General features: G+C 33.9%; 2 protein-coding genes across 2 annotated transcripts; one reads left to right on the top strand and one right to left on the bottom strand.

Annotated features, from left to right (window-relative positions):
- The first annotated feature begins 30,072 nt into the window (after positions 1 to 30,072).
- LOC134700921 (putative deoxyribonuclease TATDN2) lies at positions 30,073 to 30,876 on the top strand. The gene has a single exon (XM_063562072.1). It carries the CDS (start codon positions 30,073 to 30,075, stop codon positions 30,874 to 30,876), a length of 804 nt encoding a protein of 267 aa, XP_063418142.1.
- A 22,758-nt stretch (positions 30,877 to 53,634) lies between these two features.
- Positions 53,635 to 71,778, bottom strand: LOC134700960 (ras-related protein Rab-32-like). The gene is made up of 6 exons (XM_063562104.1): positions 71,674 to 71,778; positions 61,738 to 61,863; positions 60,643 to 60,721; positions 58,874 to 59,055; positions 55,318 to 55,461; positions 53,635 to 54,211 (listed from the first exon to the last, which is right to left on the bottom strand). Exons 1-6 carry the CDS (start codon positions 71,674 to 71,676, stop codon positions 54,101 to 54,103), a joined length of 645 nt encoding a protein of 214 aa, XP_063418174.1. The 5' UTR covers positions 71,677 to 71,778; the 3' UTR covers positions 53,635 to 54,100.
- Between the last annotated feature and the right edge of the window lie 311 nt (positions 71,779 to 72,089).

Raw genomic sequence — 72,089 nt, 5'->3', positions numbered from 1 at the left:
AACACAACTGGCCACCCAAATTTTGAGAACTGCATTATTGACTGTCCCTTTGGTATCTTTCGTCCCTCTTTTATCATCTCATCTATATAATTTCATTTATACTAAATAATATGTTGTTACAAGAAGTTTCAACACGAAAGCCAGTGCATAATTTTGCGAGCAGATATCTTGCTGCGATATCATTTTTACTGAACACCATGTTTTTACGTTTGTACTGATAAGTCAATTAGTAAGTAAAACGATTGCTGAAATGGGGCGTCCGTTTAGCTATTCGGGATGTAACAAGTTCGCAGTCACGTTCGGTCAGAATGGGGACGTTAAATCCAATATCTCATGTAGTGAGAGTGCCACGCTCTTTGCACGTAAAGAACCCTTGCAACAACTCTTTGAGGGGCCCGTAGGTGGCCTGATGCAAGGTAAAATTTCCGTCTCTATCCAATAAACCCTCATTTTCCAGTGGCAGTCCAAATTTCCCCGACCATCATCTCAGATGACCTCTATTGTATCAACCTACCTATTGCATTTATTGTGGACTTGTTCTCGTCCTGAATATGCATGAAATATTTGCCACTGGACGTTAAGCAACCAAAAACCAACAATCAATCAATTAGTAAGTTATATTGCGCAATGATTTTTTTCGAAAGTAATTTCACCTATTTCTAGGAATATTCTTATTTTGATTTTTGATTTACAAAAAGGATAACTTATTTGTTCTTGAATTTCTTTGTAATGGAAGTATCCACATAAGTACACAATACTACACCAAATTTGCTCATATATGACCATGGTAACCAACGAATAAACATATATATCGTTTGGCATTATTTTTCTGACGGGCGAATAGGATCTTCACCTTAGACCTTTTTCTGCAAGATCGCTGACTGTGTGTTGCAAAAGTGTTTTATTGATTACAGATAATGGGTCTTATTGATACGGATCGTAAACGATGACATGCTATCAAACCTCTAACGGCAGGGTTTCATTTAGTTTTAATCAAAAAGTCAGTTGCGACGTATGGTCGCGTTTGAACTTGTTGCAGCTCAGTGTTTTTGTTGTTCCGTTGTTTTCCTCTAATAATTTCCACTGTTTTTGGTTTATGACCCGGACTTGTTTTCGACTTATCGATTTATGACTTTTGAACAGCAACAAACTAGTGTGCCTGTACTTGTTTCAATATGAATTAGTCATAATCTTCTGATCAGTTCAAATGATATCTGGAGTTTGCATGCTGCTTATCCTCTGTTATTATATAAAAATATTGATTGATCATTTGTTTTCCTTACTTTGGATTTAACTGCTATGTTAATTTCGAATGACCATTAACGCTAATGTTAATGTTGTTTTGCATACAATAATTAAACATTGCATCGATAACTAAAAATTAAAATCACAAAAATACTGAACTCAGAGGAAAATCAATACGGGAAGTCCATAATCACATGGCAAAATCAAATAACAAAACGCATCCAAAACGAATAGACAAGAACTGCCATATTCCTGACTTGGTACAGGCATTTTCAAATGTAGAAAATGGTGGATTAAACCTGGTTCTATAGCGCTAACCTTCTCTCTTTAATAACAGTCTCATCAAATTCCGTTATATTTACATGATGCGTTAAATAAACAGTCACAATTAATAAAATAGTCATATAAAAGTTGTTATACAAATATCTTCACAGTCATGGACAGACACTCAAGAAAGCAAAGCAGTAATAGCGATCGAAGAGTTGATGTTGATGAAATGAGGAGAATCCCAAACTGGGGGCAATATGGTGTACAACGATTTCCTTTCCGCGGAAGGCACAAATACACACCATCTACTTTTCAGTCTTCTGACGGAGGAACTGTTATATCTAACGACGTTTTTGGAATGACAATAAAACAGTTTAACAGCCAGTATGAAGCTTGCTTAGAAAGAAGAAAAACACAGGAACAGCGGATATTGAACCTGAGATATCCAGACAAATCTACAAATGAATATCTGGAATACTTGCAGTATTGTACAGACCACAATACAAGTAAATAATTGTTCTGTTACCAATTGGCACATTCAAATAAGCCTGTATACGAATTAATTTGATTGTTCAATACTAATGATGTTACTATACAAATATTGAATTTGACTTTTTTTACTTAGGGTCTAATTCAGCAAAATACTTTTCCTTGTCAAAGTTTTTACCTATCACCACTGTTCCAAAAAGTTAAATTTAATACATTAAATTATTAAAATTACCGGGAGACGCAATATTACCTATAGTATTAGGTTTTATAGATGATACACATATTTTTTTATAAGAAATAATAATTTTGTATATACTTATTTTATTCGTAATTAGTCCTTATGAAATAGCTTCTGTTTCTAGATTAAGTATTAAAAAACAAACAGCTGTCTTTCGGGTCTGTTGAAAAAAATATAGAACACAATTTGAAGAATCAAAATTAAAGGATTACAGGTAATGCATGCAAATTAGGTGTTTGACATCGTTATGCTTATGGTTGCGCTTGTCCTCATTAAGGATATTGTAGTTCAGTGGATATCGTTGGTTCATGTTTGCCATATATGATGTTCATAAGATGTTTTGATAAAAATAAGGCCGTTATTTTTCTCAATTGAAATGCTTCATTTTTTTCCTATCGGGGCGTTATATTGCCGAATATTCAGTATGGGGTGTTCTCATTGACGAAAGCTGAACGGTAGTCTATAATTGCTTCCACTTCCTTTCCATCACATATAAATCTCCTTGTTTTTATAGAATTTATGAAACAAATAACGATGATTTATGAAGAATGATGATAAATTGGAAACAAGTTCATGAATGCAAAAAGTGAGAAGAGTGCATGTAAATCACTTAAATTAAAGGAAATCCAGATTAGAATACTAAAGGCCTGATCGTAAATCTGATTCCTTTATAGAACTGATAGGAGTTCGTAAAAAGAAAATAAATAAACCTTGTATACCACTTAATATAATGCACTAAACATTGGAAAGCTTGAATGCGATTGGTAAATATTGCCTACAGAAATGTTTATATTTAAAATGACTTTTTTAAGCACATTTTTTGTCATTATTATATGAACCAATTACAACTGTGTATGTTGTATGAATCTTGACCATGTATCGTTCACGATACATGGTCAAGATTCATACAAAATATTGATACATCATTAAAAAAAAAAATCAAATACAAGAATATTTTTGAATTCTTCTCATTTGAAATATAACACATTGGCATACCCCTTTTTTTAAATCAACATACTTCATCACAAAGAAATTTACATCTAAGATTCCACATTTTTTTTAAATCAGTCTGTTCCTTTTGTGTCCTACAGTTTCACCGAAACCATTAATCCACCTTACGTTGGCCTCCGATAAATTTGTCAATTTAAAGGTCCTTTTTGCTTATAGCTTTGCAACTTTTTTTGGTACCTACGCGTCATTGAAGTATTCAGCCTTGAGCGTTCCTGGTTTAGGAAATTCTAGAAAAGCACGTTGGACACATCAAATTTATAACGCGTTGTGTTTTCATTTCAGCAAAGCATTGCAGAACATTGATTAAAAGGAATACATAAGCCAATCCTCTGAACTGTAACAGTCCCATCGCGCCTTATATTAACAGACCATGCAACTCGACGGGAGCCACATGTGGAAAAGAATTTGCTTACCCTTTTAGAACACCTTAGATCACCCCAAGTTTTGGTGGGGTTCGCGAACCTCGGTCATGTCGTTGTCAGTTTCCTATGTGTGAGTTTGAATGTCCCAGTGGTATCTTCCCTCTCTTTTATTTGTGGGGATCTAAACATTTTTCATATTGAATTCAGAGAATCCGAACACATCTATTGGACACATAACTTTAAGTTAAATAATTCTGAATTCCATTGAAGACTACATCATAGCATGGGCTAGACGAATAAAACTGGAAACTTGCCATAATGAGTTAAATCAAGCATATCTCGGATAAAACGTCGAATCCAAAAGTTGATAAAACTGTCAATAATTGAGCAAATATGGTATTCAGAGACAAAGAAGTAATGAATTGTTATACATCTCGTTACGATAAATATGTTGTTGGTCCTGCGATCCTAGCTACAATATGTTTGTGATTTTATGTCATTCGTACTTCTACGATCGAGAGTAAAGTTAAAGAAAACGTAATAAATAGTTAATTCCACATTCAAAAACATTTCAGTTGACAAGGACGGGAGTGATATTTTGGCAAATGATATGTCCTTCCTGGCGTTAGTTAACAACAAATTGAACAGTATATTTATTCATTCTAAAAAGTGAAACATCCGCTATAAATGTATTACTTTGAAATATCATACGGCAGAATTTAGCAATAGTGAGAAACAATGTAAACCGTTGTACACTAATGAACAAGTGATCATCATACTGGAGTTACATTCTAACAAAATATTTGTTGATTTAAGAAGGAGACATTTCCGATAATATGTGTGCATCCTTATAAAATCAAACTTTTCACTTGTTCTTGACATCTTCTTGTTTTCATACCAGTCAGAGTAACTCGAGGCATTTGTCAAAAATATTCTTTGTTCTGGTTGAAATATGTTTGTCCAATTCCACTATTCTAGTTTTCCAAAAGCCCCCCAAAAAAATCAAAGTGACATCTAAAGATTGACAGTAAGGGTTGGTTGAAAACAAAACTTTACAACAAAAGAGAGGATTTCAGCTTGCCAAAAGTGAACTTTCCTTTTCTTAGTAGCAACATTCTAGAAACACCTGCATACGGGGTATATATCTCCCAATTGATACGATATTCCCGTATTTGCATTTCCTATCATGTTTTTCTTGATAGATGGATGCTGCTCACAAGGAAGCTATTAAAACCAGGGGTTCGAAAAGGTGAAGTTGAACTCATCCTTTCGTAAATTGTATGGACGCCATCACGAGTTGGTTGACCGTTATGAAATAACCGTTTCACAAATGATATCGGATATGTTCCTTACATCGTAACTACAATCCGCCTCCCTTTCATGAATGTGAACAACGGAGTTACCCTTCCAAAGCACCTGGGTCACAGGGGTCGAATGTAAGCTGTTTTGTGTACTGGCCAGCCGGACCAGTGGACTGAAACTCTACTGGTCCGGCTCCAAATCTACTGGTCCTGCAAAAATGACATTAATTTGACAAACACTAATATAAATGACAGATGTTTAATTTTATTTTGATGCTTTCGTTTACATAAGTTAGAAAGTAACAAAGGAATAGACTAGATATTATTCTGATTTTGATAAAGGCTTTGGTAATTTTAATGATTTTCTTAATAAAAAAATCAGGATCAAGGACAGAAAAAATATCAACATTGTCTTCCACGTCCACAATCTGAAATTTGACGATCCAGTAACGAAAATACCTTTCCTATCTAGGTCTGTCACTGCAAATTTTTCACATATTGTACAGTTCATTAAAATTCCGATCTACTATATAATGCAACCATTCACGATCTTTTTCCCATGATTTTTGGTATTTGCGTTTCCTTTTGTCACTTTTGTATACTTTATTTCGATCTTCCTTTTGATTTTCAGTTATCTTAATTTTTTTGTCCGGCGGTTAAACTCCTTCCAAAAATTTCCACATTTTATATTGTTGTGAAGGACGCCCACCCGAGATATTAATTAACTTGATCCATTGTAATACCCCCCAGTACCGTGTAATTGATTTCACAGGTAAATTGTTTTGTAAACAAACGGAGATTGTGATGCAATCAGTGATTTTTATCGACAATTTTCTACTGGTCCGCCGGACCACCAGCTAAAAAATATATACTGGTCCGACGCAAATTTAACTAGTCCCGGACTACCGGACTAGCGCTAATTCCGACCCAGGTCCTGGGATCACTCCTATTTTCTGGTAGGGTTCGTGTTGTTTTAAAATCTTATTCTTTAGTTTATTCCTTAGTATTTTCTATGCTGTGTCATGTGTACTATTGTTTGTTTGTTTGTCTTTTTCATTTGTATCCATGGCGTTGTCAGTTTGTTTAAGATTTATGAGTGTGACTGTCCCTTTGGTATCTTTCATCCCTCTTGATAAAAAACTCCACAATATTGGATTTATATTCTTAAAATGTCGAATCGTTGTGAGAGATTTGATCTTTTTTCCGAAATGTTGGTCTACCTATGCGGATTGATATATTATAATAGTTTTGAACAATCGTTTGTTTTGTCTATGTTATAATTAAGTTAGCTTATTTAGACCATGTTAGGATAGAGTTGCTCAATTGATTGATTATACCAGGTTGGCATATATGTATTTCTGGTTATACAATTGTCAGACTGCAGGTCTCTTTGAACTTTTTGTTACTGATGGTACGCCAAAACATAAACACTTTGTAAGCTTTATTAATGATATGTTTTGAATTTGATATGTTATGGCAGGAATCGTGGAAAAAGACGCTATATTGAATTATAATTTTGGGCAACTGCTTGAACTGTTCGAAGCACCAAGTACTACATTTGTGTACTTACAAATTTGAACTAACGTAAGGCCTACTTGTTGAATTTAATTTTTTGTTAAGGGCATACGATACAGTTACAGGGGAGGTAATGACGTTGCTAACGTGAATTGTTATTTTCGCGACGTCAATCTATGACTCATCGGGAAACGATTCAGTTTTCGACTGATTTTTATCATTCAAACTTATTTATCTTGAAAACGATTTAATTGACCCCTATGTTTTAAAATGTCATTTAGTTTGATTACGTAAGACGAAAATTATGTTTTTTTCTACAGTCATGAACATTTTATAAATATGAGTTATTTATGAATAAAAAATTTATAAGTTTTTACTATACTGACAAAATACAGAAATTACAAATTATTTAACAAAAAATCTTTCAAAACAAAAAAGTTATGTCTTACTTTTCAAACGGAAAATACGGCCACAAATCCGAATTTTGAGCAAATATACAAAATTTCGACCTCACTTTAATAAAAAAAAAAAAGTAGCACATGAAGGTATATTTTGTATTACATATAAGTTTAATCAGGGAAAAAAATAGTCTATACGGCAATTTTATCAAAATGTAAATACGGAATCAAAACTGTGTCGTATGCCTTTAAGATCATATTGAAAAAAATTGCCATATTTTCAAGATAGACTCATAGCTAATATGTTTTGAAACATCAAGAACTACTTGTATGATTTTTTTGTCATCCGCAATATCTTTAAAACATGAAAGGCAGAACCAACAACCTTTACAGTAGGGTCTAAATGATGAAATGTAGATTCTTCATTTTTCATGCTATTTTACCTTCCGCAATCGGTACGAGAAAATATTCCTTATATTAAGTGATAAGTGGGTTTAAGCAACTAATTGATATAATTTTCGTGGTTGCGTTTAAAAATCCCAATGTAACCACATTAATCATGGTGACCATATCCGATGACGCTATATATAGAGACACAAAATTTCCTACAAATCTTTGAAAACGAAGGATACATCTTGTTAAGAAACTGTATCAAAATCATAATAGAAGCAGAATTGACCACTTCATCTCGTGTATTGCGATAGTGTTCTACTCCAAAATGTTAGATTTTAAATATGCAAATAGCAATAATCCTATAATATTACACAATAAAGTACACACCAACTAAGGAATATCTATACTACAGACAATTTACATTAGATATTCAAACATTCATATTTTATAGATGAATTGCTATGGTCAGATGCTGATTTAAAAGAAAAGTCCCTATTTGAACATCTAGTACACACCGTTGGTACGGAATGGGATATACGTAATAGACAACGATTATTCAAGATACATGATATGATAATCAATGTAGCAGTGCCTTATACTATACAAATATCAAGTGGAAGTTTGGCGGAAGGACTGAATTTACCTGGCAGTGACCAAGATACAATGTATGTTATCACAGAAGTAGTTGTGCGACAGAATCTAAAGGACATTGAACACCCAATACAACGTTCTATATTGATTATGGAGACAGATACTGAATATCCAGGGTTCGTCAAACTTAGATTAGGAGCAGTAGGGGTGGTAAAATCTGAATTGTCACTTAAGTGCTTTGAAAAAACAAATAATGGTTTATATCTATCAATTAAAGGTTTCTTCAATACATATTTGATAAGCGGAAGTAACAATATGATTGTACACGGCCCATGTCTGTCTGACAAAGATAATACATTCGATTATGCTGCATGCCTTCATATGCAATGCTTACCGTACACTACTGTTAACTGGAGATACCGTCATAGACACCAGTGGCCACCAAATGTATTGATTAACAAAATTGTGCAAGAAGGGTGTTTAGTTGTTCCTGTAGGACCTAAATTGTCAAATAGTAACTTGTATTGGAGAATATCGTTCTCTTTAGCAGAAAAACTGCTTGTACACTCGTTTAATTTCACGCAGATCTTATGTTACAGTCTTCTCAAATTAACATTGAAGCATATAATAAACACAGAAACTGATCTTAAAGAATTGTTATGTTCTTACTTTTTGAAGACGGTATTTTTCTGGGTCTCTGAGGAAGTAGATATAGACACATTTCAAAATTGTTTCATTGTTTTTCTATCTGCATTGATAAATTAAAATCATGGATAAACAACTGCTATTGTCCGAACTATTTCATACCTGAACATAATATGTTTTTAGGTAGAATAGACCAGAGAAACAAAAAAGGATTGCTCAATGTACTGGGTAATATAAAGTTAAATGGAATTCATGGATTAATTAAAAAGTTATTCTCATTAGACGATGGTAATTTAACATCATTCGGTGTACAGAGTGATAAACTGGGCATTGAATTAGACTTCCTGTTTTACAGAGTTTTAGATATGCGTTTGGATGTCAGGTGCATAGATTCTTGCTACAGAGCAGTATCATTTATTGAAAATCTACTGAAGTGTGAATCGTCAACATTTATAATTGGCGTTTGTAAATACTACCATGCTAAAATTAGTCAGGAAATAGCACAACTTTTAACAAAAACAACAGCTAAACATGATTATTACAACTTGCGCAAACGTTATCACAGACATTTACAAGACGGTACTAAAACAGATTCTGCGTCGGGTTGGTTGTTATATGCGTCGTTTTGTTATGTGATTAGACAGTACAATGTAGCTTTAAAACTTATAGATTATGTTCTATCAAAATGTACACCAGATTTGCTTCCTGCAGGGCATGCAAGTTATGTCGGGAAAATCAGCAATTACACATATAATTTATTTTCTAAAAATAATTTACATGACAAGATGAGATTAGCTACTGTACACAACGTAGGGTATATAACAAACTCGTCAATATTACCAGAAGAACTACAGTGTATTGGTAAAAGTTGTGTTCCGCCTGTTGTTTTTGCACACTGTCTAAGATTTTTGTGCTATCATCATCTTTGCGATTTCATTAACAGACAGCAGGCATTAAGTGATCTTCATTCGACAGTTCAATATCGATATTTTATTCAGGAAAATCTATTACAAGTCTCATTAAAAGTACTCGGAATGTGTTTTCAGATATCAGGAGATACAAATTCAACTTACCAATGTTATGATGATGCCTTTTCGTGATTTAATATGGCCTGCTTCAAAAGATTGTGTTAACCTTTTTGTTATGCATACACATATCTGTAATTACACTAGACGGTTACTCCAGCAGTTACTTTAGAACTTAAGTTTATAAACTGTAACTTTATATATGTATATACATATATGTATGTTGTTTTCCAACTGTATCAAGCATGACTTCATTAATTAGAAGGTGTAGTACAATTGCCAAGAGACAACTCTCGAAAAGAAAATATGACACAAAAATTAACAACTATAGGCATAACTATAGGTCACCGGAAGACCTTCACCATTGTGCATAGTGATCAGTAAAAGTCCCCGAGATGACAAATGTAAATAAAAGGAAACAGTAGTATACCGCTGCTCGAAAGTTATAAATCGATTGAGAGAAAGCAAATCCAGTTTACAAACTGAAACCGAGGAACACATCAACAATAAGAGAAAAACAACGAAACAACAGAAACAATGGAGTGCAACAACAACAACCAAAAAAAACAAAACGACACATACAGAAACGAACTATAAGATAGCAATTGCCTTTTTTCTGACTTGGTACAGGACATTTAAAGACTGGTGGGTCGAACCTTGGTTCTTTTTTGTGGTTGTTCAATCTTCGTGCTTGTATGGCAATGTTAAATTTAACATTAGAATTACACATTAAAATGACTACAGTAAAAAAAAATGCAAGAACATTCAGGACAGAAAAAAACCCAAAAAAAGAGTACATTAGTACATTTCGACATGTTTATAGTAATCAAAGGTTTAGGCTTATAATCGTATACGCCAGACCCGCGTGTCGTGTACATAAGGCTGACGACATAAAACAATTCATACAAAATAATTAACGAAAAAACAATATGTAAAATATCATCAGACGACAACTATTGATTACATGCTTCTGACTTAGGAAAGCCACAAACAAAAAGAATGTCGCGAGAATAAACATGTTAGCGGGATCATAACCCTGTCCTAACATGGTAACAGTACAATATGAGAACGAACTATAAAGATCAGTTGAAAAGGTCAAACAACTCATCAGATGGATACAAATATCAATACATTGAACAAAGTGAACGTGGCCGGGTACTTGTATATCCTAACAACAAAAAGAGTACTCACAGTTACTGAAAGCTTGTCCAAAGCCACTAATAAATTATTATAAAATCTTGCATATAGGACTAAATTATCAATCAGTATATATCCAACACCAAATGGATTTAGTGTAAAGACGTCATAAACAGTCAGAGAAAAATGAAATTATGCAATGCCAAAAAACAGGTATCGATAGATTGCAGATCAATAAATGTGTATATGTATATAACAATAATACTGAGTTAGCTTTTAATTGCTTTAAACTGAAAGCAAAATAAATATTATCACCAATGAAAACATTATTCGAAGATCTAATTACAGTGTTGAATTGGTAAACAAAGTCAACAGTAGTATACCACTGTTTGAAAGTCGTAAATCGATTGAGAGTGTTATTTGTGGGTATAATCGGACAGGAAGGCTCATACAAGAATTGCTTCAGGCAGAATAACAACATCAACTTGCTATCCTGATGTGTATTGTAGATAAAACAAATATCTAATTACAGACACAACATCCGGTTTATAAATACATCTATAGATAATTAGCCATATGTCGGTTATTGTAAAATATAGACACAAATTTTAATGAAAAAAACGAATCAAAATTTCTGAAGAAAGATATTTACATTTAAAATTCGCAACTATTGTGAAACACTTTAATCAAAAATAATAATCTCAATTATATTGTCTTTTCACATGTTTTAAACAAAATCAGTATCTAGAGTTTGTGATATCAGTTCTTTTTATAAAACTAAACTAATTATGAAAACGACTAGAAATTAAATTATTGACTAGAAAACAAACTACTTTAATTTAAACAAAAAACATTGTCATATCTTTAACGCACATAGTCTTTCAAATATGCTGATTCTCTGGTAGTACGTTTTGGTCTAGTTATCGGTTCGACGCGCTTTTGTTCCAATTTGTTTGCACTCTCTAACTAAATTGTCTGAGTTCATTGACAGTTCTACAGTATTTGATGTTTCTGTCGGTACGGCAGTTTTTGTTTCTTAAATGTTATCAAAATTTAATAGTTCCCGTTGTGGTGACATATCACGGATTTGTACATTTACACTTGTCGTTCGCATGTGAGATCGATTACTTCTGTGCGAAACTCCTTTCTGGCTTTTCACTATGTATGCTCTTTCGCTTATTCTTTCCTTTACTTTTCCAAATTTCCAGTATTGTCCTTGTTTGTGTTCGAAATACAGTGAGTCACCAAATTCTAACGGGGGTTAGTTCTTTGCGCATTTCTTCACAGATTGTTTCATTGCTGATTGTAATTCTGTAGCTTTCGCATTCGGTACTTTTTGCTTTGTGTTAATTGAAAAAATCATCGAACGGGTTTTTCTCTTGAACATTATTTCGGTCAGACTGAAACCAGTGTTCTGAGAAGGTATGTTTCGCATTTCAAGAAGCGCCTCGTTTATCACGACCATCTTGAAGAGTTTTCTGGATCATATTCCTAATCACTTTAACGGCAGATTCTGCTTCTCCGTTTCCTTAAGTATGATCCGAGTCGACACTATATAATTTATTTCCCATTTCGTTGTTAATTGTCGAAATTTATCGGAACTAAACTGAGGTCCGTTATCGGATACAATTGTTTTTGGGATTCCAAATCCCGCAAATTATTTCTTAAGTATTGTGACCACTTGACTAGAGGTGGTTTTCAATAAGTAGTCTACTTCGGTAATTAAAATTCGAAAAATAATCAATGACCACAAGGTATGGTCTGCCTTTTATTTCGAACAAGTCCATTCTTATTTTCGCCCAAGGTGATTGACCATCACTATATATGTTGTATTAATGGTTCTTGTTGATTTTTCAGTTTTGACTCTTCTCATCATTGAATTATATCCTAATTGAGCGCTGTGTTAACGGGTTTTTATTTCTTTTCTTAACTTTTCACCGTTTCTATGACCCGAATCCGAATAAGTTTTTGCAGGTACATTTTCATTATGTTTCATAGTTATCTCTCATAGATCGCCAATTTTCTGTGTTTCAACTTTTGTAATAAAACGGTCATTATTGACAGTTATTAATCCATACTACGGATTGTTTCCAGGCCTAGTAAATTCATATGTCCATTTGGCATAACGACCAAAGTTGCCATGGTTTCGTCACCATTTTTTGGATTCATCAGTTTCAAATGTACCTCTCCTATTGGTTTCATAGGTTTTTTGTTGCACATACGCAGTGTGATTGTACTTGATTTTACTTGCTCTTTACGGATATATCGGTTACAAATCGTATTTACATCGGCTGCGCTATCTAATTGAAATCTAACTTGCAGTTATTCACGTTCATTAAAGCTGAAATGATTTTAGACTCTGCGCCTATTGCTTGAAATACATTTTCAGATGTATGACCTGTGATAGCATTCAACCAGCAGTCATCTTTTTCTTTGTAACTTTTTGTTGAGCTGATTGAGTGTACTTTCTTGCATTTAGCTTTTAATGATTTCTACCTTTGCTCGCATCGCATGTTCGCCATGCCGGCCTTTTTTTCTTTTTTTGTTCATGTTTGTAGCCACAGAAATTACATTCTTTGTTGTAACTTTGTATGTTATAAGAAGTTTTATTCTGTGCTTGAGTGTACCTTGTTTGGGGTCTTTTACTTTCAGGTTGGTGAGCTTTCTTTTTGAACTAATCATGGTGTGTAATTTATTGACTGTGTGAGTAGAATTTGTATATTCTCTCCTTGACATGTTTATTTGATTATTCATAAGCTCTACAAATTTTGATTGCCTTGTCTAAGTTTATCTTGTCCTGTTTTGAAAAAAGTTCTTGAAGTTTGTCTGTGACACTAAAAATAATTTTGTCACGCATCATATGATCTTTCTATTGGAAATTGCACGAATTTGCTCTAGTTCTCAATTCAGTGAAGAAATTGTCAAAAGGTTCTTAGTATAGTACCATCCAAAATCTATGTGACTCTAGAACTTCATTGTTCCTTGGGGTTGCAGTAGGCCTCTAGTTTTTCTAAAAGTTTGTCGGGTTTCTTTTCATCAACTCCCTCTGTCCATTGAATTTGGTAAAATATGTCTACAATGTTGGGATCGACACAATTCAAAATTCTCGCTTCTTGGACTGCACCGTCCTTTTTTACAGCTCCGCTGGCCACAAAATGTATTTCAACTTGCCGTTTCCATTTTTAATGGTTTCTGACACATTTCCCTCTGTGACATTTAATTATCGGGGAAGGCGGAAAGTGTTTGTTGCCTCGGCCATTGCTGATTCAGCGTCTTTCAACCACATTAGATTTATTTTGTGTTGGTGTTTTCAGGACCACTTACGCAAATGTTTACGATAATTGTTAGTTTAATAAAGTTTCGGACGGTTAGCTCTACGTAGCACTAGCCTAGGGTAGTATGAATATTCATGAGTTTTTTTTTAAAGCAACGAGAGATACGAGATCACTTCATTGGCGCGATAATTATCTGAGAGAACTCTCAGCAAGCGGTAAACAAAACAAAAAATGTTCAAAAGCTCCAAAGATGACGAGCATATATCACTGGAACAGAGACGATATGAAAATTAGATAATAAGCGCTTTGAATACTGAATTAGGTTAGATATTGTACAGAGACAGCATATATTATAGGCATTCAAAAAACGATTTAAAAAAGGGGGAGTTTCACACAACGATATATGGCTATGCATTCGAGGGTTACTCTTTTTGTTAATATGAAAATATACAGGAGAGCTATTAAACCAGCGATATTAATTATGCGGAAAGGGGGGTGCTGCTCCAGTTCTGGTCTATTGTCCACATCCATTGAAAAAAAACCTATAATTCTCCTTATGCAGCAGATTTATTGGCTATATGTCTGATCTGTAGTCCAGTCCCTATGCTACAGTCATGTCTGGATGATTCCCTCCATAGACCACCAAATTTTCCTCACTAGGGGGGCAAACCAACCTGCTCCCCCCTAAATCTGTTTATATACACTTGTATCTTTGTCTCAGAACAAACTAATCTAAAACTAAACCTTAGCCTAACTCAGTAACTGATTAGACCAATAAATATGATGTCTAAAAATGCTTTTTGTCATAATTATCAAGACTACTACTACTTATGATCCCACCATAAACATATGGCTAAAGGGGATGGGGGCTAGTGTGATTGTTTTATCTTGTGCCCAGTTACATGCTGTGGTACAGGTACAAATGTATGTATACAGACATCTGGCTGGTGTAAAACATTTATTTTTGTATGTAAGAATCCATATGCATATTTAGCTGCCCACTCAAATTCTGTCATTGTTCTGATGTATTTTTTTTCTTTAAATCTGATAAACACAAAGAGTGAAAAACCTCTGACACTTGTGAAGACAGGAAGTCACTGTATCTTGATTAATAATTTAAATATACTTATACATGTTCTTAAAAGGAAAATTTACAAATGATATATTTTGTTCAAAGTACGAAAGCTTATCACTTTTTTTTTTAGTTTTAAGTAAAAACTAGCTATATAGGAGTAAGGGAATTCTGACAATTTAAAAAAAAAGATCAATCTGATGTCAAATATATTAATTTCACTAGTCCACTTAACCATGTTAAAACAAAAAGGTAAAGTGCAAGGAGTACATGAATTTATTTTTCTGCATTTCTTGTTTCAGCAACTGCTGTACCTTTCCAGTAACTTATTATGTGTTGTGTATTTATTTACAATGGACTATAACACTTTTGAGTGACTGGACAGGTTGATTATATTCATCTATAGAAAAAGATACTGGAGAGATTGATAATAGTTTAAGACAGCTGCAATTGAAGGTACACAAATTCAGGTGGTCATATAAGCCTTAAAAGTCATATAAACAGCACAGGCTAGACATCAGTTATATCAAAAGCCTAGGGTAGTGGTCAATTATAAGGAATCACCAGTTATCAAAGTCAATAAAGGTCTAGAGTAGTCAATCATCTGAAATGATTAGTGAACAAAGCCATGTCACTAGCCTAGGTAGTGCCCATTATTCAGGAATCACTAGTTACAGTCATATCACTAGCCTAGGGTAGTGCCCAATTATCAGAAATCACCAGCTGTGAACAAAGCAATGTCACTAGCCTAGGTTACTGGTCAATTATTCTGAAAGATCAGTTAACAAAGTCATGTCACTAGCCTAGGGAAGTGGACAATTATCTGGAGAGATCAGTCAATAAAGTCATGTCACTAGCCTAGGGTATTTGTCAAATATCTGGAGTGATCAGTCAACAAAGTCATGTCACTAGCCTAGGGTAGTGGTCAATTATCAGGAATCACCAGTAAACAAAGCCATGTTTCTAGCCAATAGCTTAGGAAAGTGGTCAATTATCTCGAGTGATCAGATAACAAAGCCATGTCATTAGCCTAGGGTAGTGGTCAATTATCTTGAATGATCAGTAAACAAAGCCATGTCACTAGCCAGTAGCTCAGGATAGTGGTCAATTATCACAAGTGATCATTCAACAAAGCCATGTCACTAGCCTAGGGTAGTGGTTAATTATCTAGAGTGATCAGTCAACAAAGTCATGTCACTAGCTTATGGTAGTTGTCAATTATCTTGAATGATCAGTTAACAAAGTCATGTCATTAGCCTAAAGCTAAGGAAGGGGTCAATTATCTGTAGTGATCAGTCAACAAAGTCATGTCACTAGCCTTGGGTAGTGGTAAATTATCTTGAGTGATCAGTCAACAAAGTCATGTCACTTGCCTATCGTAGTGGTCAATTATCTTGAATGATCAGTTAACAAAGTCGTGTCACTAGCCTAGGGAAGTGGTCAATTATCAGTAATCTGCATTTAACAAAGTCATGTCACTAGCCTTGGGTAGTGGTCAATTATCTGGAGTGATCATTGAACAAAGTCATGTCACTACCTTAGGGTAGTGGTCAATTATCTAGAGTGATCAGTCAACAAAGTCATGTCACTAGCCTTGGGTAGTGGTGAATTATCTTGAATGATCAGTAAACAAAGCCATTTCACTAGCCAGTAGCTTAGGATAGTGGTCAATTATTTCAAGTGATCAGTCAACAAAGCCATTTCGCTAGCCTAGGGTAGTGGTTAATTATCTAGAGTGATCAGTCAACAAAGTCATGTCACTAACCTAGGGTAGTGGTCAATTATCTTGAATGATCAGTTAACAAAGTCATGTCATTAGCCTAAAGCAAGGAAGGGGTCAATTATCTGTAGTGATCAGTCAACAAAGTCATGTCACTAGCCTATCGCAGTGGTCAATTATCTTGAATGATCAGTTAACAAAGTCATGTTACTAGCCTAGGGTAGTGGTCAATTATCAGTAATTATCAGCATTTATCAAAGTTTTGTCACTAGCCTAGGGTAGTGGTTAATTATCTGGAGTGATCATTTAACAAAGTCATGTCACTAGCCTTGGGTAGTGGTCAATTATCTGGAGTGATCATTTAACAAAGTCATGTCACTACCTTAGGGTAGTGGTCAATTATTTAGAGTGATCAGTCAACAAAGTCATGTCACTTGCCTTGGTTAGTGGTCAATTATCTTGAATGATCAGTTAACAAATTCATGTCACTACCCTAGGAGAGTGGTCAATTATCTGGAGTGATCAGTCGACAAAGTAATGTCATACCCTAGGGTAGTGGTCAATTATCTGAAATGAGCAGTTTACAAAGTCATGTCACTAGCCTAGGGTAGTGGTCAATAATCAGGGATCACAAGTTAACAATTTCGTGTCAATTATCAGTAATCTGCAGTTATCAAAGTCTTGTCACTAGCTTATAGTAGTGGTCAATTGTCAAGAGTGATCAGTTACCAAAGTCATGTCACTAGCCTAGGGTATTGGTCAATTATCTGAAATGAGCAGTTTACAAAGTCATGTCACTAGCCTAGGGTAGTGGTCAATTATCAAGGATCACCAGTTAACAATTTCGTGTCACTAACCAAGGGTATTTATCAATAATCAGGAATCACACGTTAACAAAGCCATGTCACTAGCCTAGGGTAGTGTTCAACTATAAGGAATCGCCAGTTAAAAAAACCATGTCACTAGCCTAGGGTAGTTGTCAATTATCATCAGTGATTATTTAACAAAGTCATATCGCTTACGGCTAGCCTATGGTAGTGGTTGATTATCTGAAATGATAATTTAACAAAGTCATGTCACTAGCCTATAGCTAGGGCATTGGTCGATTAACTTTGTTGACTGATCACTACAGATAATTGACCCCTTCCTTAGCTTTAGGCTAATGACATGACTTTGTTAACTGATCATTCAAGATAATTGACCACTACCCTAGGCTAGTGACATGACTTTCTTGACTGATCACTCTAGATAATTAACCACTTCCCTAGGCTAGTGACATGACTTTATTGACTGATCTCTCCAGATAATTGTCCACTTCCCTAGGCTAGTGACATGACTTTGTTAACTGATCATTCATGGCTTTGTTCACAGCTGGTGATTCCTGATAATTGGGCACAACCCTAGGCTAGTGATATGACTGTAACTAGTGATTCCTGAATAATGGGCACTACCTAGGCTAGTGACATGGCTTTGTTCACTAATCATTTCAGATAATTGACTACCCTAGACCATTATTTACTTTGATAACTGGTGATTCCTTATAATTGACCACTACCCTAGGCTTTTGATATAACTGATGTCTAGCCTTTGCTTTTTATATGACTTTTAAGGCTTATATGACTTCCTGAATTTGTGTACCTTCAATTGCAGCTGTCTTAATGTCCAATTTCTCCAGTATCTTTTTCTATAGATGAATATAATCAACCTGTCCAGTCACTCAAAAGTGTTATAGTCCATTGTAAATAAATACACAACACATAATAAGTAACTGGAAAGGTACAGCAGTTGCTGAAACAAGAAATGCAGAAAAATAAATACATGTACTCCTTGCACTTTACCTTTTTGTAAAAACATGGTTAAGTGGACTAGTCAAATTAATATATTTGACATAAGATTGATTTTATTTTAAATTGTCAGAATTCCCTTCCTCCTATATAGCTAGTTTTTACTTTAAACTAAACAAAAAGTGATCAGCTTACTTTGAACAAAATATATCATTTGTAAATTTTCCTTTTAAGAGCATGTATGTAAGTATATTTAAATTATTAATCAAGATACAGTGACGTCCTGTCTTCACAAGTGTCAGAGGTTTTTCACTCTTTGTGTTTATCAAATTTAAAGAAAAAAAATCACACCAGAACAATAAAAGAATTTGAGTAGGCAGCTTAATATACATATGGATTCTTACATACAAAAATAAATGTACAATAAATGTATATGAATGGGGTGACTGTCTGGTTTACACCAGCCAGATGTCTGTATACATACCTGTACCTGTGTACCAAAGCATGTTACTGTGCACAAGATGAAACAATCACACTAGCTTCCATCCCCTTTGGCCATATGTTTATGGTGGGATCATAAGTAGAATTAATCTAGATAATTATGACAAAACATGGGTCTCTAAAACAGATTTAGGGGTGAGCTGGTTGGTTTGCCCCTCCTCCCCTACCTCCCTCCACCCTAGTGAGAAAATTTTTGTGGTGTATAAAGGGAATCACCCAGACATGACTGTGGCATAGGGACTGGACTACAGATGAGACATATAGCCAATAAATCTTCTGCATAAGGGGAGCATTTTTTTTTCAAATGGATGTGGACGATTGACCAGCCCCCCCCCTCTTAGTGAGGAAAACTTGGTGGTCTATAAAAGGAATCATCCAGACAGGAATGTAGCTTAGGGACTGGACTACAGATCAGACATATAGCCAATAAATCTTCTGCATAAGGGGAATAGTTTATTTTCAAATAGATGTGGACGATTGCCCATGACTTGAGCAGCACCCCCCCCCCCCCCCCCCCCGCAAAACTTTTCCGCATAGTTACTGTCGCTGGTGTAATATAGCTCTTCTGTATATTTTCATATTGTGGTGTCGTTAAATAATTGATACACCGCTTTAGCGGTTCTCCCATGTAAGAGGAATATGATATCTGAAACTGGGAACCAGACTAGCTTACCCTCGCTCTCTATCTGATGGGAAACGGAAATAAAGAACCAGACAGGAACCATGCTGAGCCTCACTTCTATTCCAAGCTTCAACGAGTAAACATCGCATCCTAAAAGACTGCAAAGTTGTACTTAGTGCTTCAAGAATACCCTTAGTAATTCAGGTAACAATTGCATTACACGCCCCAAACACATTCGCTACAATGGTGTAAGATGTAAAAACATCTGAAACCGCAAAAAATACCCGAAATTGTCATTTGAATTTCGTGCGAGTTCTCGCGGGGAAATTGTCAAATTTATCGGATTTGAAATTTGAGTTTCTCGCGTTTTATAATTCGTATGCAATACATATTTATGTCCCAATACACATAAAAATATTATTGTTTTGATCCACTGTAGTTATATAAACAGTGAAGTGAAATTTCTTGCACTTTTTCAATATTTGAAACAGTGAAGGGAGACAACTGTGTTGTTTACAAATTGCACAGTATAAATAAATCAAATATTGTGATTCTTATGAGTTAAAATATTAACTTTGAGAAGTTGTGCTGTTGAGATAAATATATTTTAACAGTATTTGTGTGATAGTAAACATAAATTTATATAAACTAAACAAGATAAAACCGCACATAAGCTTGAACAATTACATGTATGAAAATATTTCATTATTGAATATAAATTAATAAACCGGACAACTGGTATTGACTTTTCAATAATTCATACATGAAGATATTTCAAGTTACTGAAATTTGGTACGGTTTAAGTCAATAAACCGGACAACTGATATTGACTTCAATAATTCATACATAAATATATTTAAAGTTTACTGAAAGTTAGTACGGTTCAAGTCAATTAACCGGACTACTGGTATTGACTATTTAATAATTTAAAAATTAGAAATAAAGAAAAAGGAAAAGAATATTAATAAAAAAAAAAAAAAAAAAAAACACAAACAAAGCAAACAAAACACACACAAACCGTCATTTTCATTTGTTATACATATTCTGGATAAACTGGATAAATGTATTGATACAATAAAATTTATGATTGGCAAATTATTATGACAATTTTTGATCTTTTGAATATTTCGTAATTCTACCACCATAGTCATTGATAGTTTGTGATTTTGCTATATTTACATTTTTGCATATTGACTTTTCTACATATATATTTCAATAAAGAATTTTCATATACAAATTGACTTTTCTACATATATATTTCAATAAAGAATTTTCATATACAAATTGCATATTGTTGTACGTGTACTGTTATTACATTAAAAGTTGTTACTTTTGATAAAATAATTATTCCTATACATTCATATTTATTTTTTGTGTGTGTGAATACCGGATTAACTGGTTTTGACACAATAAATCTTGAATTGGCTGTTTAGTTCCTAAATATTATTGCTATCATTTTTTGTATTTTGTTTTCTGAGTGTGTATTATTCCGGATGAACTGGTTTTGATACATTCATTTGAAAAATTGTAAATTCATTTCAAGTTTAAGGAAAAATTAGAAAACAAAGATAAAATATATAAATTCAAGGAAATTTGAGTAATTTTATTGATAATACTAAAAAACTTTTATTAGATTTTTGAAATTTGGCTATTTCTTCTTTTGGATATTTATATTTCAAAAAGGTAAATTATAATTATTTATTATTATTTGTACTTTTTATTGTACACTTGTAAATTTATTTTATTGTGGAACTATTATCTGTTAATATCTCAATATCTCAATATGGCGGCAAAACAAACCGTGAATTTTAATACGGCGGGTATTGAGGAATTGATGACCTTAAAAGACATTGGACAAAAGAGAGCGCAATTAATTGTAGCATAAAGGACTAAGTTAGGAACCTTGACAGCAGAGACACTTAAAGCCATAGAGGGAATACCAAGTAATATCTGGGATCCAATTATTTTTACGGGAAAGGTCATATTCGAAGAACAACTGGATATCAAAGAAACGGAAATAGTAAAAAAGGTCCAACAAGATCAACAGGTGACTACAGAGAACAAAGAATTAGTTACACTAAATCAAGATCAACTTCAGCAACAACAAGATCAACTTCAACAAAAACAAGATCATCTTCAGCAACAAGAAAAAAGTATTGAAGATTATAAGACCAAGTTAATGATCGCTGATCAAGATAAGAATCAATGCAGCAAGATGTGAAAAAACAGTTATCGGATGTAAAGAGCCAATGCACTGCACAACTTACAGCCAAAGCTGAAGAATTAGAAGAAGTGTTGGACACCATGCAGAAATACAAAAACAAATTTGAAAAAGAGCTACAATATGCTGAAATAGAAGAACGTCAGAGAGGTGATGAACTGGAATCAACACTGGAGAGTGAAAGAAAAGAATTTGAGCAACATTTACAAGACATGCAACGTGAAATGAAAAAGGAAACGGTCCAGAAAAATCAAGAACTGGAAGAATCATTTTATCAGTTGAAGTCGGAGAGGGAAATGCTGATGAATAAAGTTGAGGAACAAGCTAGACTTATTGATAGCGACAGAGAAAAAAATAAAAGTCAACAGAAGGATCTTGAAGTGAAAGATCAACAATATGCCAACAGGATTCAGAAGTTAGAAGAGGAATACAAAACAAAAACATTTTCAAAGTTGGTGGAAACAACAGGAAATCTTGCACCAGATAATGTCTACAAATCCAGAATAATACCAAAGGTTGATGAAGATAAGACAGCAATCAAGATAACAGAAAAAAAATCAAGCATGTCAACAGCTAAGAGTACACCTAAATCGACACTAGATGAACGTCCTATTTCCAGATACAGAAATGAAGGTCCAATAGCGCCAAAACTTGCAACATTTGACGGTAAGAGCGAGTGGAAACCTTATTATTTACAGTTCATACACATTGCAAACAAGTACAATTGGGATACACAGCAAAAGTTGGATAAACTTATTGAGTGTTTAAGAGAGAAAGCTCTGAAATTTTTTAGTACCAGACCACTATCAATACAAACTGATTTTAAATTACTGGCAGATAAACTCATCCAGAGGTTTGGTAACAAGGATCTCCCATACACAATACGTGGACAGTTACAAGATGCTAGACAAAATGGGGATGAAATTATTGAAGAATTTGCCGAAAGAGTACAAGAGATGGCAACAGATGGCTATATAGACACCCCTGAACATGTGGTTGAAACAATTTCTGTTGATGCATTCTTGAAAGGCTGTACAGATAAAAAAAAAAGCAGCATTACTAGCCATGGAGAAAAATCCAACCAGGATGGACCAGGCTCTTCAGTACGTTAAGAGTTCTATACATAACCAGAGAGTTCTACTTGGTTACAAAAAGAGTGATGTCTGGAGATTACAGTTCGAAAAGTATGAACATGATGACTCGGATGATGATTCAGAGATTGTTAATAAAAAACCAAACTATGTACCTTGGCAGGAAACTATTGAAAAGCGTGTCCTAAAGACGGAGCAGGTTATAACGGGTATTAACTGGAAACAAGAAACAATGATAATAGGAGACCTAGGTCACCATCTCCAAGTAGAAGTCCAGCACGTACAGTCACTTGCTACACTTGTAATCAAGAGGGACACTACAGTAATCAGTGTGAAAATAAAGGTAACAGTTCATCTCCAATGAGAAGGAATAGGTCCCCATCACCTGCTAATTCTAGACCAAATGTTCATTTAAACGAGCAAGGGTCGAAGAAGTAGGCCAATCTTCGATCCATCCAGATAACACAGGTCAACCACCTCCTTTACATAGGAATACTGTAAATTATGCCGGATTAACTGGCACTTGCAGAAATGGAAGTTGTAATGAAAATAAAGGGTCAATTATTGCCAAGTTGGTGGAAAGCAAACCTGTGGACACCTTAGGAATACTTAGTAAGGAAAAATCTTCGATGTTAACGAGTCAACATGACAAGTCTAATACATGCAAAGCCGGAATAACTGGCGCATACAAACAAAACTCTGAAAAATCGTCAATGTTACCGAGTCAACACGAAGAACCTAATGCAGTCAAAGCCGGAATAACTGGCGCATAGAAACAGAACTCTGAAAAATCTTCAATGTTAACGAGTCAACATGAAAAACCTAATGCATACAAAGCCGGATTAACTGGCGAATACAAACAAAACTCTGAAGGTTAAAACATTTCTGAAGTTTCAGTCAACAACCCCTATGGGTCAACAGTAACAGCAAGTTTAATATTGAAAGTGAAAATAAATGGTGTTGATGTTGATGCTGTGGTGGATACAGCTGCACAGGTCACAATTATTTGTGAGAAATTTATGAAGAAATTACAACCACCATTAGAACTTAGGTCATCTGTTACATTAAAAGGAGCTGGAGCTGAGAATAAAATAAAGGCAAGATATGCAAATAAAGTGTCTATCAGGACTGGTAAAACAGAAACAAGATGGCAAATTTTAGTGGCCGATATCACAGATTCTGTATTATTAGGTTTAGATTTTTTACAACATGTACAAGCTGTGATAGATTTAGCAAATTACACAGTGAAAATTAACAATCAGACCTTACAGGCTTCAGCAGTGAAATCCAACAACAAAGAAATGAAAGTTTGCAGAGTTACTTTAAATCAAAATGTGGTTATTCCATCTATGACTGTTATTGAATTTTCTACAATGTTAGAGGGAAAAGTTAATAATGATATATGTATTCAACCCAATCAGAATTTAATTGGTATACTGATGCCTTATATCGTAACGACACCAGACAAAACAGTACCAATAACAATCAGAAATCTGACAGATAAGAATATTTCTTTGAGAAAGGGTACTAATCTTGGTACGGCGGTGGAGATTGATGAAGTTTTAGAAAATCGAAACCCAGAACAGAATTCAATCACCGCTCGACAAATAAGTAGAGAAGGGAACCACTCTGAGAAAACAGAACAGGTATGTCAAAATATGCCAGACAATTTGAAAGATTTATTTGAAAGGTCGAAAGAAAATCTCGATGAAAAAGAATGCATTCAGTTAGCCCAATTGTTGATAAAATGTAAAGACACATTTTCAGTCAATGATTTGGACATAGGCCATTTTACTAAAATAAAGCATAGAATAGATACGGGGACATCTACACCGGCAAAGGAAAGAATGAGGAGAACACCGTTAGGTTTTGAAGCGGAGGAAGAAAAACATCTTGGTGAATTATTAAAGAGAAAGATTATTCAACCTTCAAGTTCCGAATGGTGTGCTGCGCCTGTTCTAGTACGCAAGCGAGATGGGAAGATCCGGTACTGTATTGATTACAGAAAATTAAACTTTAAGACTCGTAAAGATTGCTTCCTGTTGCCGAGAATTGAGTCCTGTATAGATACCCTGAGAGGAACAGAATTTATGTCTTGCCTCGATATGTCATCAGGTTACTATCAGTTTGAAATCCATGAAGACGACAGACATAAAACAGCATTTGTGACAAAATATGGTCTGTTCGAACACATTCGGCTGAGTTTTAACTTGTTTAATAGTCCTGCATTTTTTCAAAGAGTCATTCAGCTAATTCTGTCAGGATTGACGTGGAAAGAATGTTTGGCATACCTTGACGATATTATAGTCCTTGGGTCAGATTTCCAGAGTCATCTAAATAATTTAGAGAAGGTTTTACAGCGTTTTGAGGATAATAACCTGACACTAAAACCAAAAAAGTGTTCACTTTTCCAGAAAGAGGTACTTTTCCTTGGGAAACTAGTAAATAGAGAGGGGGTTGCAGTCAATCCAGAAAGTATGAATACCATACTAAATTGGCCAGTTCCGACAAAGAAAAGAGATGTAGAATCGTTACTTGGTTTTGTTAATTATTACCGAGACCATATACAAAATTTTGCAACTAAAGCTGCCCCATTATATCATCTTACTAAGAAAACAGTAAAATTTGAATGGAGCAAGGATCACCAAGAAACTTTTGAAACCATTAAGACAGCACTGGTTAATGCAGCGACATTGTCCTATCCATACCCTGATGAGCCTTTCATATTAGACACAGACGCTTCAGATATCGCATTAGGTGCTGAATTGATCCAGGTCCATGATGGTAAAGAATTTGTAGTTTGCTTCTCCAGTAAGGTGCTAACACCTATACAGAAGCGTTATTGCACTACCAGGAAAGAACTATTAGCAGTAGTGACCTTTACGCGACAGTTCAGGAATTATCTCCTTGGTCGTCAATTTACAGTGAGAACAGATCATCATAGTCTTATTTGGCTCCTACGTTTTAAGAATATTGAAGGCCAATTAGCAAGATCGCTCGAAGAGCTTTCACAATATGACATGGTTATCCAACATCGTCCTGGCAAAAAACACCAAAATGCAGATGGCCTTTCCAGAATACCGGATGATTTAGAACCTTGTAATTGCTACCATGCAGGAGCCGATCTTTTATCTTTACCCTGTAAAGGTTGCGCATATTACAGTAGAGCTCAAAGAACCTGGGGAAAGTTTGAGAATGATGTGGACGAAGTAGTGCCTCTGGCAGTCCGGAGTATACACCATCACTCTCAGGATGAAACCTCTATACAAGAAAGTAATTGGATGAAAGGTTGGTCCTTGGAAGACATAAGGAAAGAACAAGAATCGGACCCTGATTTGAAAACACTAATAAATTGGCTACACACTGGTGAATCGCCGTCGGAGCATGAGTTACAACTTGAAAGCCCAGCAACTAAGCACTGGTGGAATTGTAAGACACAGCTGAAATTTGTAAAAGGGTGCCTATTCTACAAGTGGTTGGATCCAGCAGAGCCAAGAATACTATTGTTACTTCCTAAATCCTTGAAAGAAGATGCTATGAAATACTGTCATGATTGCAAAACAGCAGGACACTTTGGTCAAGCTAAAACCATACAGAAACTACAACAAAGATTTATTTGGTACCAAATGAGAATAGAGGCAATTTTTTATGTTCAAATATGTTCAATATGCAATATTAATAAGAAATCAAACAGAATAGCAAAAGGGGCACTAGGTTAATATCATGCAGGAGCTCCCATGGAAAGGGTACACATGGATATACTTGGGCCACTTGTGGAAAGTAATTCTAACAATAAATATGTGCTAGCCATAATAGACCAGTTTACTAAGTGGATTGAATTTGTCCCACTGCCTAATCAAAATGCAGAAACGATAGCAAAAGCAGCAGTGAATGATTTCTTTTCAAAATTTGACTGTGCTTTGCAAATACACACTGACCAAGGCAGAAACTTTGATAGCAAACTATTCCATGAATTATGTCGCCTACTAGAAATTGCAAAGACTCGTACAACCCCTTATAGACCAAGGTCCAATGGACAGGTTGAACGCTATAACAGTGTGATTTTACAGGCAGTAAGATGTTATTTGGAGGATAAGCAGAAAGACTGGGATGTTCACCTTCAACAATTGGCCGGTGCTATAAGATCCACAAAGAATAGACAAACTGGTTTCACCCCTAATATGATGATGCTAGGAAGAGAGGTAATGCAACCAGTAGATCTACTCTTGGGAACAGCAGAGAGTAATATGGAAATAAACCAATCCCATCAGTATATCAAAGATCTAAAAAATGCACTAGAAAACGCTCTTAAAACTGCTAGAGATAACGTTAAGGCAGCCCAATTTAGACAGAAAAGAGATTTTGACGTAAAACTTAATCACAGGGTATATAATAAAGGTGACATTGTATACAGAATTGATTCTGCTACTAAAATAGGAGAAAGTAAAAAATTGCGGGCACCCTGGCAAGGACCATATCTAATTGTAGAAGTACTGTCATCCGTTTTGTATAAAATGAGAACAAGATAAAGAGAACTAACTATCCATCATGATCAGTTAAAACCATGCCTAGATAGGAACATTCCACCGTGGTTGAAGTATATGAGACACCGTCTTCTTCAAGGTGAGGTAGATTATAGGGTTTGGATTGGCCAGACGGAAGAAAATAGTCATGATTTCTCACAGTTATTTAAAAACGATAATGACGGGGGACCAGATCTTTTTGTTCAAGAGACAGAAGAAGGTATAAACAAAGACTATGCCGGATCAACTGGCTTAGAGTCTTTTCAACAACTCCAAGATTTAGAGTCTTTCCTTGATATTACGGAGGAAATTCAGGAAGCTGGTGTAGAGCAGCATAGTACCGGATTAAAAACAAGATATTCATCTGATGTTGATTTAGGTGATAGTCATGTTGTAACTAATCTAGATGGTATAAATGTATTTTTAAATAATGATAGTACTGATAATTTAGATGATACATTTTTGTACGCAATTAACAACTATGGTGGTAGAATCAGAAATCGTCCAAAATACCTGGACGACTTTGATTTGTCCGATGAGTTTTAATTTTTGCCAGATTGGCTGGTTTGTAAACAAATAATAATGAAGAAAAAAAGAAAAAAAAACCTAACTAAACATTGTAAAATATTGTATATAGAAGTTTTAAAAGGAAAAAAAATAGCATGAGGATAATTGTGTACTTCCAGCATGGCAAAAAGTTGGAATGATGGAAAAGAGATGGAAGAGGTTTATAGGCAGCATTATGAAGACCTGGACTATGAAGAGGATACTCAGCAGGAGGAAGATAATCATCAGGAGACTGAGCAGGAAGAGGTATGGGAAGAGCAGGACGAGTTAGGTATAGAAGAAGATGTATGGATAGAGGAAGATGTTTGGATAGAAGAGGAGGAAGATACCCAGCAGGAGGAAGAACAGCAAGATGAGGAAGATACCCAGCAGGAGGAAGAACAGCAAGATGAGGAAGATACCCAGCAGGAGTTCGAACAGGAGGAAGAACAGCAAGATGAGGGAGATACCCAGCAGGAGTTCGAACAGGAGGAAGAACAGCAAGATGAGGGAGATACCCAGCAGGAGTTCAAACAGGAGGAAGAACAGCAAGATGAGGGAGATACCCAGCAGGAGTTCGAACAGGAGGAAGAACAGCAAGATGAGGAAGATACCCAGCAGGAGTTCGAACAGGAGGAAGAACAGCAAGATGAGGGAGATACCCAGCAGAAGTTCGAACAGGAGGAAGAACAGCAAGATGAGGAAGATACCCAGCAGTAGTTCGAACAGGAGGAAGAACAGCAAGATGAGGGAGATACCCAGCAGGAGTTCGAACAGGAGGAAGAACAGCAAGATGAGGAAGATACCCAGCAGGAGTTCGAACAGGAGGAAGAACAGCAAGATGAGGAAGATACCCAGCAGGAGTTCGAACAGGAGGAAGAACAGCAAGATGAAGAAGATACCCAGCAGGAGTTCGAACAGGAGGAAGAACAGCAAGATGAGGAAGATACCCAGCAGGAGTTCGAACAGGAGGAAGAACAGCAAGATGAGGGAGATACCCAGCAGAATTTCGAACAGGAGGAAGAACAGCAAGATGAGGAAGATACCCAGCAGGAGTTCGAACAGGAGGAAGAACAGCAAGATGAGGGAGATACCCAGCAGGAGTTCGAACAGGAGGAAGAACAGCAAGATGAGGAAGATACCCAGCAGGAGTTCGAACAGGAGGAAGAACAGCAAGATGAGGAAGATACCCAGCAGGAAGTAGAACAGGAGGAAGAACAACAAGATCTTAGAATTGTAATTAGAAAGAGAGAAAGAAGGAGGCAGGAGAAAGAGGATGAAAGATACCGTCAGGTAATTAGGGAGGCTGACGAGGACCATTGCGTTCCTATGGTCATCACCAGGAAACAAGAACTGGAGAGATCAGAAAAAGTACCAGGAGGTACTACAGGCAGCGGATGAAGATATGGGGATACCCATTGTTGTAAGGATTAATCCAACGGAGGCAGAACAATATAACCAATTAGTGAAAGAGGCTGATGAGGATCCCTGTATACCTCCCATAGAACCTGAGGTACTGGTTCCCTGTCCTCCAAGGTGTAAGCCTTGTTTTATCTGTCAGCTTCCCATGAGACATCCATTTAGGCATACAGCAAAACTCCATCTACCATGGTATGTAGCTGTCGAATCAGCTTGTTTCCATTGTAACCTACAACTTTCGCAGGTTACAATGCTGAAACACCACATAAATGAAACACACCCAGAAGTTGACAGTGAGGCAAAGTTTGGCCCAGACAAATATCAGATGTGGGTGCAGTTAGTCAATGGTCTGCTAAGGGAATTAGCCAGGATGTTGGCAGTGTCCTATCCAGATGGATTAGTAAATTTTATTAATTGTTTAAATATTGCTGGTAATGTATCGTATGGAGTATCCCAAGAATTAAAATTTAGAACAGAGGAAGTTTTTCTGGCAGATATTTTCTGTCAGATCAACAATTTACCGAAATTCAGCTTTACTATCTTCAACAACTTTGGCCAAACATTCATTAACTCTCTACTTCATTGGAAAATGAACAAAACTTTCTACAAAATTTCGAAGAACAAAAAGACCGCTTTGGAATACCTATTGGATGCCTCTCAGTTAAACCAACTGGACCACTGATGGCTGTCGATGCTCATTTTCATCTCGACCAACTCATGGTAAAAACCGGATTAACTGGTATCCATGAGTTGGATGATATGGGTACAGCTGATCTCTACAAGACCAAGTTGTCGTTCTTGGTTGCGAATTACTGTAATCCTGCCAAATCAACCGAAAGGTCAGAAACTAGAAAAGACCACAGAATTCAACTATCTTTCGGAATACACCCTAGAATTGTAAACTCAAATTCAACATCAACTTTAGACCGGTTTTTCAAAAATTTAATTTCAATTTTGGACTCTTCAAAAACAGTTTCAGTAGGGGAATGTGGATTGGACACTACAGACAGACCAAATTATCAAAATTTCCAAAAACAAGTAACATACTTTGAGAGGCAACTTAATTTGGCCGTACAGAAAAATCTGCCAGTCGTCATCCACAGCAGAGGAGACAGAAACCTCAATCTTGCAACTCTAACCTCCATGGTTAATACTTTACCCCAGAATCACAAAATTCACTGGCATTGCTTCACAGGGACAGAAGAAATTTTTGAATCTGCTTCATCACATTTTTCGGACATTGTATTTGGCGTTACACCTTTCATCTTTAGCAACAAATATCCAACCATCAAACAATTCATTTGCAATAAAGGAATCGACAGAATAGTTTTGGAATCTGATGCACCATATATCCGCTACAACGAAGAAATTGCTAATCCATATACAGTCATCTTTGTAGCCCATGAAATTGCAAAATTACTACTAATACCTGTTGAAGAAGTTTTGGCCACCACTACAAAAAATTTTCAAATGATTAATGTTTGATAAGGGGGAGGGGTTGGAAGTAAAGTTTGGCAGCAATTTTAAAATTTCATCTTCATAAATTCATAGTGATTGGCAGTTTTTAAACACAATTTGTAAGATTTGTAAATAATATATATTTGATTAAATAAGTGTCCCATTGACGTACACTTTTGATCTTCAGCCTTTTACATCTTACCGGATTAACTGGTTTGTAATTGGTTTAAGATATTTTGTAAATAATATATATTTGATTAAATAAGTGTCCCATTGACGTACACTTTTGGTCTTCAGCCTTTTACATCTCACCGGATTAACTGGTTTATAATTGGTTTAAGATATTTGTATAAATGTTACTACTTTTAATTGTCAACAAATTTGCTCATGGTGAACAAACCAAGATCATTTGAGTTTTTCCTCTAGAAAACGGGGAGGAGTGTGGTGCCGTTGGATGATTGATACACCGCTTTAGCGAACCAGACTAGCTTACCCTCGCTCTCTATCTGATGGGAAACGGAAATAAAGAACCAGACAGGAACCATGCTGAGCCTCACTTCTATTCCAAGCTTCAACGAGTAAACATCGCATCCTAAAAGACTGCAAAGTTGTACTTAGTGCTTCAAGAATACCCTTAGTAATTCAGGTAACAATTGCATTACACGCCCCAAACACATTCGCTACAATATTAACAAAAAGAGTAGCCCTCGAATGCATAGCCATATTTCGTTGTGTGAAACTCCCCCCTTTTTTAAATCGTCTTTTGAATGCCTATAATATATGCTGTCTGTACAATATCTAAGCTAATTCAGTATTCAAAGCGCTTATTATCTTATTTTCATATCGTCTCTGTTCCAGTGATATATGCCCGTCATCTTGGGAGCTTTTGAATATTTTTTGTTTTGTTTATCGCTTGCTGAGAGTTCTCTCAGATAAGTATCGCGCCAATGAACTGATCTCGTATCTCGCGTTGCTTTATAAAACTCATGAATATTCATACTACCCTAGGCTAGTGCTACGTAGAGCTAACCGTTTCGGACGTTGCTGACCATGTTATTTGTGAGTATAATCGGACAGGAAGGCTCATAAATACAAGAATTGCTTCAGGCAGAATAACAACATCAACTTGCTATCATGTGTATTGTAGACAAAGGAATATCTAATTACAGACACAACATCCAGTTCATAAATACATCTATAGGTAATAAGCCATGTGTCGGTTATTATAAAGTATAGACTCATATTTGAATGAAAGAAACGAATCACAATTTATCAACACAGAGAAAATTAATGTTATTTAAAGGATCGATAATTTTAACGGGAGAAATTCACAATTTCCGGGCAAGTTTAACAACATCTCCGTTAAATTAAGAATGTGCTTTCCCGTTTAAAATAAGTTTTCTACAACCAAACTTCAAAACTTATTATGCTACATATATATAAAAGTAGAATCCAAGTAAATTCTAATATTTATTATACAACTTAAAAACGATCGAACTACAGTTACAGAATGATAATAATCCTAATAAAAACATTATTAAACTATGTGCAGATAATGAACCCGTGTGTGGTCGAAATGATAGATACATAGAATCACTTATCAGCAGATGTAACTGTTTATATTAATGTCAATACATACTTCCATCCTTAAATTTCACATACTAGTAACTTAAATGTTTATAGATCATTTATTTCTGAATCAAGAAAACACAATCAGCTCTTTTTACTCAAATTAATGATTGAAATTCTGCACATATATTTATCTATAGAATTTGTAACTGAATGATTTTTTACAATTATAGTGACATTATAGTATATTTCCTAAAGACTTCTAGAAATTGAAAATAGCACTAGTAGCCCGATTTCAGTCTGAAACGGTCATTTTGGTCTGATCACATCTTGATTGACTGAATTTACCGCTAGAGAAATTCGTTTAGATATTTAAGATCGTTTAGTCGCCGTTCAGATCGATAGCCTCATCAGGTAAATCAGTTCGTTAAGGCGTGTCAAGACGGAAAAGACTGAATCGTCTAGCGGGTTGTTTGGACCCGTTAAGACCATGTCAGACCAAAACAGACCATGGATACAAAGTCACGTCAAGATGTTGTCAGACCGTGTCCAGTCGTGTTCAGATTTTAATCATTTGGACACAAAACGAGTGAAACTTTCCCATTGTTTATCAGGGGTTGCTCCCCTTTTAAAAATAAAATAAAAATTTGAAAGAAGACGGTTTATGTTAACTGAAAGTCTACCGCGTCCCTTTAATCATGTTAATTAAATAAAAGAAATATTCAATTTGAATTCTTACTTCATCCTATTTAACATGTTTTGTATATTTTAAAAAGTGGCTCAAAGTCATACTGCTGAACAAACCGCCGCGAATTGACTAAAAAAAATTCAACAGATTGCCGAAATAACATTTATTCATTGAATGTAAGCACATGAACCTTTATATTAAAGGTTTCCAAGTGATTACAATACATGTTTTTGCAATTAAAGACTGTCGTAAGTGGTGAAATAATTTGTCATGTTAACGCAATAGATCATTTTTACACCCTTATTACATAATTACGGATGTCGGCCGTGAACACTTAAAAACGCGTGATCTTAATAATTATGTTTAATTAAATTTAAGATGTAACATTTTTTAATATAGTAAATGAATGCATTATCATTTTACTTTTAATGTTGGCTATATAAATTGCATTTGAGTAAATTTGAGGCAGGCAAAAAAAATATATATATATAACTAGAATCTATGTCTTTTCTCGTTTTCCGTTTACTGTCATGCCATTGTCCGTTCATTTTTGCCAGACTCATGCGTTTGACTTTCCATCTTCATTTTTTAATTAGTCTATAGTTCGAGAGCTTTTTATAATAAAAACATTACATACCAGAAGACTTTGTTAAAAGATAAAGTTTGAATATTATAGCAGAAAAAGGGCAGTGTACCTGAAGTACATTTAAAGACCAGGTTATATATATTACATGCATACAGCATAGTACAGCTGGTTTAATTTGAATTACTATATCTATTAGGGACATTTTCCGACGATAATTAATCAAATCTGACAAGTTTGATTAAAAACGGAAAATACGCCCGTAAACGATTTAACGTTACCGTACCCTCTTTACTTGTAGCATGTCGGCATCTTCAAATGGCAAATTTATTTTACACAAAATCGTTGACATGGTAGATGGACACTACAGCACAATATCAGCTGAGCTGGAATTACAATTGGTGAGTAGAAAGTGTAGTGAATCTCAGAGGTGCTCCTACTCTCAGGAGAAATATATATACTTAGCCGGAAGTGAGATCTTGCAATTCGGGGCTTCCTGTTCTAACCCATGGTCTATGTCTGAGGTGTGTTACACAGCTCCTACAAGAAGTCTAGATATTATAGAAGCCACGCTAATCTGACAGTTATTGTTGGTAAGTTATTAGCAAGCCCACACAAACACTTCACTGGTGTCAGATGTGGGATGACAGCGAGTTATGTGCTTGTTCAGGAAATTGGCTGTCTGTTCCTGAGTACCACAAATCCAACAGGCAGTCTCTGGCGCCACATACCATGGTAGATGAGTTTGAATGGTGTGTCTTCTTGGGTTGGTAAATGTGTGAAAGCAAATATCACACTCCCTGTGTCTCAAGCGGACATTTGTAGCCTCACCTCTAATAGCTACCTGCCTTTTAGGTTCAGTTAAATGATCCTGGTCATCCTCATAATCCAATTCTTCCTCACTCATTATACCATGCAGTCTGGAAAATACTGAATGAGCCTACTCATTAGTTATTGTATTTAATTTTAATTTTTTATATATAGGTTTTGAAAATGAGCAAATACTATTACCTTTGTGTGTATTCATGAAATAATAATAAAATAATAGAAAAAACAAAATAAAAAATATTACATACTTTAAAATACTATACAAAAATTTTTAAAAACATTTGTGATTAACATTGTCACTCAAATCTCTTCGTTAACTACATCCACCACATAATCTGACAAATAGCTTGGCAGACACCTCTTTCTTTTTTCTCTACCTGCTGTTCCAGTTTTATCAGATACTTTTAAAGTATTCTTATCAGAAGACAAGAGAACAGCACTGCTGTCACTATTGTCACTACTCATGTTAGCCAAATCCAATGGATCAGCAAAACTACCATGATTACTATCCTTCTCACTGTCTAAATCTAATCCAGGCACTTTAAAAGTATCCTCATCAAGAGACAAGAGAACAGCACTGCTGTCACTATTGCTTTTCAATTGGACAGCACTGCTGTCACAGTTTGAATATGGAGGTGAAAATAAATAATCTGACCAACCCTCAGGCAACTCGTTTTCTTCTATTCTTGAATCTATATTCCCCTTTGGAACACCCTGACCAAACAGACGGTTTCAAATTCTCTTTCTCCACAATGGAACAATTCCGTCGTCACATTGTTTTATCCTATCATGATGTATTACCATCTCTTTCTTTCTACCTGTAATTTCATACAACACAGGGGACAAAACTCTGATTATTACATAGGGTCCTTGCCAGGGAGCCCTGAGTTTCTTGCTCTGACCTACTTTTGATGTTGAATCCAACTTGAAAACAATATCACCTACTTCGTAAGTTTTATGATATAATTTTATATCGTAAGTTCTTTTCTGACGAAGCTGAGCTGCCTGTAATTTTTCGCGCGCAAACTTATGAGCTTCCTGGAGAGTATTTTTCAGGTCAATTACATGATGAACGGTTTCCTTGGCTTCAAAATTGACAGAACAAGTTCCTGTTAGTAAATTGATTGGACGAGTACTTCCCGACCTTACATCATCATGTTAGGTGTAAACCCTGTCTGTCTACTCACAGTTGATCGTATAGCACCAGCAATGGTTTGTAAATGAAGGTCCCAATCTTTCTGTTTTCCCTTCAAATAACATCTGATGGCTTGTAAAATGGTTCGATTAAATCGCTCAACTTGTCCGTTAGAACATGGTCTGTATGGAGTGGTCCTAGTTTTGACGATTTGTAACAGTCTGCAAATATCATGAAACAAATGACCGTCAAAATTTTTCCCTTGATCGGTGTGAATTTGGACTGGACATCCCAATCTTGAAATGAAACCATCTAGTAATGTTTTAGCCACAGTAATTGTGTTTTGATTAGGTAATGGAAACATTTCCATCCATTTTGTGAATTGATCTACTAACACTATTACATATTTGTTAGCAGAAGAACTCTCGTGTAGTGGTCCTAGAATGTCCATGTGCAATTTTTCCATAGGAATCCCTGCGTGAAATTGACCTAGAGGCCCCTTTGGTTTGACGTTGGCTTTTTTGTTGACATTACAAGTATGGCAAGACTTCACATAATTTCTCGCGTCTTCCCTTAAACCATACCAAATGTAATTCTGTTTTAATCTTTCAATAGTTTTTGCCTGTCCAAAATGCCCTGATAGTTTAGCATCATGACAATTCTCTAAGATTTTGTGTCTTAAAGATCTTGGAACAACTAATAACAATCTTGAATGAACTGGATCTAACCATTTATAGCATAATATATCATCCTTAAGTACTAATTGATGTTTACAATTCCATAAATGTTTAATAGAAGGGCTACATAAATACAATTCATGCTCTTCTGGCTCTTTTTTATCCTCTAACCATACTATCAATCTGTTAAGTTCCTGATCTTTCCTTTGTTCAGCTCCCATATTGGTAATTTCAGACTCGCTTATCCAATTACAATTCACTAAACTATCTAAATTGGTTTCGTCCAAATCTTCTTCTTGCTCTGAAACACTCCTTACAGACAATGGAACTACATAATCGACATCATCTTCAAAGGAACTCCAGACTTTTTGTGCTCGAGTACAATATGAGCAACCACCGCAAGGTAGCAATTTTATATCTGCACCAGCATAATAACAATTACAAGAATCTAAATCATCTGGTCTCCTTGATAGTCCATCTGCATTTGTGTGTAGTTTCCCTGCTCTATGTTGTATTACCATGTCATATTGAGACAATTCCTCTAACCATCTGGCTAGTTGTCCTTCGATCATTTTAAACCTTAGTAGCCATGTCAAACTGTTATGATCTGTCCTTATGATGAATTGTTGGCCTAATAAATAATTCCTGAATTGTCTGGTAAATACTACAATCGCTAACAGTTCTTTCCTAGTGGTACAATATTTCCTTTGGGCTGGTGCCAATACCCTACTTGCATAACATATTACATACTCTTTTCCACCAATTACTTGTAATAATTCTGCTCCAATGGTGGTGTGGGAGGCATCAGTATCTAGAATGAACTTTTCCTTTGGATCTGGATATGCTAATGTAACTGAGTTGACAAGTGCCTGTTGTAATGATTCAAAAGCTATCTGGTGTTGCTTTTCCCATTGAAAAATTACTTTCTTCTTTGTCAGAGCATACAAAGGCTCAGCAAGGGTGGCAAATCTTTTAATATGCTCCCTATGATAGTTGGTAAACCCAAGGAAAGATTCAACAGCTTTCTTCGTCAGAGGAACTGGCCAATTCAATATAACTTCTCTACTAGAGGGATTAACAGATATTCCTTTCTCATTAACCAGTTTACCCAAGAAAATAACTTCTTTTTGGAAAAAATTGCATTTTTGTGGCTTTAATTTCAAATTATTTTCCCTGAATCTTTCTAGTACAGTTCTTAAATTTACAAGATGATCTTCAAAATCTTTACCCAGAACAATAACATCATCAATGTATGCTAGACATATTTTCCATGTCAAACCTGTCAAAATTAACTCTATCATCCGCTGAAAGAATGCAGGACTGTTACATAATCCAAAACTGAGTCTTATGTGTCCGAAAAGTCCATATTTAGTTATGAATGCTGTCTTGTGTCTATCGTCCTCGTGTATCTCAGCCTGATAATATCCTGACGCCATGTCTAAACAGGACATAAATTTACTACCTCTTAAAGTGTCGATACAGGTCTCTATTCTTGGAATCGGAAATGCGTCTTTTCGCGTTATAGAGTTTAATTTCCTGTAATCAATACAGTACCTGACCTTCCCATCCTTCTTGCGAACTAGTACTGGGGCTGCACTCCATTCTGATGATGATGGCTGTATGACTCCTCTATTTAATAAATCTTTGAGATGCTTTTCTTCTTCTTCTTCTAACCCTAGTGGTGTTCGTCTCATTCTTTCTCTTACAGGAGCTGAGTTTCCAGTGTCGATCCTATGCTTAACCTTGGTATAATGTCCAATGTCGAGGTCATGTTTTGAGAAGGTATCTTTAAAGTCCAGCAATAGTGACGCCAATCTCAGATTTTCGCTTAAATCTAAATTTTCCTTTGACGAATCTAATAAAGGTTTTAATTGAACAGGAAAATTGGAATACATTTCATCCCATTCATTTTTTAAGTCTCTAAGTTCCCTCTCCACTGTGTTAACTGACCTTACTGATGCTCTGTCCTCATAATCACACCTTTCCTCATCTATCACCCCACAAATTTCCATTGCTGTACCAATGAAACGATTTTTCTTCAGACTTATGGACTTATCTGTCAAATTGTTTAGGATAATAGGTACTCTTGAATCAGCTTTGGTTAAAATATTTGGCATAATCAGCCCATTCAAAGACTTACTTGGTTGAATAGCCACTTCATTTTCAAATTCCTCTGCCAATCTTACTGGTAGTCTGACAGTTGAGTTAGGTGGAACAATAAGAGTCTCTTCCAACGTTATGCGGCAAATTTTAAAACTACTGTTTTCTGATTTAACTTCATTAATAAAATGTTTTTCACCTCTAATTGTTATTGACAAGTCAGTCAAATCTATCACGGCATCAAGATGTTTAAGAAAATCTAATCCTAGTATCACTTGATCATTGATTTTAGCTACTATAATTTTCCACTTGGTATCAGTCTTCCCTACCTTAACTGTAACACATTCCGTATACCTTGCTGTAATGCTATTGTCTTTTCCAGCACCTTTCAACATTAGCGAGCCTTTAAAAATTACCGGAGGCTTAAGTTTCTTTGCAAATTCTTCACTCATAAGTGTGACCTGGGCAGCTGTATCAATTACCGCGTTTACAGTTACCTGATTAATTGAAATACCTAACACAAGAGTATTGGATTCTGGATTTCGATCACTGGGATACAGTTGAACCTCACGTAATTGAGGATTATCAATACCATTCTTGGTATCTTCCTTTTGACCACTATTGAAGTCTGTCAAGTTACAATGAAAAGCACTGCTGTCACTAATTGTAACCTGTTTCTTCCCTAATACCTCTGGTTTGAATTCTCTAAGGCCACTATTAAAGTCTGTCAAGTTACAATGAACAGCACTGCTGTCACTTATTGTAACCTGTTTTTTCCCTAATACCTCTGGTTTTAATTCTCTAAGGGGAGATAACTGGCCTTTTTTAGATTTTTGGACTGATGAGCGACCAACATCTTCAGTCCTTGTTCGTTTAAAGTCCCCTCTCTAAGACTGTTATTTGGAGATGGTGACCTGTTGCGTCTCATTGGCGACCAGCTTTTCTTCGGACACTGTGTACTGTAATGGCCCATTTCCCTACATATATAGCATTGTATATCCCGTATATCTCTGGTTGGACTTCGTCCACTTGGTGAAGGCGACCTCTGGCGTTCAGCAGTGGTTTTGGGACTGATCGAGTTGATAAGCTTCTTGATGTCAGATTTAATGGTCCAGATATGTTGTTCTGTAGTTGCCATTCTTGTTTCCATAGTCTCATACTTTTTCTGTAAGTCTTGCATACTAGAACTATTTGCCGTTTTTACTTGACGTACTAGACATTCTGTACTTTCTTCATCTGAGTCATCATAAAACTGAACCCTTTTTACCTCTGGCTTTCTATACCCTAATAGAATCTTTTGGTTGTGAATGGAGCTCTTAACATATTGTAAAGCTTGATCCATGGTATTTGGGTCTTTCTCCATGGCAAATAACGCTGCTTTCTTGTCAGTGCACCCCTTCAGAAACGCGTCAACAGCTATAGTATCAACTACATTCTCTGGCGTATTGAGATAACCATCTGTTGCTAGTTCCTGTATTCTCTCAGCAAACTCTTCTATTGACTCATCAACAAACTGCCTAACCTCCTGCAATTGACGCCTTATGGTATGAGGTAAATCTTTATTCCCAAATCTTTGACTCAACTTTTGAACTAACACGTCATAGTACTTTTGAACTGTCTCTTGGCGAGTACTCACAAATTTCAGAGCCTTATCTCTGAGGCATTCAATTAGACGATCTAATTTTTGTTCATTAGACCATTCATACTTCCTGGCTATATGGTTAAATTGCATGAAATACGGCTTCCATTCTGATTTCCCATCAAAAATGGCTAGCTTTGGTGGTGTTGGTCCAGAACGTTGACTGTATTTGACTTCCTTAGAGCTCGAGTCATCTTTTCCCTTCCCTGATGTTGAAATTTTCTCATTGTTATTAACCTCTTCTTTTGAGTCTCCAAGTTTATCTGAACTAAATGTTTGTCTGGATTTAAGCTTTGCAGAATCACTATACCAGGAACTAGCTGACATCTCAGTCACTTTACCCCTAAATATATCTCCTGGAGCTAGCTTTTCAGAAATAAGTCGTGATGTTTTAAAATGCTGCAATTGCTCTTCTAATGCAGTTAATTTCCTGCCATATTCTGCATCCCTTTGCTTCATCTGCTTATATTGCTCCTTGCTCCTTTCTCTTTCTTTATCCATCTCTTGAGCCTGTTCCATGACTTTATCCATTAATGATTGACGTTCCCGTTGCATGCTCTCCATTTGTTCTGAAAAACCAGCTTCTTTTTCTGCCATCGTACTCTCATACTGATGTTGTAACTCACTCATTTCCTGTTTAATTTGTGTATTTTCAAAACTCAACTCTTTTTGACTTTTTTTCCCTTTCCAGTTGATCCTTCTCCACTTCTCTTTGAAAATGATCTTTTGTTTGTTGGAGTTCAGCAAGGCATTCCTCTATCTCTGCTGACTTACGCCATAGTTGCTTTTCAAAAGTTTCTTTTAAATCTTCAAGTTGTTTTGTATAATCCCTTTTTGAATGAACTTTGTCTTGTTCTGCAATTAACAACTTTGTCTTATACTGTTCTATTAATGCAGAAGTGTCGCCTTGTGCTGTTGGTTGCTTTTCTGGAGTTTCTTCCTCTGGACTAACTTCAACTGTACCATTCCTTATCAATGGGTCCCAAATCGTGTTTGGTACACCTTCTATCATCTTTAGATCTTCTAATGTCAAGGTGCCTTTAATTTGTCTTGCTTTTATAATTAAATTGGCTCTGGCCTCCCCTATGTCTCTAATTCCCATTAACTCTTCTTTTGTTGCAGTATTGATGTTAATTGTCGACATCTTCACTTTTATTTAATACACAATAATTACTTCTATACTAAATAATTTTTAAGACAATATTAAATATAATTATAACTAATTTGTATATTTACTGCAACTGTTCACCAATTACACAACTATATTTACATAGGCAGAAAAAAAAGAAAGAAAAATGTTTTAATTACAGCCAGCACAGCTGACTCACTCAATACACCTCAATTAATTTTAACACGGCCAGCACTGCTGACACGATCATGTAATTTAGTTTCACTTCTTTTTTCTTTTTTCCTTTTTTTTTTTTTTTTTAAGATTTCAGTTTATCTTCTAATGCTATTATACTTTGTCTCAAGTATGCTCAATCAAAAATACAAAAATAAAAAATTTACTTTAATCAATATGATTATTCATAAATATATATATAGAGAGAGAATGAAGACAATTACAACAAAAATAACACCAAAAAACACAACACAGATAAATATAACACCCAAGTACAACAAATGAAGTATGTGTGTATTTTTTTTTTTTAATTCAATGTACACAATTAGACTAATATAACTATTATGAATATCTATATAGCATCAAACCATTATCTTTCTTGCTTTGTAATATTATGTATATTTAATTACAAACATGTATATCACGCAAACTGAATATAATATGTGGTATACTTTTATTATATACCCCAAAGAAAAATATACACACTGTAATAGTATCTGCAAATTGCTCAATTATGTCTATTTCTAATATCTTTTATTAGTTTAAATTAAACAAACAACAAACATTAGGACAGCACTACTGTCTCAATAATTATATATTTTTGAATTTTGATAATTGGCCAGTACTACTGACTCAGATTAAATAAAAATTTGCCAAAAGACAATTTCAATCTTTTTATTATTGTCTCCCTTTTCGTGTAATAACAGGTTTTGTTTTTTACAATTGTCTCCCTTTTCGTGTAAAAACTGGTTTCGTTTTTACAATTGTCTCTTTTCGTGTAACAACTTTTTGTTTGTTTTTATAATTGTCTCCCTTTTGGTGTAACAACTGGTTTTTGTTTTTATAATTGTCTCCCTTTCGTGTTACAAACTGAAATTCAGTTCATACCGTTTATATTTTATTTGTTTTCACCTTTATTCAAGTGAAGTGAGTATATTCAATTCAATGGTTCGAAGTTTTATTGGTAATGGTGTGGAAATAATGCGTGAATGTGTAGGGGCTTTAATGGCCTAAAATGGCCCCAGATTTACAAGATAATAAAAATTCTAACAGAGCAGATTTTTCTCCATAAATTATTAGAATATGAGTAAATGATTTAAAAAAAAATGTTTTTATTTAACTAAAAAAGGTTCAATAACGTCACAATGGTAGGTGCAAATGACGTCATTATTGGGAAAATAAGCAAAAATACCGAAAATTTGATGTTTTTTCTAAATTTTGACCACCGCACCATGCTTGCACCAATTAGAAATTTTAACATTTTGACAAGTTTATACATATCAAACTTCGGATAAAAAATCTTTTTGGTGCAAGGTTGGTGCAATAGTTTATTTTATATTTTTCATAGCCAAGAGGAGCAATAAAAAGCTGAAATTTGCCGTCCAAATTGGACCTTTTCATCTGACAAAGTTTAGTTTATACATTCTTATGCCTATAGAAACTTATTTTTTTTGTTTATGAATGTAAAGTGTATTCCTAATTATATTTCCTTAAGTTTATCTAGTTAAATTTCTTTAAAAAATCCGACAGCAATGAACTTCATGTGTAAGGCAGTCAATAACAACTTTGAGGACATTTTACTTAATTATGAAATTTAGATAGACCTTCAATATAACCAAATCTACATTTCTGATGTTTTTGCTAATTATAAATTCAAAATTTGTTGTTTGAATTGGGCAATCTTCTCTCTATGGTATTAGGGTCAGATCCATGATTTATGTAACGAAAAGGGGGGGGGGGTATTTTACTTAAATTTCCATAATTGGGGAGAAACACGAGATTTATTTCGAAAATGACATTACCTATATTCCAATTGGATGTGTCTTTGTGGGTAATGTGCATATAGAACAAGTTCTATAAAATTTGATGGTAAAAAAACGGAAACGGCATAAGGTCATGAAGGTAGACTATCCATATATCCGTATAAACATGTATATACAATTATATAAGTACGCCTGAGCCTGTGACAACTCTACAACAGATTAATCCATTGTATAACCAGCAGTGATGGTGATACATGGCTGTGTAAATTATGTATATACAACTCGTCTAAACATCAACCTAACAATGTAAGATCTGTAAATTTGCAAATGTATATATATATGGATAATTGACCTTTCCATGCATAGAAACAAGAGCATGAAGTCTGTAAGCATACTACATGCCTGTTACCTTTTTAAAGGTTATGTTATGAATAGTTTTACAATCATGCGTAAAAATGAAGTGTACATTTTAAAATGAACCCGGCTTTGTTGTTAAGCCCTATTTGTGGGCATTATGTTTTCTGGTCTATGCGTCTGTTCGTCCGTGTGTATGTCAGTCTGTTCGTCCGATTATCCTTGTGTCTAGCTTCAGGTTTAAGTGTTTGGTCAAGGTAGTTGAATCTGACATCAGACTTTTTTTGAAGTAAATTTTACTGTGTTTATTGTGTGTTTGATTTTTTTCTACTTCGTCTAGAGGTAAAGGGAGAGGGGGTTTGAGATCGCAAAAATAACATGTTTAAATCTGCTGATTTTTTGGGCCTGTCCTAACCTAGGATTTCCTGGCCATTGTTAGTCTTGCGATTTGGGCATCCATGTACTAAAGAAACATTCTTGTTTTCAATAATTTTGACGAATATATAATGAATATTGTCATGATGATCAAAGACCAAGTCATACGACACTACGATTAGTGAAGGTGAAAAGCAAACTAGTCACATTGACAAAAACTACAATAAAACAAATAATATGAATATAGAAAAAATCTAAGAATACAGATTTATTTGATATAGTAGCATATTCCAGTTTTGTAATTCTATAGAATGATACGGTTATAAGTCTGGACGACTGAAATAGATAATAAAAATAAGATGAATTTCGAAAAGTCAACCCTAACAATCCTTTACAAATGTACATAAGTCTAGAGGGGGAGGGGGTGTACTCCAATACTTAATTGATAGGGGATGCAGCTGTTTTGTCACCTTACCCAGTTTTACATTTTAAAAATATATACCTTTTCATAAATTGCGTAGGTAAAAAAGTTATATCATATATATCTGATAGTTTTCTTAACTTTTCACTTATTCAAGCTTAAAAAGGTGTAAATAGAAATGCCCCCTACAACCCCAATCCCTTCCGGAAACATAACTACTGTTATGGAAATACACTGACTTTTGAAAACACCCTTTAATGCATGTGTCTGTATCTATTTATTTAAGATAATCAATATTAAGATTTCTTAGCGCTAAATGTGTCTTGTCCTTATATTATTCTTCTTGTCGCTGATAAGTGAGACCCAACCCAGCATCTGATGCACAATCTGTATATATCAGCAATACCCGGTGTTTTGTTTTGTTTGTTGGTGTTTCAATATTGCTTTCCCCCTTAATATTTACCTTGGACTTCGTTTCTTTTTACAATTTACATCTTAAATTGCCTTTTTGTTTTAATATATTCAAAATTAAATCTTGTAAATAGAAAATCACTGTTGCCATGGGCACAGATATGTTGCTAGGGAGAAACAACAGTGAATTCGGCAAAAATGTGCAATTAATTATGTAATATTTAAATAGTGTACAAGTGTAAAGTTCACTACATGTTAAACATGTTCAATTTCAAATATAGATATATTAAAGCTGTATAATAATCATATTTGATGAGTTTAACTCCGCCATTTTAGTGGTTGCTAGGCAACAGAATAAACGAGCTAGACCCAAAATTTGATTATTTTCAGAAGGTCTATGGTATAGACTTACAACATGACCAATTAAATGAAATTTGGGGGTGGGGCCAAAAATGGCCCTTATAGCCCCTAGTCCTTTGACCCGCGAAAATCAAAATTTCAAAACGACACGTTTCGCGTTGAAAAGACTATTTTCCACTTGTGTCAGTTACTTTTACATCTGACACCAGTGGCCAAACTCCTCACAGCGTACCGAATTCAGGAAAGATCACCGGTTAAGATTCACCTTTGGCATTCATCCTAAAATTATAAGCTCATCATCAATTTCATCTTTGGAACATAATTGGACTGATCTTCACAATTTATTAAAATCAACAAAAACAGTGGCAGTGGGAGAGATTGGTTTAGATGATTCTACCAACCCTTCAAGGAGAGATTTCGACCGACAAATTACATATTTTAGAAAACAACTTTATTTGGCAGCAGCATTGAATTTAACTATCGTCATACACTCAAGAGGAAAACCATCACTACATGAACATGTTTTGGCCATTCTAATTGAAATATGCAAACCAGACCAATTAATTCATTGGCATTGTTTCACCTGTTCCACTCAACTGTACTCAGCAGCCGTCAGTCAGTTCTCTAACATTGTTTTTGGCATAACTCCATTTATTTGAAGGATCGATACTCAAATATTGTAGAAATTGTGAAAACTTTTGGCATTACACGTTTAGTTTTGGAATCAGATGCTCCATATATCCCACTTCATTCTCACACCATTGGAAATCCTTACTCCGTTCATGCAGTAGCACTTAAAATATCTGAACTTTTACAACAACCCATTGAAGATGTTTTCAAAATTACTACCGAAAATTCAAAGAAAATCTATAAATTACAGTGATATATAAATACTTGTGACTTCTTATATATATATGTACATATTTTTTTATGTGGACTTATAGTAATATTACTTCTTTAAAAGGATTTAAAGAATGTGTAAATGATGGATATTTATGTGTATATACCGTATAGCGGGTTATTTTCGCGGGTGTAAAATTTCGCGATTTTCATTGAACAAGGTATACGAAATATTTTAGCGGTTATTATTTTGGCGGATGAAAACTTTTATTAATACCTTTGCATGTACACCTTTAATTTGGCGGAATTTATTTTGGCGATTTTCTTCTATCCGCGAAAATAAGCGAAAATTTACACCCCGCGAAAATAACCCGCTATACGGTATGTAATTAAATTCCTTGGTGGAAGGAATGAGATAGGAGGATGAAGAATCAGGAGTAATTTGTGCAAACTGATACATTGCAAAATGTAGATTGGACCAACTGCGATTCGCCAGATTGTGTCTATCCTAGTCTAAAAACAAACTGCATTAGTCTGCCTGTTGGCACTCTATGAATCGATTTTTTTTCATTATATGAAAATAGGCAAATGTGGTATGAATGACAATGAGACGGCTATCAATCCAAATTCAATTGAAGTTGATGTAAGCAACAGTACGGCTTTTAACAATGAGAACTATCCATCCCGTATGCTTAGCTGCTATAAAGAATATATGAGAGACTTGAACCAACGACAACCACTGAACTCTGTGAAAAATGTTAAAATATAGAAAATTAAAGGTTTGGCAGGTAGGTGAAACTTACATAAATGAAGAGATAAATGAAAACTAAAGAGGTGAATGCCCGATTTATATAATTCCAAGGCCCTCAGTCGGCTCCAGAAGCGAGGAAGTAGCGCATCTATTTTGGGTGGGCAAATATCCACTATGGGACAAGCTCTGACGTCCCACGGCCCCAGCTTGTCTGGCTAAACAGCCGTCGGACGTCAGAGTAATCTCGGACTATGTTTTGGGTTGCACAACAAAGGCTTCCTTTACCAATTTGCAGAGGCGGATTTAGGGGGGGGGGGGGGAGGCTTGGGAAAAAATTTGGTTGCTTATATAGGGAATCAGTGAAGTGTGACTGGAGCGGGCCCTCTCTTAGGTCAGTCAGTGGGCCCCCACTTATGAAATATTCTGGATCAGCCACTGATTTGTGTTTATAAAACGCTCTTTTATTATTTCATGAGCTGGTTTCAGGGATATGAAGCCAAAAACAAAATGCAAAGACTATAAAGACGTGTTACTTCAAATGGTTGTGAAAAGTAAAAATGCCATGCAGGGGCTCCCCCTTTTTTGTAATCCTGTATCCTCTCCGATTTCTAGATAAATGTTCATCGAATCATCATGATTATCATGAGCAATCATAAAATGGGTCCCAAATGTATGCTTTTTGTTATTCTTACCAGCGTTATATGGTCGTTATAGAGATAATTCTTTTATTCAGCGTATTTTCTTTTGAATCTTTGTCTTGTCAAAAAGGCGGTAAATTAGACTTCCGGTAACTGGTTCCATAATTTCTTCGGCGTTTGTCTGTGAGGCGTTGGGAACAGTCGTACGGTAAATGCTGTCCGCTGACTGCACTGGAACAGTAAATCCGGATAACAAGCATTATGCTCCGTATCCGACAAAAACAATTTTAAAAATCTTTAAAATTTCTGTCATTTGATTAAATTTTATGTTTTTGTTTTATCATCAACGTGTATGCAAATTGTTTGTAAAATATCGCTTGGATATTTCTTTAAAACATTTTGAAACAATATTAACAGAACATTATTTGAAATGTTTTTAAAATATCAATTTTAAAATGATTTATAGAAATGTTTTCTTGATATTGATTATTTAACGTTTGTACAATGTTTTCATAAAATATAATGCATTAATATTAACAGAACATTATTTTAAATGTTTATAACATATCAATTATAAAATGATTTAAAGAAATGTTTTCTTAACATTGAGCAATAAACGTTTATACAATGTTTTCATAAAATATAATGAAAAGACGTCGAAAGAATGTCTAAAACTAATGTTTTTAACACATTGGGCTAACAATGTTTTAGATAATGTCTATAAAATAAGGATTTAACATTTTGAAAAATGTTTTGCCTGTATGTTTTAATGATGTTAATCAGAGGTTGGATCTAAACATCTTATAAACATGTATAAAACATTAAAACAAAATATCTAAATAAGAGATTGGGTAAACATTTTAATAGACATTTTAAAGCTGTTGTTAAAACAATTAAAGAAAACATTTTAAATAAATGTTTTTAGAATAAAGAAAAAAATATCTGTATATCATCGCAAAAACATTTTTGTCATAACATTTTGAGAAGACATTTGAATAACCTTTTCAAAATGTTTTGAAAATGTTTTGTGCTACTTGGGAATTAAATCTGCGGAAACTGAATTTATAAGAAGGAATTGTCTTTAAACTAATTTTCAGTTGGTTTTCCCGTTTGCATAGTTTTACACTAGTAATTTTGGGGCCCTTTGTATCTTTTTGTTCGATGTGGACCAGGGCTCCCGTTGAAGATCGTACTTGACCAATAATGGTTTACTTTTACAAATTGTTATTTGGATGGAGAGTTGTCTTATTGGCACTCATACCACATCGTCCTATAACTAAAAACCGTGAATCTTAGATTGATTCTTTGTGTTATATGTCGTTGTTGGTCTTTCCAATATATGCTTACTGCTAGTCTAATGAGTCAACCCTTTTCCAAATGATATTTTTACGTTGATTCTATGCTGTGCAGTTATACCATTGACCTTACTTATTTTATAGCTTTGGGTTTTTGTTTGTAGTTTTATGCTAAATCAGTCCGTTGTTTAAAAGGACACAAAATAAATAATCATGACCGCTTCAGAACGAAACGTATAATAATTAACTTTAATTATCAAAACATAAATCAACGAATGTAATAACGGAGACTAAAACAAACTGTTAATTCCATGGCAATAAAACGAAAGCTAAAATAAGTATACTAACTTACTTACTTATCATCATCCCCAGTGGGACATAAGGCCACAACAAACTGCCTCCACTTATCTCTGTCCTTAGCCATGTACTGGGCTTGGGTTGTCTGAACAATCTGAAAATTTCAGGGCAGCTGATTTAGACCTGATAAACAATTTAATATCGTCAGATATGCTCTTAATGCTTTGTTTTTTTAGTTATAAGCCAAAAACTGCATTTTACCCCTATGTTCTATTTTTAGCCGTGACGGCCATCTTGGTTGGTTGGCGGGGTCACGCCACACATTTTGTTAAACTAAATACTCCAATGATAATTGTGACCAAGTTTGGTTTAACTTGGACCAGTAGTTTCAGAGGAGAAGATTTTTGTAAAAGATTACTAAGATTTACGAAAAATGGTTAAAAAATGACAAGAATGGGCAATAACTCCTAAAGGGGTCAACTGACCATTTCGGTCATGTTGACTTATTTGTAAATCTTACTTTGCTGAACATTATTGCTGTTTACAATTTATCTCTAAACTATAATAATTTTCAAGATAATAACCAAAAACAGCAAAATTTCCTTAAAAAATACAAGTTCAAGGGCAGCAACCCAACAACGGGTTGTCTGATTCATCTGAAAATTTCAGGGCAGATACATGTAGATCTTGACCTGATTAAGAATTTTACCTACTTGTCAGATTTGCTCTAAATGCTTTGGTTTTTGAGTTATAAGCCAAAAACTGCATTTTACCCCTATGTTCTATTTTTAGCCGTGACGGCCATCTTGGTTGGTTGGCGGGGTCACGCCACACATTTTGTTAAACTAAGTACTCCAATGATGATTGTGGCCAAGTTTGGTTTAGTTTTGACCAGTAGTTTCAGAGGAGAAGATTTTTGTAAAAGATTACTAAGATTTACGAAAAATGGTTAAAAATTGGCTATAAAGGGCAATTACTCCTAAAAGGGTCAACTGACCATTTCGGTCATGTTGACCTTTTTGTAAATCTTACTTTGCTGAACATTATTGCTGTTTACAGTTTATCTCTATCTATAATAATATTCAAGATAATAACCAAAAACAGAAATATTTCCTTGAAATTACCAGTTCAAGGGCAGCAACCCAACAACAGGTTGTCTGATTCATCTGAAATTTTCAGGGCATATAGATCTTGACCTGATAAAGAATTTTACCTTCTTGTCAGTTTTGCTCTAAAGGCTTTGGTTTTTGAGTTATAAGCCAAAAACTGCATTTTACCTCTATGTTCTATTTTTGCCATGGCGGCCACCTTGGTTGGTTGGCTGGAGAAGATTTTTGTAAAAGCTAATGACGATGACAGACAACGACGAGGGACGCTAAGTGATGAGAAAAGCTCACTTGTCCTTTTGGGCCAGGTGAGCTAAAAACAAAAACTGAAGACTTTGCTGATTGGTGAAGTCTGTACGGTGACGTATAGTTATTAACTTCTGTGTCATTTTGTCTCTTGTGGACAGTTGTCTCATTTACAATTATACTACATCTTCTTTTTTACATGAGCAACACAAACCGCACTAATTCTGCTGGTGATCCCATGTCATTTGGAAAGGTAAGCAGACCATGTTCCATATGGGGCACCCATCGTGTTAATCAAGTAAATATGAACCCAGTTATAAGTCTTATAAGTTTGGTCACATTCTAGGAAAAGATAGTGATTAAGACAATTGGATCATAGGCGTATTCATCTGTGAAACAGATATTCAATAATGGTCAACAAATGCGAAATAACCCAAGGCAGGACATGAAACACGATCAACAATGAGCAATATAAACTGCATGTCTGATATTTTCCTTTAGAGGTCCTCGATCAGAATATGACAGTTCGCAAACAAAAGATTAGGAAAAGTTGTCTTTATGACATGTCTTGTAATTTTTACAGAAGCTTAGTTCATTATTTGATCCAGGATAAATCCCTTATTTGGAGTGTGTTTCTTATGTTTTTAGTGCATTAATTGCTTTTTTTTTCTGTTTGGCTGGGATTGTGTCACTTGTGGTTTTTAATTGCGCTCTTTGAATCCCTCTTCCCCCACCCTTGTTTTCCCTTTTGTTTGGAGTGAATTTAACCGAGTGTACAAAATTAAAATCATAAAAAATAATGTATTAAAATCATCAGAAGTTTTCATGTAACAATATTAATTGGTACATGCCATTGCCCAAAATCATAAGAAAAGAAAAAATCCATCAATTATTATATTTATTATCTTACCCTCATTTCATATACATGATGAATAATATAAGCTAGTTAAAAATTATTCTAAAATTATAAAATTATATAAATATCTTATGAATTATATAACAACCATGACTTTGTAACATTCATTCTTGCTCTTCCACACATCATGATATGAAGAACATAAAATCATTAGGTTGAACTGTAAACTCAGAAATTAATATAGTGATGTAAAAAATGCGAAAAATGAAAAAAAGTATCAGGTAAACAAACTCATCATAGATAACAAAATTGAATTTTGTATATTCGCCAGACGCGCGTTTTGTCTACAAACAACTCATCAGTGACCCTTGAATCCAAAAAAGTTAAAAAGGCCAAATAAAGTACAAAGTTGAAGAGCATTGAGGACCAAGATTTCGGGTTTGCAATAATATAAACTCCCATTCATAATTTCTGTAGTGACCTTCTCCGTACATGATAAGAAATCAATCAATTAGATCTCAGGTTTTACCAGTTATCAATGATTTGCAATACTAAATGCACTCAAAAGTTTCTGAATTTACAGTACTGTTTTAGAAAAAAATTTATGTAAGAAAAATAATACAGAACAAAAATAACTCATTTAGACTGTTAATTCAGTTTTTGAAAAATGTCCAAATTTATTTAAATACATTAAGTAACAGAAAATGACAAGTCGACAAGTAAAACTGCAAATACTAGGGAACCAGTAATATATTTTTTGGATTAAGCTGAGCGTGTTGGAATACTCAGGTGTATTCTGCAAGTATAGGTATATTTTGGGACCATGAAAATATGTTGGTTAAAGCAGGATGTTGGAATACTCAGGTGTCAGATAAGGTCTAAGGTAAAAGTGTATATGTTTGAAATTGGTAGACAACTCCCTAGGGACATCAGGTTAGACTATTATAAAAGTCACAAATCTGGTTGATATAAAGTGTAGATAGGAAGCCAGAGGACACCATTCTTCAGTCTAACATGAGTAAGACTGCTAAATATGTCTCTAAATCCCAAATCTGACTGATATGAAGTGAAGGTATGAAGCCCTTTTTAACACTCTTCAGTCTAACATGAGGTAAGATTGTTAACATCTGTTATACACATTGTCATGTTTTTAAAAATTGAGCAACTAACACCTATGCATTGTTTTATCACTGATTTACTGCATAGGTTACCTTAATGGTGTCTACTGTTAATTCAATAATTATTGCAATGTTTTTGTTATTGTGAAAAATGGGGTATAATTGCAATAATTTAAAATCACATTTTGTAATTTCTTAAGGCCGTTTGATTTTTTTTATTAAAAGAAAAAGAAAATGTTACAAAAATCTAAACAAAACAAACATGTAACTTTTTGAAAATATCTGTTTACAAAAGAGAGTAGGGCCCACTGACTGAATAGTCTTCAATTTGTTCCTCTCAATATGTGTTGCGAATTTAGGAGATTTATGCATCAACTAGAAATGCAGATATTTTTTCTATTGAAATAAGTCAAAGGCTCTAAATCTCTGAGTATTACCTAAGTAAAAAAATAACAAAAAAAGACAGCTTCCCCCCAAAAAAAATATAGAAAAGTTATCTTATAAAAATACATTCAACATCATGTCTTGCATGTGAACTAATAAAATATATTGCTTGCTATAATCTAATCTCATTGCAGTTACATTGGATTCTGTAATTTTGATTGGCTGAGGCATTTACAAAGTACTATCTATTTATTTTTGTATACAAACATGCTTCAGTCAAAACTATTTACCCCTCAATAAAATTACTCAAAAGAAGCATTCATTTCTTAAATATAAGTCCCATTTACACAATAAACAGCATATATATTCATAGCACCCAGATATTTCAATTTCTGAATAACTAATAATATTATCTTCTATTTGTGTTGAAAATTGGTTATTTTTTGGCATTTTTAGGTCACACAACAGTTATTCTGAACCAACATGCACATACGTTCTAAATATGTTAAATGATCGAATTGATATTTATACATGACACTGACAGAGGGTGTGTTTAAAACCCGACAGACACATGGTAGACTAAAACACTAAAAGATCTACTTTCAGATATAATGTGATAAAGCACTGAACAGAATTTGTCAAAGGTGCTAGGCAGTTTTCTTGTCCAATGGAAAATAATTCTTTGCTATAAGTATATAAAAAAATGTTGACTATAAATAAATATAAACTTCAAGTATTCCTAAATAGTTTCAGACACTCAGTCCACTTAAAACCTTGATTGTTGGGCAGGTGTCCCTTGTGATCTTTGTATGCAGGTATCAAGGCAAGCACTACATTTTTTGGAAAAGTGTCTTATCATGCATATCCACAAGCTTTACACTAAACTTTACATATCATATAATTATGTAGAAAACTTAAACAACATTTTAAAATATTAATAATTCAGTTACCATTATAAAAAATAAATTGTATAAACAATATAGCTAACATAACATAACATAACATCAGATGGATTTGGTGGACGATTGACATATTGGTTCTTCTAACTGCTACACTTTTTTAAATGTATGGAAGGCTGCAACTGACATAAATAATACATGTATGAACATTTGCACAATATGTCTTCTTTTCGATAAAAATGATCTTAAACATTCAAAGTAAAGATCTATCAGCAGGTATTAGCTTTAATCATTATAATGTACGGAGGGCTATCAATAACACAGTATTTAAATGTATGGAGGGCTATCAGTCACATATTATATGAGTGTATGGTAGGCTGTCATTGACATAAATAATACATGTATAAAAATTTGCACAGTATGTCTTCATTTCTATAAACTTATCTTGAACATTCAAAATATAGATCTTCAGCATGTATCAGCTTTAATCATTTTAATGTATGGAGGGCTATCAATAATACAGTATTTAAATGTATAGACGCCTATCAGTAACATAGTATTTAAATGTATGTAAAGTCAAGAGCAGCAACCTTTCTTTTCTGTTAAAGAGGAATCTTTGGGACCATTTAATATTATTCTATCAGTGTCAGCCTCGTCTTTGGCTATTGCTTCGTCATTCTGTAGAATCTGAAAAATATTTATTACAACAAATGACAATGAATGAGTGAATGGCAGTGTTCTCCCCATGGCATTTAAGCATCATGACAATGTGATCCTAAAAAAAAAATTCAAAAATTATTGAAAGTTTATAATTGAAGATAATAACTTGACTGTGTGAGGTTTGGTGGAATTTTTACAGTAGATTCATCTTTTTTGAGAGTACAATGAGCTATTTAAGCAATGAGGAAACATTAAAATTTGAATAATATCTGATTTTGTGGTTTTGGCAAAGTCTGCATGTAGGCAATAAAATATTTGTACTTTATTGCACATTGTAATTTATGGTCAACCTAGATCCAAGAAATCTTGGAAAACTGGTATCAATCAAATAAAAGTGGCCTCACAATATATGAAATACTGACTTGACCACTAAGTATTTCTCATTGTTAAAGGTGGTACAGTTACCAGTTATTGCTGACATCAACCTAATTTGAACTCAAAAAGATAGTTGTCTAATAAAAAATATTGGGTTTTCATGAATTTTTAATTTACATTACATAATTCATTTTGATACTTATCATGTGTATAACATTTCAAGATCAAGAGATAACAAACTACTTAAACCAGATTTAAACTTGATATAGAACAGACATCAGACTAGGAATCTAATGTTCATTAGTTGTTTGTTGATGTGGTTCATAAGTGCTTCTTGTTTCTCATTTTTAAAACTATATTAGACAGTAGGTTTTACTGTTTAATAGTTTTACACTAGTAATTTTGGGGCCCTTTATGGCTTGCTTTTCTGTGTTAGCCAAGGCTCAGTGTTGAAAACCGTACTTTGACCTATAATGGTTTACTTTGACAAATTGTGACTTGGAAGGCGAGTTGTCTCATTGGCATTCATACCACATTCATACCACATCTTCTTATATCTATTAAATGGATTAAGTATATAGAAATTAAGAGGCATTTAAGAAAGTTTAGCTACCATATCTCAAATTTATCAGTTAAAAGGATAAGTTTTAAGCTTTATAAAACATATCTCATATTGTTACATGTAAGAAAGTTATAGAAAACATAATGCCCCTCAATATTGTAGGCAGGATGTCAACCACTTAAAAACTAATTCTTACCCTGGTGACAAGGAATCTAGCGGCTTCTTCTATATTTATATTTTCTTTGGCTGACGTCTCAAACCATCCAACAAAACCTTTCTCTTTACAGAAATCATCCATCTGTGAGACATTGTTTACTAATCCTTCCTTGGCTTGATCACACTGAAAAATAGAAGGAATTAAACAAGTGTAGATAAATTAAAGTTACATAAGAAAATAGAAAATTACAATTTTAATGTAGAATATATATATAACATCAACTTCAATACTTTATCTCAAGAAGGTTATAAATACAGTGTAAACTGCCTAATTAGACACTAGAGTTTTCCAACATCCTTCTTTAAACGACACATTTGTGCAGTCCAGAAATATGGCTATCCTTGCAGAAAAACCTGAGTATTCTGACACCATGCTAAATCTGACATTTTTTTCTGATTCCCCAGTGTGTCTGATAAGACAGGTTTCACTGTACTAGTTTTCCCAGAGGTCCTTATAATGCACATTTTGTTTTTTTGAAAAACAAAGTTCCAATACCTGTGCATGGTAAAGAACCTCAGTGTCCCTCACCTAGGTCTTTGTGCATATTCAACAATGAACTGTCCCTAACATTAATCAAAGAGCAGAATGCTCTGAGGGATACAATTGCCATAGTTTTCATTGACACATGTATAGCAGTTCTGCCAAATTTACATTAAACAAATGCATGAGATTTGGCCAAAATTGAAAAGATCAAAGAGGAAAAAAATAGATCCAAGAATACTGCCGCAAAAAAGCATGAACATGCGTGAGTCTCAAGCATTTTTGGCCAGTAACCCTGGTATAGCTGGATAGTATTATTCTCTAAACTAATTCAACTGCACATGCAAAATATAACAATCTGAATAGTCACTCAACTTAAAGAATAGCCAATCCCCGTTACAAGTGTATGAGCCATGTACTTATTGTGTTTTATCGAATTATAGTTATCCTGTACCATTGTAAACTCGTACCACTACAAAAAACTTGTACCAATGCAAACTCGTACCAACTTATTTAAATGCATTCAAATGATGAATATACATGATATACGTTACTTTCACCCAATACCTCTTAAGTCTGTAAAATGTATATAATTTGAAAGTACAATGACCAATGTTCCTTGTATCTTGGATAGAAAATACTGTGGCAGATGAAGATATATAAAGTATAAACAGTTTCACCCGAAGAAAATTTTTCATGAATTATTAAATCTTAGCAGTTAGTCAAAATGATTGCCAAAATTATTTTTACTGTCTAAAAATAACAATGAAATGTAACTGACTCCTGTTAAGGGGTCCACATTTTCCCTGCAAAAAAAGCACATGGCTTTCAACAATTGTAAACATAGCATTCAATTTGTGATCATGGATTACAGCTTTAATTAACTTAAATTGGATATATATATATTCAACATGTTCAATTTTAATAAGGTACATAATTTTAATAATGTTTTAACTTTCCTCTGCTTTAAGTTATACAGTGGCGGATGATGATGGATCCAGAGCTTTTCCTAAGGAGGGAGCCCGCTGACTGACCTAAGAGGGGACCCGCTCCAGTCATGCTTCAATGATTCCCTTTATAATCAACCAAATTTTTTCCACGAAAAAGGGAGGGGGGGCTGGATCCGCCTATGTTCTAGTTTGAAAGATCAGTTAAAACATTAATGCTTTAAAACATTCTTTATTTTTGTCTAAGTTTTCATTTAACTCCTGTGTAAAATTCAAGTAATTCAACTTTATTTCTATTAAGTTTACAAACAGAAACCCATAAAACATCATATTTTTTAATATATTTTTCAGAATGGTACGACTTCCCAGAAGTACAAGTTAACTTTTTTGGTTCCAATGCCGTGGAGTTAACTTGCTTCCATATCTTATCACCGTAATATTCACAGGCACGTGTAACCCCACATTGACAGAAACAAGTGCCTGTGGTAATATTCTAGGAGAAACCCTAAACTGGACCCCTGTTGTGTTTAGTTTAGGAGGAACCCCATTTCTTACTCTTTAATTATTGAAGTTCCTTTGGGTCAGAGGGCATGACTCCTTTCCGTACACACTCCTCTGTTTACATTGAGATCGTTCTTAATATAATACGACGTTTATCGGCATTAACGAGTTAATTCTTCTTGACGAATACTTCGAAAAGGGAGACAACTCGAAACGATAATATGGAAGATTCCATTTCTGCTGAAGGGGTGTTATAGGTAATTTTTACGATGAAACATTTATTTTAATTTAAATTATGCAACAACAATAGCCCTCCATGTGCAGACAGAAATAGAAAGAATCCCATGAGTTTCAAATTAATCAATGAAGCGGGGAATCACTCAATCTGATACCCCTTGAAATCAGGAAAACTACACGCATGTGGGGACTCACTAATTAGCGACAAAAAGCGTCTACAATTCTTTTTGTCTCTAATTAGTGAGACCACACATGGGCATTAATACATAAACAAACAGCGACTTGCGATTTGGAACAAGAACGTTTATTAAATGATATGATGAATGGTTCTCCATTTCTTTATGAGAGTACAGTATCAAATATCAGTTTCATAACGGTAAAATATAGAAATACTCCACTTCAGTTCTTGTGACAGAAATAGAATTATCGATCGGCTTTCAGAGAATTCTCGCAAGTTATCAAAATTTGGGAATTCCCTCTGACGTGTTTCTAAATTTATAAAAACACTAAATATAAATACTGTTTAATTCTGATTTTCCGTATAGTTAAAAACACGCAGGAACGTTGTTTATGTTCAATTGTTTTGCTTGTTTTTACCTTTTAAAGCAAGACAATCATAAGAATCTGAGATGTTGCTGAATGTTTAGATTAAAACGAATGACGTGAGGGAGTGTATCATAGGGTCAACGGTAAAAGTCTACAGATTGCTTGACAGCAATCGTATCCCAAAAACAAAAATAGAATTCATGACAAAAATCTCTTTTTTGTTGATGAGCAAATGCAAAACAAAATGGTTTTAAATCGTCACTAAAGGGAAAAAAATCCAATGTCATTAAAGGACAATAACTCCAAAAATTTGTCTTTGGAAAATATCTGACAGAGGACATAACTTACTTAATTTATCAGAAAAACACATGGTACAGGCCTAGGTGACAAGATTTCTGGCAGGGGAAATAACTTACTTTATTAGCAAATAAAACACATGGTACAGGCCTAGGTGACAAGATTTCTGGCAGGGGAAATAACTTACTTTATTAGCAAATAAAACACATGGTACAGGCCTAGGTGAGAGGATTTCTGGCATGGGAAATAACTTACTTTATTAGACAATAAAACACATGGTACAGGCCTAGGTGACAGGATTTCTGGCAGGGGAAGTAACTTACCTTATTAGCCAATAAAACACCTGGTACAGGCCTAGGTGACAAGATTTCTGGCAGGGGAAATAACTTACCTTATTAGCAAATAAAACACATGGTACAGGCCTAGGTGACAAGATTTCTGGCAGGGGAAATAACTTACCTTATCAGCCAATAAAACACATGGTACAGGCCTGGGTGACAGGATCTCTGGCAGGGGAAATAACTTACTTTATTTGCCAGTAAAACACAAGGTACAGGTGTTGAATCTGATAGTGTTACTTTACTATCTAAATCTGCTTTCCATTTTGTGACCGCTTCAAATGTTGATGCTCTTGTTACATCAAAAACTATAAAACATCCGACAGCTTCCTTGTAATAAACACGAGTCATGTTACCAAATCGTTCTTGACCTAGAAATACAAATCAATATTTCACTATTTAAAAAAAAATTGCCAAACTGCATCAAAACCTTTTGGTGGGGTTTGTGTTGCTCTGCCTTTATTGTTTAATGTTGTGTTTTGTGCACTGTTGTAAGTCTGTTTGTCTTTTCTTTTTAGCCTTGACATTGTCAGTTTTTTATTTTACTTATAAGTTTGATATTGGTCACCTCTCTTTTACAGAGTATGGACAATTTTCATACTGCAATTGTACTTTGATTGGGGGTATCACATGTGAAGCAGAAGCTGGCTTTTATTGGACCATCAGGTTTTGTCTGGGCTCTTTGTGCTGTGCAGTGTTCTTGTCTTTTATTTAATGCATCATGTAACTGTAGCAGAATTTGATGAGACTGTTATTAAAGTGAGAGGGTTAGAGCTATAGAACCAGGTTTATTCCACCATTTTCTACATTTGAAAATGCCTGTACCAAGTCAGGAATATGACAGTTCTTGTCCATTCGTTTTTGATGCGTTTTGTTTTTTGATTTTGCCATGTGATTATGGACTTTCCAAATTGATTTTCCTCTGAGTTCAGTATTTTTGTGATTTTACTTTTTTCATGTTTGTTTTTTTTATTTTTTGCCATGGCATTGTCTGATTGTGTCCTAATGCGACTTCTAGTGCTGAGAAAATTCAGGTTAAGGGTTATGGTGATGTTATGATTTTTGAGCCTTCCACCTTACCATATGCATTTTCATATTAACAATAATTTGTATGAAGAAAAATAAAGAAAGTTTGAGCAAAGACCTATATCCAATATATACCATGTATACTCTTCACCCTTTTAAATGGTTGTTCAGTAACCCACTATTTTCATATATTTTCAATAGCAATTATTTAATAGTTCATACTCCTATTTCATGGAGAAAAAACAGATTTTTTATATAAACTGGTGCATTGAAAACTGTAGTTTTAAGGATGTTTTCATGGTTATTAAATACTGTCAATTTATAACAGTCTTTTAAAAAGTTTGTTATTTCAAAAGGGAGAGGCAAAACATCCTTATTAGGATTTTACAATAAAAATAAAATTGAGAATGGAAATGGGGAATGTGTCAAAGAGACAACAACCCGACCAAATAAAAAAACAACAGCAGAAGATCACCAACAGATCTTCAATGTAGCGAGAAATTCCCACACCCGGAGGCGTCCTTCAGCTGGCCACTAAACAAATATATACTAGTTCAGAGATATTGAACGCCATACTAATTTCCAAATTGTACACAAGAAACTAAAATTAAAATAATACAAGACTAACAAAGGCCAGAGGCTCCTGACTTGGGACAGGCGCAAAAATGCGGCGGGGTTAAACATGTTTGTGAGATCTCAACCCTCCCCTATACCTCTAACCAATGTAGAAAAGTAAACGCATAACAATACGCACATTAAAATTCAGTTCAAGAGAGTCCAAGTCTGATGTCAGAAGATGTAACCAAAGAAAATAAACAAAATGAAATACTTCACATTTCAAATACTTATTTTTAAAACAATTGAAAAGGAGTTGCAGATCATACAAACATGCCAATTCAGCTATACTACATATATACATATTAATCACATACCTGCAATATCCCATAATTGTAACCTGACAACTGTATCAGCATCCCAATTTAATACCTTTAATGCAAAATCTACACCTATCTAAAGTCACAGCTAAGGAAAGCAAAGTTTTATAATATATCAATTCAAATTAGAACAATTAACATTTTTAATCAAGGCCCTTGTGGTCACTTTCCACAGTGAAATAACAATAACTATTATTCTAACAGGAGCCAGTTATTCTCTGTCATTTGTTGCTGTAGTGTATACATGTTTACCATGAAATTGAGAATAGAAATGGGAAATTTCAAAATTTAGACAATAACTCAACAAAAGAGCAGATATGTTTTTCATATATTGTTTTGCATATGAATAGGCTGTTATTTTACATTTGTCATTTCTGGTACTTTTAACAATTGCTATCTGGTATGCATTGTATGTGCTTAATGCTTATTGTTGAAGGACCTAATTGAACTATTTAATGCTAACATTCTATGTTATGTGGTCTCTGGTCTCAATGGCAATTATACCACATCTTCTTAAATTTAAATATATCAATGGCAATAATTCAAAGTTCAAAATTTTTAACCATGGTTTTATTAGTTTAGTTTATTTCATGATGAAATTGTGATAATTAGTCATGGTTTACAATACTAAAAATTCAGAAATTTTTGTGAGGCTTTTATTAAATCAGATAATGCAACTGGGAGGGTATTGCAATTTATAATAACTATTTCATTTTAATATAGATATCTGATACATATATCTGTATGCAGATTTTCCTTAAATTGCAATAATTAAACTCACATTTATGTCTATTATTCAACAATTGAAATTATACTAGTTTCTGAATTTACATGTATTGTACTCTATATATTTCATAAAATTAGTGACATGATCACTGACCCCAAGTCTTGGCCAAAGATCTCTTAAAGCTGGTATGAGGGGAGATAAGAGGGGGCTTGATAAATAAATTAAAATCCTAACATCCTGAAACTCAAAAAAGGAATTTACTGATCCCGAAAAGGTCAATCCCAAAATCCAAAGATTAAAAACACCCAATCCTGGTGTCCCTAATAATGTCCTATCTCCACTCTGGTATGTTTATATAAGGATACAGTAGCTCTGTAATGCTGTGAAAAGAATTGATGAACGTAACGTTTGATGATGCTAGTTTTTCCTGTTCCAAGTTCACCGATCACTAAGATCTTGTATAAGTGCTCTTTTTTCTCCACTGCTGCTGCCTGTAAGAAATAATAGTATGTTTGAAGATATCATCAAAATTTACCATAAATTTGAAAGAATGTACACAATAAAATAATTATGAATTGATACTGGGAATTCATATATCTTTGTGAATTATGAATACTCGATTCTGTGGCTATTACAAATTCCTCATATATCATTTATATATATGCTTGTAACTTGTTGAAAAGGAGTAATTGTTCGATAAGGTCCTAAAATTGCCCCATGCAGTTTTTAGTGTAAATTTCAAATTCAGATTTATTGACCAATATCACGATTAATTATAGCTAATACATTGCCTAGATAGGATATAAGCCATTTTGTTGAAAATTTTACGGTTCTGCGTTTTATTATGACGTCACAAGTTGTACTCGTATTGATTTTTCACGAAAAAATCAATGAAAATGGGTAAATTTCTATAGATTATTGGACAGGAAACATAAAACTCATACATTGACAACAAAGATTTTTCAAAATAATGTTTATGAAGACATTTCACATGTCTTATTTGAATATTAGGCTTGTCTACGCCTTCGTCAATGTTTCCTTGTCCTTTATTTTGTTGAAATCCAGCAGATTTTGTCAAATTTCACCAAAATCCCTTATCTTGACCTTTTAAGGATGTAAAAATCAACGTGTTACAATTATACTTTGACAAAAACAGTTCTGTTTAAGTTTCTCACATGTCTTTAAGGCAACTTAAAACATTTATTGTCTTGTAACTATGAACTTTATAATTTGGGCCAAATATGGCCATTACCAAACTTGCTCCTTTGGGATTTTTTTAATATTTCAATTCATCAATTCTCTGTATTATGTTCACCTGATTACCAATGATTCAAAATAAACATATCTGTATATCCAGCAAAAAATAGAAGAACTCACAATAGATCAACAAATACCTGTAAAACAGATCTATCAGTTTATAATTCTAAAATAGAATATTTTTTTTTTGGTAAAATTGTTTTTTAAAGAAAACATATACATGTATGTTTTTTAAGCCAAAATAAGGTACTAGCTCAGTCTATTCTTACCAGATGAATAGAGAATTTTCAAGTTTCAAAATGTTAAAAAAAAACCATGCAAGTACAAAAAAAATGTATTTTTATCAGAGGCTTAAATATCCCCAATCGAGAAGTACAATGAATTTGATGTCTATACTTACACACATTTGACGGGAAACATGTTTGTATTTAACATGACCGTCACATGATGTAATGTCAGTAGTGGTCAAGAGTTCCTGCAGCTTTGGAGGCATTGATATCACAAACAACAAGACAGCATTTACAATAAAGTATACAGGCCCTCTGATACATGCCATAATACATTTACAATAAAGTATACAGGCCCCTCTGATACACATGCCATAATACATTTAATTGTATACATGTATGTAAATTCTATTAGTCAGTTAAATACTGACCACAATCGTAATGTCATCATTGTATAATTAGTATTGTACATCATGATTCTATTGAAATCTATAAATATTTTCTTACCTTAAATGATTATAGATTGTTTTAAATAGTTTAGGCCATGTAGGCCAAACAAATAAATATTTGTTTTGAATTTCCTCACCCGCAAACAGGCCTCTTTTTAAAAACTTAATTACATTGTTTAATGAAATTAATTTTTTAGTACTTTTGTTTGTGATTTATGATAAAAATTGCAGGTATTACACGGTAAACCAATTCAAGGTTAAAAACATAATGCAAACTACAGAAGAATTCCATGGCTAAACACACATTTTCTTTGATAAAATTGGCCTTTTAATATTATATTTAACATTAAAGTCAAATTTAAAAGTGGCCAAATTTGAATGGCTTTACACTAGTCATTTTTGGGGCCCTCATATTATAGCTTGCTGTTGTATTCAGTGTAATATAAGCCAAGGCTCTTTGTTGAAGACCATACTTTGATCTTTATGGTTAACTGTGCTTTTACAAATTGTGACTTGGACATGTTGGATAGAGAGTTGTATCATTGGCACTCACATCACATCTCTTATATCTATAAAGGCTTATTTTATTTTAACTATAAGTGACTGTCAAATTCTATGTTGACCTGGAGTTTTAATATCCTTAAGTCCTTTATGGTCATTACATTTGAGGTCAGACTCACTGACCTACCACATCTCACGTTTGGGTCATGAACACACCACAATGATTAAAGATTTAATGTAGTTGACCTTTAGATAACCTTATAGTAGTAGGATCTCAAAAACCGACCTTGAAATCACAAAATCTGATTTTGATTAAATATGATCAACTTTTGCCAATTACAAATGTGCCTCTTACAATAATTATCATAAATATAACAAATATAGTCAACTTATATCTTCAGTAACTGAATACATACTTAATATCATGTACGAGCTTCAGTGGTCGAGTGGTCTAAGTAGTTCTACTACTGTAATCACTAGCCAGTCAACACAGAGTTTGTTAGTTCAAACTCTGCTCTGATAATGATGACCGGTACACTTTATTTTCTATAGAAGGTTGGTGATTTTCTCTTGGCACTCCGGCTGCCTCAAACAATAAAAACTTACCATCATGAAAGAGCCCAAAAGAGGTGCTTATAAGTATGTGGCATTAAAACCCCCAACACTATCAATCAATCATTAGAATGCATATCCTAAACAACAAAAACTTCATTGTGATTTCATGAAGTTCTCGCAGCATAAATTCATAAGCCAATGGCATAGAAAAACTCTGTACTAAAATTTGTAGGAGAATATATATGCTACAAATTAAAGTTACTGTGATTTAATTTCCAAAAGTCTTGCAACACAGTGCAGTTTAAGTAATCATTAGAAATCTGTGGGGAAAGGACAAGTCAAACAATACAGAAAGTTCAAGAAAACGTTTGAAAATATTTTGCGTAAAAAGATGCACTATTTTCAAATGAGAAAGAAAATAAAGGAAAATGTTTGCCGCCAGTATTTGGCTATAAAAAAACTATCCACAATATATATTTATTTCTGAGATGAAATTCCAATTATATTCAATCTTACTTTTATTACATAATGTTGTGATGATTCAATCCATCTGTTTTGATCGATACATGTATGTGATTCAATAAATCCATCCATTTTAATTGGTTGATGATTCAAACCATACGTTTTGATTCGATGGTGGTTGACAATTATACAACACAGTACTCATGGTACTTAGTTCACAGCTGTATTCACATCCATTATTATTGCTTATAATTTCATGTGTAATATCCTAAGACATCTTTATTTAAACACACAGTTAATTCACACATGTCACTGTATTCGATATAATTTAGATTTTTTTGTTTAATTCCTCTAATGATTAAATAATTCAATGCACTTAAACTTTAAAAAATAACTTAATAAAAACATTCCATTTGACAGTAAGTACTATAGTTTAGTTAATGTCTAATTGCCAATCATACCACATCTTGTTTTTCACAAAACAATAAAATTAAATGCACAAAATACTAAAATAACATCCTGCCTGGTTTATCTCCCTTGCAGAAAATAATCCCAGCATGTTTTTTTAATCTCAGGATGTCCTAGGTTAAATATGGACTGAATTATTGATATCTTTTTATTTAACTTTAGCCTTAAATTCCTTAAATCAATCTGTTTTATGTTTCAAGCACTGGAACTTTTAGCAGGTCAGGCGGATAGAAATCAACTTTGTGAAGTGCAGGCACTTAAACATGTTCATGTAAAGGAATAAAATTATTATTTGAACTGGGAATTATATTGAACTATGGAATTCGTTTGATTTTTTGTTATTGAATTTTCTAATTAATTTCATGTTTATTTTGTACTGAAATGTTCTGTGCTGCGCACAACACTTTCTATTACAAAAAAAATTGTACATTTTCAATAGAATGTACTGTGCCGCACACAACACTATCTAACCAAAATACATTGTATGGAAAGTGTTATTAACGCTCAAAAGATTATAATACCAAATAAACATGATTTTTTTTATAAATTTTAAACACAAGAAATTATGCAAATTCCATAATTGAAAAAAATTCCAAGTTCAAATAAAAGCCTGTTACATTATATGTGTACTTTGTTAAATAAGGTTGTTTTTTTCAACCCAAAATAAGTAAACAGATGTATTGATATTCATCTGTATAAGGTTGATTTATATATGACATGCAGATTATTTGCCTTGTTGACCTTGAACATCATTATTTATAAATAAGTACAGTTTTACCAATCAAGATTAGCAGATTAGTGATAGATCTGTCTGATCAGGATGTTATTAAACTTATTATCATCTATCATGTCTAATCTCTATGTGAGTCATCTGTCAATGTAAAATACCAGTTATCATGGTTATATTGAACAATTTGGGTTGAATTAAAATGAAGGGTAACCAGGTGAAAATTTGGAAAGGGGCCATAACTCTTGAAAGGATAAAGTCATGCTACCAAAATTCAAATTTTATCTATGTTTATTTAGCATTTAAAGTACAAGTTTAAAATTTCATAACATTGCTATAATATAGGCAAACTAAAGTTACAGAACAGAAACCAAATTTGGAACAATGGAAAGACGGACTTAGGGACGTACAGATTGACAAGGGTTCAAATTATGCAGCTCTGCTTTGGCGGGATCAAAATAAAAAAAAAGCACCTATGTTTATGGGCTTAATATTGAGGAAGATAACTAATCATTGCTAATGGGAATCATTTACTTTTATTTCATTTTGCCTTAGTCATGTTAGTAAAAGAAAAAAAAAAAATTTGAAGAATGCTTATAAAATCTTTAATTTCATTTTAAACTGATGGTAGATTGATTGATTGATTATTGGTGTTCTAACACCACTTTTGAGTGCTAATTTTTTGCTATTTCGATGGTGGCCAGTTTTTTATTGGTGGAGGAAGTCTGAGTGCCTGGAGTAAACCACCAATCTTTGATAGAAAACTGACAATCCTAGTCAATTAAGATTGGAGTCGAGAGCACCTGCACGAGGAGGGTTCAAACTCACAACTTCAGTTATAGAACTATATTTAACTTCATAAGAGCATTTGGTCATGCAGGCCCCTAACTGATGATAGAGAAACAAGTTATAATGACACTAGACAATAAATGTCATTCTTACCCTGTTTACTTTTATTACATAATAGTCAGGTGATTCAATCCATCCATTTTGATTGGCTGCCACTTGATTATTACTATCCAATGGCATTTTATATTTAACATAACAATTATCAGGTGACTGAATTAGACTAAGCCATCCATTTTGATTTGTTGACAATGTACATTTTATATAAAGTAATTTTTAGCTCAAAATTTGAAAATATATTTTTCTTCTCTGGTAGTATTATTGCTCTGACAATAGGAATTAAAAAATATTGTTTCATAAACTATTCACTGACACAGGAACACACTTCCAATAATTCAGAGCTCATAAAAGTTGGTTCACAAAATTAATATCACATTGCCATTATCATGGTCATAACCCTGAATAATTCTTACATCCAAAAAAATATATTTTCACAATAAAAATATGAATTTCATATTAGTTACTATCATGACTATATAACACAGATATTTTTTCAAATTTTAATAAATGTCACATGTGTGTGTCCTCTTACTTAGACTGATTATAACTTAATCATGTTAATGCATGTTAATGCACGTAAAAGAATATATTGCAGCTTGGTCAAATCTTAAATTGTAATACACTTTTAACATGTTGTAAGAAGTTATCATAAAAGGTAAAACCTCATTCTATTGTTCATAAAGGATAAAGGATTATTTATGGTAAAAATGTGTAATTGTAAATTTTCAAGATAGTACATGTAGTATAAATAATTGTAATTAAAGTGATATACCATTGTATTTTATCAATCTGAATGATTGGTGGGATTTTAACAACAGCCTTAAGATTGTGTTGATGGATCACTTTTCAATGTTTCATATAATCTACAGCCAATATAGTTCATGCTCTTTCCTTTAAACAACTTTATATTATTCAATGAAACAAGAATTTGTAGGGTGAAGTTCAAGCACATAGCTCCAGTATTTAAGAAGCGCACAGCAGAAAGCTATAGTACTTAAGTACTTAAAGCTTGAAGCCCACTTACATTTGCAGGATTTTCTCGCTGTGTTGAAGACCCAAATGGTAAAAAACAGAGCAGTTCATTCATAAAACTCAAAAACAGCTGAGGGCAGTTTATTCATAAAACTTAAAACCAGCTAGAGTAGTTCATTCAATTTGAAAACCAGGGTAGTTTATTCATAAAACTGAAAAACAAGGCAGTACGTTCATTCATAAAACTGAAAAAAAGAATACAAACATGGATTTTGTATCTGACTGAATTTATATAATATCTTACCATCTCACTTAGCATGACTAGAAAAGCTTTTGATTATTTGTCAAATTTCAGTTATGCAACACAGATAATCCAAAAATTCAATATTATTATTTTAATTTATTCAAATATCTAAAAAGTGAAAAGAATATCATTCATATAAATTATTTAAACATCATTTCATTTATATCCTGTTAATAATGGTTACATCATATCAACAGAGTTCACCTACTTTCGGAAAAATGGGGTTGAATTGGTTAATTTAATATTTTGAAATATTAATAATAACATGGAGAAAAAAAATCCAACTTAAAATCTATATAATAGTATAAGATTAAGGTGAGAGTAATTGTCCATCATTTTAATTCACGGTAAAACAATTATCATTGGAGGAATAGGTAAATGTGGGTCTAAGAAAAAATCACTATAACCACAAATTCAAAATTTTTACATTAAATTTTCAAAAATAATCAGACTCAATATTAGATTTACAGATTTTTGCTTTGTTCTACCTAGGCTAATTTCTGATTTCGAAAAGATGTGACAAATTACAAGACAACAGTACATATTATATTGTCAGTCTGCTTTATAAATGTTTGAAGACATAACAAAACATTGACCATGTTAATACATTGTAGAAGGGATGTTTTTATTCAAACATAGCTATTATATTGTCACCTAATTATAGTTAATTAAACCAATAGTAATCATAAACTAAAGTCTGACAGGTTCTATTGTCAATGCAATAACAATGTTGGATGTGACTTCAAATGCATCAAATTAAGGAGAACAAGCAGATAAATAAACATTGCATTAACCATGTTAACTACATCAGCTATAGCTACAAAAGCTATATATTATATATATAGCTTATGTAGCTTTAGCTTATTTAACGGCAATGCACTTTAATCATGTAAATGATGCCTGACCAATTTTATTTCATTTCTGAAATAAGAAGATCACATTTAAAAAGAATCATCTTTTATAACTCTGGAAAATTAAGAACTTGATATACATGTATTGTGTTTTGTTGTTTGATTGCTGTCACATCTTCCTTCTCCTCAGTTTTATATCAAAACTGTCTTACCATATTAGACATGTTAGATATACATACCTGCCAACTTTTCAAAATGGCCATGGGGGTTTTGTGTGCAAGATGGCTGTCATAGTCCTAAAAAAAATCTTCAAGGGGGTCTTTAAATACATGTTAATGTTGTTTTTTGGCCGCTTCATACTTTTATAAGCCTAAAGACACTAAAAAGTAATTGTTTTGTTTAAAATTGTGGACAAAATTGCTGTTTTAAAATTTCCATTTGGGAGCCTCCATGGGGGAAATCCCACCCAAATAGTGACAGTTGGCAGGTATGGATATATAATACAACATATAACTGCTTGCTACATCCAATCCATATCATCTTTAATTTGTATGTTATTATCCCTTTGGTCACTTAATCTTCAGCCTCTCTTCAAATGGGTTAAATTTCCTAATTTTATTTATAAAGATTGTTCAATTGTCATGATTGTCTGTTTGTTTGTATTACTTTTTTTAATATTTACTTTTATTTAGATTTGTTGTAAATGTATTTGATAACCAAACTGATAAATGATAACAATAAAAGGAAGTTTGGAAAATTTATCAAGTTAAAAATATTACTATTACATATACTGTAAATTTAAAAATTATTGAGTGCATTTATTATTGCGATTTTGTCATTTTTCACTTGAATGCGATTTTAATTTTTACGATTAATGCTTAATTCAGTTAAAATATTACAAAATGTGAGTTTTAATTATTGCGTTTACGACTTAGTCGTATTATTCGCAATAATAAAAACCTCGCAATAATTTCTGAATTTACAGTATTACAATTGTATTATGTCATCAGTTTAATTTAACAGACGCAGATCAGTCATTTTGTGAAACAGGTAATTCCAACCACCCTGAGAACTATGAACCATTCTCATAACAAAAAAGAAAAAGGGGATCGAGGTTCTAATCTATGGATCACTCCCTGGATCTGCTGATGATGCAAGTTTAATACTCCACAGCTAATAAATCTTAACTTGCAGGAATAAAATAATACCTTCATGACCTTATTCATGTTATAGTTACAACTTGATTTTTGCATTGCAATTCAGTCAGTGGTTATATTAATACTTATATAAATTTTATACAAAATGTACAGGTGGGTCTGGGATAACAGGATAATGGAAAACAATAGTGAAGAATAAAGAACATGATGGGCAAAAATATATTTTTTTTAGAATAGAGAAAAATGACCTAAAAAATTAAAGGGTACAGAATTAAAGGACCTGACCTATCAGCTCCTTTATACAAGTCAAATTTAGTTTAAACATGTCAAAAGAAATCCAAGAAAAGCAGAAATTATGACATTTGTATAGAATTAGTATATATATATATATGTTGTACATTGTATGCATAGTATATTATCATTTCTCTAAATCTTCATCAATTTATCCCTTTCTGCATCCATTGTATAAACAAAATTAATCAATGTGTGGTTCGTTTGATCTCAGTTCTTTATTGGTTAAAATCTGATTGTGACTTCAAATCTTTTTGTTTTCCTCTGAATTTCCTATTGTGACGGTATGAAAAAGGCAACCATGCCTGATGACGTCACATAGAAGGAACACATCTTTTTTGCAGATCAATCGCATGCAAAGAAGGAATAAGTTTGCCTGCGTATTGTTTGATAAATATCGTATTACACTTTAAAATATCGGATACAGTGGTAGAATCTATATGTATATATAGAGATAGTCTAATCATGCCAATCAACTGGTTAAGTTAGGGAAGATAGAGGATTCCGAATCATCCACATGTACAAATGTAGTACCAACCATTATAATATTGGAGCTCAAGCAACTACTGCATGTGCAAGCAGTTAATTTGATTTTATCAGGTATACCAAGTATATATTATGACCAACCAACATGTCCATAGGCAGATCCGCACAGCCCCCCCCCCCCCTTTCCGTTGGAAAAATTTGGTTGATTATATAGGGAATCTGAAGCATGACTGGAGTGCCACCCCCCTTTTATGTCAGACAGCTGCACATCCCCCCCTTTTTATGAAAAGTTCTGGATCTGCCATGGATGTCTGGGTAGGTTAATAGTCTGCCTTTATATTTATGAAATTGAGATTTGGAATCCTGCTGGAACATTTGTTCTATCCACGTATTAACAATTATAGGTACATGTAGGCTAGCATGTTGAACAGTTGTTATAAACTTTAATTTAAATGTCAAAATATAGGACAACGTGTTTGACCCCATAGACTATTGTAAACATATGCGGATTTCAGATATATGATCATGTAATGACTTTTAATAAAAGCAGCGGTGGTCGTTTCATAGGAATATTTACCTCTTCTACTTATTTTTAAGAGGAGGGGGTCTGTACTTTAGACTGACTTTATTGTATCCACAGGTTATGCCGGAAGTTTTGATTTTGACAGTTTACTCTAATTGTACTTACCATTACAAATACATATATCGTATACAGTTCATGAATATATTCAGTGCTAAATTCCTTAATTAAGACATTTCTTTTCACTGTATAAAAGGGAAACTTGTCTTCTGATGTCTGTCACATGACTTGCATACGGAAAAGTTCGTAATCTCTTTGATATTTATATGGATTGCTTCGATAAGTCTAGAGAGTTAACTTATTTCCCGCGGTTATAGTCATACCAACAGTAATCATTTATAGACAGCGCACCCGAATGTACTTCCGATAATAATAGGGCCTATTAATAAAAGCGTTTCCGCTCTTTTTAAAGATTTTTTTAACTATAACAGAGTCTTTAAGAATCTTGCAATCAACTTCAAAACATTATTCCCTACATTTCTTTTTATTTTCTATTTGTTTGGTCATTGCGTTTTATTTTATAA

The sequence above is a fragment of the Mytilus trossulus genome, unplaced genomic scaffold (assembly GCF_036588685.1).
Source record: "Mytilus trossulus isolate FHL-02 unplaced genomic scaffold, PNRI_Mtr1.1.1.hap1 h1tg000210l__unscaffolded, whole genome shotgun sequence".
NCBI classification, from domain to species: domain Eukaryota; kingdom Metazoa; phylum Mollusca; class Bivalvia; order Mytilida; family Mytilidae; genus Mytilus; species Mytilus trossulus.
Note: the sequence above shows the minus strand (reverse complement) of the source record. Positions and strands in the feature narration are given on the sequence as shown.

Excerpts from the sequence above, each read along its gene's own strand:
- LOC134700921 (XM_063562072.1), top strand. The coding sequence starts at position 30,073 with ATGGCTGTCGATGCTCATTTTCATCTCGACCAACTCATGGTAAAAACC.
- LOC134700960 (XM_063562104.1), bottom strand. Across the intron at positions 59,056-60,642 it reads ACAATTATGGGATATTGCAG|GTCAAGAACGATTTGGTAAC; the intron begins GTATGTGATTAA and ends TTGTATTTCTAG. Across the intron at positions 54,212-55,317 it reads CTAGATTCCTTGTCACCAGG|ATTCTACAGAATGACGAAGC; the intron begins GTAAGAATTAGT and ends AATATTTTTCAG.